The sequence below is a fragment of the Callorhinchus milii genome, unplaced genomic scaffold, assembly GCF_018977255.1.
Source record: "Callorhinchus milii isolate IMCB2004 unplaced genomic scaffold, IMCB_Cmil_1.0 Scaffold14, whole genome shotgun sequence".
Taxonomy (NCBI): Eukaryota; Metazoa; Chordata; class Chondrichthyes; order Chimaeriformes; family Callorhinchidae; genus Callorhinchus; species Callorhinchus milii.
The window spans coordinates 3158273-3229147 of NW_024704755.1; the positions used below are offsets into that span (position 1 = coordinate 3158273).

Below are 70875 nucleotides of genomic sequence, written 5' to 3' on the forward strand. Positions count from 1 at the left end.
GGATTATCATTATTATTATTACCTAAGAATAAAACAGGCAGCACACGTCAGCCCAGTACGGCACTGCACATTAATTAATGAATCGATTCATGAATTGATTAGCGCCATCGACGCCCCCCCCTCCCCGGGCTGACACCGTGGAAATCAGACAACTCGGCTGTCTGACCGGGACGGGGTCGTTGTTGCTGTCAGTGATGAGCTGGAGGCAAAAAAAAAAAGAAATAAAAATAAAAATCCAATTGCACCCTCTTTGCTGGTGCCCAGAGCCTTGGGGCGAGGACAGAGACTGAGGTGGCCCCTCACACCTCCACCAAGCTTGCTACCCGGAACTGCCACCTACGCCCCGCCCCTCTCCCCCACCATTGGCTGAGGCCGCCTGCTCGCCCAGCTCCGCGCTGCCTGATTGGCCGCCCTCGGCGCTTCCGCGTTGGCAGCAGGTTAGATGGTCACCAGCACAACTGCTCTGCTGCAGGAGGGTGGGTTCTGGCAGCTGTGCAGCTTTTGGGGCTGAATGAGAGGGGCTCTCAGTGTTGTGCAGGGACTCTGCCTGGGGGTGGGGGGGTGGGGTGGGGGGTGTGGGGGGTGAGAAGCAAGTCTGCTTCTGCTCCTCTTCCTCTTCCTCCTCTTCTTCTGTGGGATTAGCTTTATATCCACCAGTCAGCACCAGGACAGAGGGTGTAAGTATTATTGTCATTTCCAGTCTACAGTTGAGTGGGTTTACAGTGGAATGGCTCTGTACTTAAATCTTTAGTTATGTGACTTGCTCTCTCTCTCTCTCTCTCTCTCTCTGTGTCTCTCTCTCTCTCACACACACACACATGTACCACTTGTTTTCTCTCCTCTTCCCCACCCACCAGGAGTATCTGGATCCAGGATTGCCTGTCTGTAGGGGGATTGTTGTGGGGAGATCTGCCCAGGGACCCCGAGCACGACGCGGCAACTTTACGCCTCAACCGCCTCTTAAGACTCTTGCCGTTGGAATAGAACCATCCCGTCTGGAGTTTGAACGGTCCAGTGCGCGCGCGTGTGCGTGCGTGTGCGTGTGTGTGCACGTGTCCCTCACCGGGTAAGATCCTCTGCAGGCTGTACAGAAGGGCACTTTTCTCTTGTTTAATTCATTTGCTAGTTCGTTCGCAGATACAGCGCACCCCCGTTGACACGCCATGTACTAGGCTTCTCCAGCCAGCACAAGGAGGTCCTTATTTAGCTTTACGCCACGAGTGAGCGCACAGGGAAGCATTCGTTCTTAAATTGTCCCTCAGATTTAGAGGGCAGCAGTGCACGGTGAAGGATTGAGTTGTCTGGGTAGCAGAATGACATTGCTTATAATACTAATGATGCTTACGTTAATACAGCAGCTTATCGCATTGTCGATGCACCTCAAGACGCTCCGCAGGATTTACTGTAAAGTGAAGTGTCTGGATATTTGCAGGTGAATGCAGCAGCCATCCTGTGCTCAGTAATGTCCCACAAAGAGCCAATGGCGTGAATGACTCGTTTCATCGGGGGGAGTGTTGGCCAGGACACCGGGAGGAACTCCCTTCTCTTTTTAAAGATTGGATCCTTAGTGTCCACCTAAACAGGCACAGACAGGACATCAGTTTAACGTCTCAGTTTAACAGCCTCTCCAACAATGCAGTGCTTTCCCCCCCCCATCCCTCACCACCACAACAAGATCTGCACTGGATTATCGGACCAGACTGAGAGCTCGAAGGTCCGATCTGGACCTTGAGCCCACAATTTTCTGACTTGGAAGCGACGTTGAGCCACGCTGACACCCTATCTGTATGTCGGCTTGCTCAGCTAATAAATTGAGATGAACTGACTGGGTATGTCTACACAAGCGATGGTAGCGGTTGCACTGATGTAATCCAGCACTTCCTTCCATCTGTTACATGATTCTCCAGCTCAAATGGCCTGAAATCGAGTCTGTAACCTTGGTGCTGGGTGGGGGGTGGGGGCAGTTGTTTGACTGCTTCGGTCACTATATCTTGGAGGGTTGTGTGCCAAGTATATAACTGTCATTCCATGTTGTTTGTTATATTAAACTTGCCATATGACGTTTGGAGATACAGGGTCGAGAGCACGTCTCAAAGTGCTTCATTGGATACACTGCAAAGTGGAGTGACTGTATTACTGTACTTCAACAGGGAGCAGTGGGGAATTTATCGGGCACTAGTTACTAAACATTGTCAATCTCTGTATTGCTTACAATACAAATTTACGTTTACATTGCATCGTCTTTCACGTTGGGAGGATGTCCCAAGGTACTTGACAATTGTGGCTTGCCTCCCGAGCCAGGGTACAAACCAAGGTGGGGGGGGGGGGGGGAGAGGGCAAAGATGACAGAGAGCGCGGTCACAGAGGTCGATCTCGATAACAGACCTTGAACGAGGCAAAGGCTTGTTTTGTAACAGGGAAATGCCATCGTAATCGGGCGATAGAGACTCCGGCGTTTGTGGTGTTGGTGGCGGTCAGTCCCTGGGTTTGCTCAGTGTCTGCGGTGATCCTTTTGATTGTAAACGTTTGGTTGCAGTAGGTGTCCCATCACCGGCCATGGGTAACGCAGAGAGCAGCTCGCTGCACAGATTCCAGGCCAAGTTTATACCCGAGGAGCAGGCGATATTGGACGACGTCTTCGATGTCATGACTGGCTCGGGAGCCTCCGATGATCAGAAAGGCAGAAAAGCTGCTAAAAAGCAAGTTACCCTGGACTTGTTGAGGGTACGTGTTCAGCTGAAAAGTGGCCTGAATTATTTTTTTTTACTTTACTAACCGTGAGCAGCGCAGAGTTTGTGGGAAATTATTTTCGTTTGAACTTCCATTTTCTCCCTAACCTACCTATGTTGTAACGTAAAATATACGGAAGCTGCTCTTAGTTGGGGCTTGATGTCTGCTACTGGAAAAGCTTAAGGGGGCGTGAGCCTGAGTGGGTTTGCTGGCACTTCTCTCTCTCTCTCTCTCTCGCTTGTGGATCGAAAAAGGTTGTGGGGTTCAAGCCCCAATTGGAGAACTTTCGACCGTGCAGTCAGTCTGGACAGACACTCCAGCGCAGTACTGGGAAACGCCAATTGTTGTGTTTTCAGGAAAATGTCTCTCTGTAACTCCTTCTTCCTGTCCGTAGGCTTACACTAAGGGAACATTGCAGGAGTCCATGATGGTCCGACTGTACGATGGGATGAGGAGCATGGATACAGCAGGGAAATCGCTGAGCTGGACCCAGAACGTCAGCAAGGAGCAGTTTGTCATGTTTGTTGCCTACGTTCTGCAAGGCACGGCCGAGGAACGAAGCCTCGTGGTTCGAAGCATGGTCTCCAGCGATGACTCCGGCCCCGTGAGAGAGAGCCAGCTCAGAGAGGTAAAACGCACCAACACCGTTAACATTCGGGGGGGGGGTTGTGGGCCAGTCGGTTGGGGGGGTCCTTTTTGTCCAGACTCCAGCCGCAGTCCCTCCCCAAGCCAACTCTCCGTCACCTTTCAAGACAGAACCTGTTAAGGTTTAACATCTCATCCGAAGGACGGCAGGCTCCGACCGTACAGCTCACCCCCTCCCAGCACCGCACTGGAGTGTCAGCCTAGACAGTGTGAGCTCAAAGTCCCGCACGCAAGAGGAATTTAACATGGATTGGGATTAAAGACCTTGTTAGCTCCGTCTGATCTCTCGCCCTCTGCGGCGAGAGCTCCTGGACCCTGGGTGGCGCCACAATACCATAATATGCGATCGATCACTTTACTGCTGTCTGAGTTCCTGCCTCGTCTTTGCTGCCCCCCAAACCCCCCACCCCTTCCTGTGACCGTTTTGCCCCGAAAAACAACGTCCCTTGGAATTGCGGTCGAATTCTGAAACTTTCGGACTTCATTTCGGAACCATTTTTTTTTCCTCTCGAGTTTAAGAATTTTTGGGGTTTCTCAATTTTTTTCTCAATTCATTCAGCGAATTTAAGATTTTTTTCCCCTCAATTCTGCGTAGTAATAATAATAATAATAAGCCTTTCATTTGGATATTTGCATTTTGCTATAGCGTCGTTGGATTGTCTTTGACGGCAGAATGATCCTACAAGCTCAGACGAGGTGGAATTTCAGGTCCCTCTCTCTCTCTCTCTCTCTCTGATCACATTTTCTTTCCCGATTCGCTGCTTCGACTTTGCGCAGTTTGCAGAAGAGCTGATTGTGAGCACTGTGCAGTTGCTGGAGTCCGAGCAGTTGCTGAGAGGCTGGAACCTGGAGAGAATGGGAGACGGAGCGATCGGAGCAAAACAGCTTGCCACTCACCTGGTGTCCCAGCTCAAGCCTCAAGGTAGTCACCTTGGAAGAAACAGTAGGCACGAAACCCCCCCCCCCGCCCCCTTCGGTTTTTAACAGCGACCGGTTACAACATCTCCCAGAGGCCAGAGTCCATTATATATAATATTAATAATAACAAATAATCCTTGCATTTGATACAGCACCTTATCACGTCTTCGAGACGTCTGAAAAGCGCTTCACAGGATACACTGTAAAGTGTAGTGGCTGTGTATTTTGTGGGTGAAACGCGGCAGCCAATCGCGCACAGCAGCGTCCTCACAAACAGCCGTGGACTGAAGTGACCAATTTATTATTGTTATTTTTTTTGGAGGGACGCGGACGGGTAGAGAAGGATAGAGGCTTGAAGGGGTGTGGGGTGAGGAACATAGGAACAGGATATTCAGTGGGTCGAACGGCCTCCTTCTGTGGTGTAAATTGCTATAATTCTGTTTCTGCACGTTTTGCATCTAAGGGTGGAAAATAGGGTTATTTATATTTTTTTGGGGGGGTTTGGTAGTTCAACTGAATTGTTGAGTAACTTCCTTTCGAGAGCGCTAATCCTTACCTCGGACAGGTCAGTGGATGTCTCAAAGTGCTTCCCAGGATGCACTGTTAAAGTGTAGTGACTGTTAGCGGGCGAAATCATTTACCACAGCGAGCCACTGGAGAGGGTGGTGGAAGGCGACAACGCCTCGCATTTTGCCTAAATAATCGTTCAACCCGTTAACGAAAGAGTAGAGCGATTTGGTGCAGGGCTTAAGATTCCCACCATTCCCCCTCGACGTCGCTGACTTTGCTAAGCTGCTGTCCGTGACAATTGAGGTGAACCTAGCTAAGTGTGCTGGCTGGGTTTTTTTTTGATTGAAAGTGTTCTCTGAGTTTGAAGATAAGATCTGGGAATAGATGGCAGATACACGTACACACCCACAGTCACAATCGAGTGTTCCACTCCGCCCTGTACCTGTTCAGGCTTGACTGACGCTCAAAATACCTTGCGCTGTTGATTGAATCAAAGTTGTTGATTGAACAAAGTGCACTTTTGTTACACCGAATTGGGAGGGCTTTGGACCCGAGAAAATGTGAGTGAGCGGATGCGCAGGCTCTCCGAATCTGGCTTGTTCCCCAGGGCACGCAGGTGAGACCAGGTTTAAAGTCTTGTGATGCCAGGTTCATGCAGCAGCGAGAATCGAGGGGTCTTTGTTGGTTTGTCAAAACCCCTTCCACGAGGAAAGTAATTCACTTACTATTGAGAGCACTGTTTGGCCAGCTTCCTGCTGCTTGTCTGGCCAAGAACACCTTACTTCTTTGGAGATTTGGCTCACGGGGTTTATATGGATTTGAGCGGTAAGGGTCGCTGCCCTAGTGACTGGTCACCTCCCCACTGTGAAGCGCTCCAGGACGCTACCCTGCTTGAAGGGCGCTATATAAATGCAAGCTGCTGTTGGTCTGTCCCTCCCAAGTCCTGCCGATGAGCCAAGATTGGCCTGGAGTACTGAGGACCGGGCTGGCTTGGGAAGCACACTCCCCAAACCGCTCCAGAGGTTGTTGTGATCCCAATGTGCCGTTGCCAGGGACATCACCTTGGAGTCAGTAGGCGTTAAGAACACCTAATCCAGAACACTCAAATAATTAAAATGCACAGTTGCTCCACTTCACAGTAAAATGGGGTGAAATGCTTTGAGACAATGTGATACACCAAAGGTTATTATTATTATCATTAATATCATTAATACAGTAAACCTCACATAAATTGTTATCAGTTGGGACCTTAGATTTGATATGATTGATGCAAAGTATGAGTTAGTCAAACTTACACAGAATATAAACTCTTGAACAGGACTTGGGCAGGTGTACGACTTTGGCGATCACATGATTTATACAGATCAGACTTATGGGAGTTTTCCTGTGTATCTGATGTGCAATCCCTCCCTCCCTCCCTATAAGAGACTATTTGCTTTCATTGATTGACAGGAGAAGGGCTGCAAGTGGGCGCATTGGCGAGCGCTGACTATGGCAGGGCTGAGCTCGAGGACTGGGTGTACAGAGTTCCTCACGTCTCCACCTTCCTACGTCTGGTGGTGACGATGGGTCTTCGCATGTCCAAGCCACAGGCCCCGACCGAATTGTTCAACGTCAATAAGCAGGTCCTGCCGCTGTGCAAAGTGGAACGATGGGGGGAGCTCCTCAGCGTGTTGGAACCCCCATCCATCATTTACCTGAACTCCAACCTCCCGGCCGAGCTCCAGGGACGCTGGCAGCTCCTGTTCTCCTCTCGGGCTCACGGCGAGAGCTTCTCGCGCTTGTCCGGCCAGATCGTTCAGAAGGGGCCGTCGCTGCTCATCATAAAGGACTCGGACGATCACATCTTCGGGGGTTTCGCTTCTCAAAGCTGGGACGTCAAACCGCAGTTTCAAGGTAAATTGGACGAACCGGACATTGCGAGAGGTTGCAGCGTTTTGTGGGCTGATGTTTCCAGCCAATCTTTGCCTTTGTGGCCAGGAGTTTGTTTGTTTTTTGGCTCAACTCTCTTAAGAATTGTTGAAAATTCTTCCGTTCGGAGTTAGTTTGGAAGTTGGCTTATGTTACAAGGTGTACATACAGTCAATTCGGTTTACAGTGTGTTCTGCGAGGCTCTTTGAGACATCTCGAGGATGTGATGGGACTCTGTATCATGCGAGGGTTATTATTATTTTGTCGGGGGCGCTCAGCTCGCAGCTCAGGTTTTAAAAGAACAACTTTATTTTAGTGGCTCCAACAACAGCTGGAAAGTGAAATCCGTAATGTAATAATCCTTGCATTTGATACAGCGCCTTATGTCGCCAAGACGTCTCAAAGTGCTTTACTTTTGTTCTGTCCAGTAGTGCGACTTTGTGGGACTTGCGGGTGAACGACAGATTTCTGGCATTTATTTTGACTCAACTTGTGTTTTACAGGCGATAGCAAGTGTTTTTTATTTACTCTTAGCCCACAACTTGGGATGTACACCTGCACCAGCTACAACAACCACTACATGTATCTAAACCACGGACAGCAGACAATGCCAAACGGACTGGTGAGTATTGTGCACGTGTTTAAAGGGACTGAAGATTGGCCCAGCCCATCAGTCCACCCTTGGTTTATGCAGTGAACCTCACATAAGTCAGTTAGGACCACACAATTAACGTGACTTACGCAAAGTGTCAAACTTGCAGAGAATATAAACTTTTGGGCAGATGGACAACTTAGGCGATTGTACGATTTATATAGATTAGATTTATGCGAGTTTTTCTGTAGTAACTAGACTTGTGGAGGCTCTAACTTTAGAGAGGAGGAATGTCTCGATGTTACCCCCAGTTGCGACTCGCAGCACCATTTGTACGAGTCATAAGTTATTCAGCATCTTGAGATTTTTGGGTCAACCAACAAAAATCAGTGTTAAAACTGTAATTCTCACAACGTATGTTTCAACCTCCCAATACACACTACTGATATATTTACAATGCTGCTTGTGCCCCAAACTTTTAAATCTCTAAATTATTTTAAGATGCCCTATGCTTCTCCTAAATTGGTTAACAAATTATTAAAGGAAAAATCAATTCCAATTTACTTTGAAATGACTTGAAGCGGAGATTTTTATATATGAGGGGGTGATCTAATTTGCGGGTTGTACTAACCATCTTTAAACCTGTTTGCAGGGGGATTTCTAGGTACTTGTAAATGGATAATTAACCATTCAAGCTACAATCCATTTAACTCTCAATCCACATAGTTTCACACACAATATACACAGTCAATTCGCTTTACAATATAGTCTGTGAAGTGCTAAGAGACATCTCAACATGATAATGCGCTATCTCAAATCTCATAATAATTGAAGTGCACCTGCAATTCCCCTTGTTCACCTCACTCGCCTCCACTGGCTCCCCATCCCTCAGGATCGAATTCAAGATCCTCATCCTCACCTACAAGGCCATTCACGGCCTCGCTCCCTCCTACCTCTCCAACCTACTATCCCCCCACCTACCTGCCCGTACCCTCCGTTCCTCTGGCTCCGGTCTGCTCCACATCCCCCGCCCCAACCGCCCTACCATCGGTGGCCGGGCCTTCAGCCTCTCAGCCCCGAGGCTCTGGAACTCCATCCCCCAGTGCCTTCGCCGCTTCCTCCCTTTCCTCCTTCAAGGCCGGTCTCAAGACCTTTCTCTTTGACCGAGCCTTCAGCTCCCCTCTCGACTCTCTACCCCCTCCTCGCTCCCTCCCTTCCCTCCCCTCACCCTGACCATTTCCCCACTCCTCGCTCCCTCCCTTCCCTCCCCTCACCCTGACCATTTCCCCCTGTACAGCGCCTTGGGACATCCTCCCGACGTGAAAGGCGCTCTATAAATGGAATCTTGTTGTTGTTGTTGTTTACACATGGTTAACACAACTTGCATGTTGCTCACCTCACTGGCAGATGCTTTGCTCATCATGTGATTCCTGCACAGGGCATGGGAGGGCAACACAATTACTTTGGATTGTGGATCGATAGCGACTATGGGACTGGACACAGCAAAGCCAAGCCTCGCTGCACGACCTACAATAGCCCCCAGCTCTCTGGCAAAGAAAACTTTGCAATCGATGTGTTGGAGGTCTGGGCTGTGGGAGCCTCACCCAAAAAGATGAATGTAAGTAAAAGGTCTCTCGCTCTCAGGCACAACTGTGCTGTAAAAAGGATTTATTGCTATGAGTCACACTTGGCTCGGCTGGAACATAGAAACAAGAGTAGACGGACATTCAGCCTGTCACGTCGTTCTATTGGATCATGGCTGATCTGTACCTCAAATCCATTTACCCTCTATACTCCATATCCCTTGATCCCCCAACCTAACAACAACTGACCATCCCAGTCTTGAAAATTTTAATGGATCCAGGATCCATAGCCTTTTGGGTGAAGAGAGTTCTAGATTTCCATGAGCATTTGTGTGAAAAAGTGCCTCCTGATTTCACTCGTAAATGGCCTAGCTCCAATTTGAAGATTATCCCCGCATTGAGGCTATATGAGTTCAAAGTCCCGGTGTGTGTGTGGCGTTCGAACCCAGAACAGCTTGAGTTTATATAGTGCCCCTCGCTCAGGATAGAGTGCCAGAGCGTTTATCTCTAACCGACTGACTGAGCCGCGCTGACAACTTGCAGACCGAACATGAAATTATTTCTCATTACTTCCAGACTAAGACCAAGAGCATACTAGACTCTGATCTCGAAGCGCAGGCCTTGCTGGAAATGATCAACAAAACGAGGAAGAGTGAAGGACTGCGAGAACGGGCTGATGACGAGGATGATGATTCTTCTTAGACACGTTTTTTGAAAGAGCCTGATAGACAGCTACAAAAATAAAACACGAGCCCTTAATTGTCACCGTTATTCCTCAAGTGAACATCCAATCAAATATCTCTGTGATATCTGACTGTAGAAGATCTAAATTGTCTGGGAAGTGGGAGCAGAACCTTAGGCTCTCTATTCCTTGCGATGGCAAACAAAAAGAAAATCCATTGCCGGATTGTAACGCATGACTCCTTGGGTTGAACATCTATGTTCTTGAATTAAAGAACAAATCTTTGCTCTTGGCAAAATTGACTCTTTCAGAAAGAGGGAAAAGGAGGTAAAGTTGGATGGGGGAGAGGGGGGGAGGTAAGGTGGTAGTGGTGGGGGGAAAACAGAGACATCTCATTATTTGGAGGGTTTTTGTTTGGACACTTACCATGTCTCTACATCATTGTTCAAGAGTTTTAAGATGGGTCAAATGATTAGAATGGAGATGATTTCCACCCCTCCCCACATGAAACTTGCCACTGGCCTTAGCCAAGTTCACCATTTAGACATCGAGATCCATATTGCATTAGTTCCCGCGCACAAAGGCAACATTTCAGCCCTTAGTGATCGCATTGTCTTCTCTTTTACAAGGAGAAATGTTTCGGGGTTTTAAAAGCACTTGTTTTTCAACGTTCTTCCTCACGGAAAAGACTATGCAGACATTGCGTTCCCGACAGGTACCTATTTGGATTGCTTTTCTTTCCACAAAGTCTTATTGTTTAACACCAAACTTTGTTGGCACACATTTGAGTATTATCTGATTCATGGAGAACGCTGTTGCATTGAACACTGTGACATTCAATACACTGCAGTTTATAAACGCAAGGATGCATTGTACTACATTTCTTTGTTTGTTTGTTCCGAGTTCCTACAACTTGTACTTCTAGGATTTGATTGCACTTTTTAAAAAAATAAATTGGAATTTTTTTTGAAGAGTTCTGGTCATTAAAGTCAAGGTCTTTTATGTGTGCTTTCCCTGTTATGTTAAAATATGCAGTGTGTTGGGCGATAGCGATCACAAAAACAACAGTGTTTATGAAACACCATAAATAGTTTCACTTCTGGGAAAAACTCACCTCTTTGAAATTAATATTCGTATAAACATTGGAATAGTTTAGCAAGCAGAACATTAAATTGAAATGGGGGGGAAAAAATGAAAGTAAATTCAGTATAAGTAGCTGGTGAGGTTAAAAAATACAACCTGGAGCATCTGCCAAATCTTTCAATTTTATGACCATAAATCACAAAGTCATTCTTAAACAATACCTTTGGGTAAATTTCCCCCCCTCCCTCATGGTACATTTGTTTGCCAAATGATACATTAATCTTAGAATGTGCAATTANTTTTTTTGCAAACATACATACAATACATCGCCCATTGAAAACAAATGTTCTTTCACAGAAATAAATACCTTGCTTTCCAATAAGTTTTGAATTAAACGTGGAAATTATTTTACTACTTTGCACATAGCTACTGCTGCTCACAGAGTGACCCGGTCTCTATTTTTAAGTTTTCAAAAACCTGTAGTGCATCTCTACTCATTGCTAATGTAAACCTATAGACATTTGGTGTAGTCGTGGTTCCTGGTGAAATGTGTGGTGGAGAGCGAGAGAGAGAGAAGAAAAGTACATCGAGTTGTTCCAGTGTCATAAGTTGCAGTATCGAGGGCATTCCTACTCAGTCGATCAGACTCTCCGGTTGAAATCTCACTATAATGAGAATCACACAGGGGGAAGGCAAACCTGTGATACGGTGTGCAAAACTTATGAGACACATTCACGCTCAACAACAGTTTAACTAATTTGGGGCTACCATTTCCCTCAGGGTCGAAATAATTCAACTTGCCTTCACGGGACTGCCCGAGTGCAACCCCTCGACACACCTCACAAAACCCCTGTGCTTTGAAGACGAAAAAAAAAAATCTTTTGAGGATCAATGCACCGTTATTATTACCGTTACAATTCTTTCCCTCGCATTGACCTTCGTACTTTCAAGTGGGTGCACTGTCAAACTTATTACAGAACCTCTCTAAACATAACGTCGAGGGAGATCCCGTGGCTCGCGGGGGGGTTTACAGACATTTTAAGGTTTCCCGCAGAATCGAGAGGGAACAAAGTGCCGTTTGCTGGGTTTTCTCGTCGAGAGAAACTGCTGAGGGGCTGACGCATTGCAATTTGAAACTGTCGTTATGCTCACGTAAGACAAGAGAGAAGCGAGATAGTACAAGAGCGGTTAACTTCACCCGGTCTCCACGGCCTCCCAGGATGCAAATCGGAATTGAACTCCACAGCTGCCGTTTTGAAAACAGCATCGTCCCTTTCGCAAGTCGGTCCAGCGCACACGATGACGTCCGTCCAACGCAGGGTCATAGTTAAGGTTTTTAAATGATAAAAATTTATGTAAAAATATATATATATATAGACAGGTCTGCGGTGATGTGTACTCTCTTGTCAAGCGCGGTCATACTTGTGAGTCGAGATTGGGATTAGTTTTCCTCTGTCCAATGCATAACCACATTCTCTCGCTTAACTTGACAATTTCGGAAACAAAGAACACCGAGGAGGATAAACCTACTAGAAACAGCAAGTCTGTGAAGGAATCAGAAAACCAAAAGTCTTTTAGTTTACAGGAAAACCAGGCGCATATACATTACAGACGCACATTTAGGTTCAAAATGTATCCCATAATAAAATAATAGTTCAACTTTTTTTTAATATAAACGTACAACAGTAACTTGCATTTATATAGGACCCTTCACACAGGGTAGCGTCTCAGAGCGCTCAAAATATACTGTCCGAGAAAGGTTTGCAATGAGAATTGGCTGCTGGAATTGTCTTTCTTTACCAGAGGGTAATTATTAAATGATTAATAATTATTAAATAATTAAATGATTGAAACAGGTCACCGGGAAGGGTGGTTGAGGCCAGAATGCCAGAGTTTTGTTTTTATTTCGACTTTTAGGAAGGTAAGTGAACAGGGATAGGAGGAGGCCATTCAGCCCTTCGAGCCTGTTCCACGGGTTTATTAAACCTTGTTCAGATCTTTTAAGTCTCAACCTTTCTCCGTTCCCCTTCATACCAGATATTCCATCTCGCTTTTGAACATCTCTATTGATTCCACACCTCGAGCTTTCTGGAATGGAACATGGAAAGCTGCAACTTTAAGCAGTTGCTATAAAAAACTGCTTGTGTGTATTTTAGAAGAGATAAGAAGTTGATGTTTAAGCGTAAATAAACATGTTAAAATGCACCAACTAATCACATACCGAATAACCCGAGACTTTCCGTCTGGAAAATTTTCTGTAGTGGTGGGAAGTAGATCACAGCCATTTGTCCCAGGATCGAGCCAAGCACCGCACACAGGAACACGTGATTACTGAAGAAACCGATTTGGAAAATGGATCTCGTCTAGAAAGTAACGAGATGAAAAATTATCATTCGTAATCCTTACCATATCCCTCTTCCTGAGCCCTCTGTAACTCACTACTGCTGAAACTAGTTGGTGGAAGATAGAAATCAAACGTAATAATAGTAATCCTTGTGTTTGGTACAGCGCCATTACGATGTCTTAAAAGTGCTTCACACAGTTTCCCACCCCCACCATTTGTATGCAAACACTGCAGCCAATTTGCTCACAGCAACACCCTGCAAATAGCCAATGGTGTGAATACCCCAATTTTATCTATCTGGGAGATTGTTGACCAGAACACTGGAAGAAGCTCGCTTGGCCATGGGATCTTTAATGTCCACCTGAAAAGGAGACCGGACCTCGGTTTACTGTCTCATCTGAAGGATAATAATGCAGCCCAGGAGCATCAGTTTAGAGAGTATGAGCTGAAAGGCCTTTTTTTTAAATATAAATACAACTGTGTTGTTCTGAAAGTACAGTAAGAGCAGTTTATACCTGGGAACGACAGCTTAAAGCGTTGAACATATCAAAGAAGACAAAACAGGTGAAGGTCATAGTTGTTGTCCTTGAGGAAATCCTTCCCTCTGGAAGCTAAACACAAAAGGCACAAAGTTACCGTGGTGCTATAATGCTGAAAGTCTTATCCATTGCAACTCACTTATGTGCAACCTGTAATGCCAAGTGGATCTTTCAGGGCAAAAGCTGTCCCATATGATTAGCTTGCTGTAGGTCATATATGATGTACGTGTGCAAGACTGACATTAATGTTTGTTTGCATGGCAAGCGGCATGTACTGCATTGTTGGCAGCATTGCTCGCTCTGGATTTTTGCTCGTTTCCTGAGCGGTCAGAGAAAATTCAGAGGAAACTGGTCCCCACTTGCGTTTCTTTCCGTTTACCTACAGCAATACCGCACTGCCGTTTCCTGGCTGAGAAAGCAGGCAGGTCCAGACTAGACTGCTTTGGTTGGAGGCATAATTTTCTCTCCACAAAGGAAAGGGGAATCACCTGTGGTTGGCACCTCATCCAATGGCACTGCTACGGGTCAGAAACCTACCATAAAACCCGAATCCCACTAATTCAAAGTGCTTGGGAACGTGTCTTTGTACTGTAACAGCAATTCTCTTTTCTATCATTTCTAATTATTTCCAGTTCTGTGTCCCAACACTGAAACAACCTGCTCATTCCAAACAAATGTAATGATTACGGGTAAATTGTACCACGAGCAAAATGTACCTATGAGTTATTGACTATCAGACAATAATTAACATTGAGGGTTTAATTATCTTTTAATTAGAATGGTAAGTATCTTGCATTTGTTTGTATGAATATAACAAAGTTCCTCACACTGTACCCACCTCCTTCCAGTAGACAAAGAGAGTACCACAAATGATGATGAAAGAAGAGAATAGGATTTTTAAAATTAAGCCCTTATTGAGGATAGAGTCTCTGACATTTCTTGGAGGACGTTTAATGACGTTCTTGTCCACTGGCTCCACACCCAAACTATAAACAGAAAACAATGGGCAAAAATAAATGAACACCTACAGTAAAACCTCCTGCTGCATTCTTAACGTGCCATTAGGATGTGACCCTCACTCAAGTCCAAAATGCTCATGCTGGCTCAACAGAACGTAAAAAATCTTGCTTTGCAAGTTTCAAAAAAATTAACCGTTTACAATAACGGCCCTCATTTATACAACGCAACTTCATGCACGATAGCAGGGTGGTTGGGAGGGGGGAAAGGGGGGGTGGGGTGATGAGGAGAGGTGATCATTACCGTAACTGAAGAGGTAGGTCTTAAAGTGGGATTTAAAGATAGATAAGAGAGGGGGTGATTCATCCAGGGAGGTCCAGAGATTCGGGGCGCAGAAGTTGAAAGCACTGCCGCCAATGATGGAGCGGAGGGGACGAGGGAAATGCAGAAGACCTGAACCAGCTGAACGAAAGCGGACAGTAGTGGAGCAGAATTTGTATAGCGCCTTTCACGTCAGGAGGACGTCCCAAAGCGCTGAGTAGGGTGTGGACAGAATACTGTATGCTGCGACGCAGTACAATAGCTTATTTGAACACATAGACCTGACTGGATTACACAACTTTGTTCTTGGTTTCAAGGAGGCAACACGTACCTTTGAGCAGGCGGCCCGTCCATAATGATGTTGATCCACAGAATCTGCATGGCATTCAGCGGGTTTGGCAAATTAAATATAGTAGCCAAAGTGATCAAACTCAAAGCCGAAATGCTCCTACGCATTTAAAAGGAACAGAGTTAAACTGCGAACAAAATAACAGACAGCATTTACTTTTACCAATTGCAGTGGTTTTTTTTTAAAAAAAACATTAAAAAAAACTTACGTGCTCAGCTGAAATCGGACAAAGTTTTTAATGTTGTAAAAGATTCCTTTGCCTTCTTCTATTGCACACCTAGAAAACAACAGTTTAGCCGATTATCCTGTGCCAGTGACCGTTATAACATTTCAACGGTCACTTTTTCGCCCTCCTTCAACTTTCTTTCCGGATCTCAAAAAAATAAAAAGTTTTCTTGAAGCTGCGCAAGTCCCAAAGGTACTCACAAAATAGAGGAAAAGTCATCGTTCACCAGGATCATGCCAGCTGCTTCTTTACTGACATCGGTCCCCGTTTTCCCCATGGCGATGCCGATGTCAGCGGATTTCAGAGCGACAGCATCATTCACGCCATCGCCTGTCATCCCCACCACTGCCGCGTGGGTCTGCAGAGCCTAAACAGCAACAGTTTGAGTGATGGATTCACACCCTTAGATTTGCCCCCACGTGCATTTAGCGACAAAGCAGCAGAAACATAAATCTGAACAAATGAGCCAAACGGCTAAGTTATTACAGCTCAATGCATAACTGTACCGAACTGTCTTTGGTTCTTTCCCCATCAGTCTACCCTGTATTGACCGATCTGTCGGGAAAGCAATCGTGCTACAATTGGCTCCGCATCACGTGCCCGTTGAGCTTGAAAGGGGGAAAACGATGAGCCAGGGATCCCACTCCAGTTAGTTATCCATTGACATCCCAATAGAGTGTCCCAGCTCGTGAATGCCAGGCAAGATCATAAACCCAGATGGCTGCGTTCCTCCCGAAACAGCCTGCCAACCCGCACTATCTAGACTCAACCTACCAACAAACTATTGCCTTCTGGTCTTAACAACAGAAGGCAGCTCGCACTTGTGGATGGAAGCTTACCCCCGTGTTATCTCATTACGTTCAGGAAAGAAATGGGGGGATCGAAATGGGAAGAAAGTTCGACTAAATTTACTGTCACTGGTGACGTTGACCAGGATTCCAGTAGAGCTCAAATTAACAACAACTTTTATTGCATTTTTATTAAGTACGTGGTATGAAGTTCCCCACCCCAAAATAAGTGTCCTAACGGAAAATGAATGATTTTAAAAATGAATGAATTAACCCCCGCAATGAAATAAAACCAGAGTTATACCTTAATTATCTTCAGTTTGTGCTTTGGACTTGTTCTGAAGAAAACAGCCACCTGATAAGGATTGGGGTAGAGGAAAGGAAGGAGAGGGATGTGTAAGTGATACATGGATTGCCTTAAAATTGGAACATTCCTTTTATTATTGAAACCAAAGCAAACTGAATCCAAGTTGTTTTTTTTAAAAAAAATCGTTGCAAAGTTGCCGGTTATTGCATATATTGATCGAGTCACCCAGAGGGACTTGAAATGACAGAAAATTGATTGCAACTGATTGCAAACGCGTCGATCGATTTGTTAACTATGCTACAAAACTGAAACCGTTTGTGTGAACCAGTGTAAGCCCTACCCAGCGTGGAGGGCGCCATACGAATGCATGTTGTTGTGTACTCGGGTGGGGATAGGCAAAACCTTACCTTTTTCACCATGTGCGATAGATCTTTATCCTCTAGCTGTCCCAGCTGCTCTCCTGACATTGCCTCCATCTCATCATTGTAAAGGCCTATACTTCTCCCTGCACACGAAATTGGAGAAAAATTACCCGCTGTAAATGAACACTTCACAGCACCGCACTTCGTCACGTCGCTCGTTTTAAAACGTCTCATTAGTCTGCGTGCATTTGTCATTTCTCTCTGCTTTACTGTTCAAAACGACCTCACTGCACAATGCCACTTCCAGCAAAGATATCTTTAGACTTCCAATTTGGTTATCTAAATCGACCTACACTGGAAATCTGGACCAACTGAGAGAATGACATGACCAACCATAATTAAATTCTGCCGCAAATGTTAATGACGACATTCTGTCTATTTGTTATCTCCGCCCTTTCGATGCGGTCTATTTTTTTTTTTTTACACACCACATAACCCTTATTCATTGGGTTCCATAGAACCGTACCTTGCAGAGAATGGAAAAGGAAAAGGGTGGCAACACCATGTTATTGTGCATGGTTCCCAAAACCTTTTAGCAACGTTCATATCTAAATGAACGTTCATATCAACGTTCATATCTAAAGTGTTGTTTGTGCTGCAATTCATCTTGTTATACAATACCTATACAAATAGCCGTTTCCTTGGAGTCTCCAGTTATCATTTTTACATCAACTCCTGAATTTTGAAGGATGCGAATTGCTTCTTGGACTTCAGGTCTCGGGGGATCAATAATTCCAATCAGGCCTAAGAAATTCAGTTTGCCCAATTCATGTCCGGAGGCAAATGTAAGTACTGGAAAAAGCAAACAAGAAAATACCTTGTTGAAAGCAATCATTGTCTTTTCAGTACACAGTGTGCAGGAGCCGTTGAAATTAATGTACACATTGTCCCTCTATATAGAGCAATAATCAAGAAAAGGAATGACAAGGCAATACTAGTTGCTTGATCTTTTGTAAATCAGAAATATTAATAATTCTTGCATTTCATGCCGTGCCTTACCACCCATCAAGGCCTCTCAAAGTGCTTCACAGGATTTTACTGTGAAGCCTAACGACTGTGTATTTCTAGCCAAATGTGGCAGAATGACTATTTTTTGTTAAACTGGGGGTATATTCGGACAGCACACATAGGTAATGGTGGGTGGCTTAAACAGGTAGATACACAACAAGGAAACATCTTCATCCTTTCAGACTATGACAGTATTTATGTAACCAGAATAAAAATCTGTATTCTTATTTTTAAATAAACGAACGTTAGATTTTAAAATTTCTCAGAAAATTTGCAATCTCAGCACTGTTTCCATAGGATTTCTTTTTAACAATCCTCATCAAATTTGCTGCCACATTCGTCTACAAAGTACACAATCACTACATTTTACAGTGAATCCTGTGAAGCACTTCGAGACTTCCTTCTGATGCGAAGGCATTGTCTCAAATGCAAGAATTATTATTATTAACAATAATTCCGCCTCCCAAATTGAGACCGGATTTAAGAATTGTCCACAATTTCTTGCAATCCTCAGTTTTAAGACTGAGCGGTCTCATGGGTTTAAGACCAGATGGAATTTCAGACCATTAAACCTACCACGCAAGCCTTCATTTCCCAGCTTCGCTTGTTGTTTCAGGTATACGTTCTTCTGCTGTGGAGTCAGCGCAACAGATATTCCCCCATTGTTATAACTGCTGCAGTACTCAATCACTCCCTCGTAAGCTCCCTTCATGAAGTAAATGTCTTCGGATTCCTTTAAACGTCCACAAAGGCCAAATCAGTACCAACAAAGTCACACGGACCCAATCAATAATAAGACACCTCTTTGAAAGCCCGATGGCACAGAATAGCTTACCTGATCCTTGTAGGTGCATTTAACCGCCATCCATTTTTGTTCAGAACTAAAGGGATATTCTTGCTTCCTCGTGTAGCTCTCCTTGATTCTCTCCAGATCCATCTTCAACGTAAAATACAATTTTACATTTTTTTTAATGTAACCTTTCAAAACCAGCAAGCTTGCTTTTTTTAAAAAAAACAAAAAAAAAATTTCAGAAGTACATTTGCTAAACAATAACTTTCAGCTCGAGGGGAAAGGATGTTCTTCAGTATTATATTATTTGCTTTGGCACACTGTGTGTTTGTCTGTCTGTGGATAAACGAGGATTGTAAGTTTCATTATCCTTCGCAAATGGGTTGTGTGGCTTTTACGGTACACATCCTGACGTGAGCTGGCAGTTAGGAAACCGTATTAGCATAACGTATTGTTAAGCACCAAGTTATATTTGCTTTAAGACTTACCTTCATTCCAAGTGCAATTAAGGCACCTTCTGTTGGTTGTCCCATCAGTACATCTTCCCTGATGACGGCATTATTGCACAAACATCCAGCCTATAAGGAAATACATTGTAGGCAGGAGGAACACGGCTCACGAATGAACGGAATCTTTGAACTTTCACTACAACACTACTCACCTCGACCAGTTTTCTCACCGATACGTTAGAGAATGGCATCACAATTTCCCCACTGGGTTGTAAATACACCTTCCCATTTCCATTGTATCCCACACCACTCACCTAGAAAACACGGACACTGTTTGACAAAGGACATGACTCAGTCACCACTTGGAAATGTTTGTTAGGTTACCAGACATCCCTTCTTTAGCACTGACCATTTTCAGATAGCGCTACTCAATGTGATGGGTCATACTTGGTAACTTCTTCCTAAAGTGATGACCTCTTGCTGTTTTACTCTAATCGAGAGTGACTGAGTAGCTAATACAGCACTAGTGGGAAAAGAGAAGGGAGTTTGTCCCTGTATCCGAGCTGACAATCCTCCCTGATAGAATTAATCATTCACTTCATCGCTATTTGTGGGACATTGCTGTAAAATTGGCTCTCAAGTTGGTCTACAAAACACACAGTGCCTGCTTTATCAAACGCAAGGGTTATGATTATTAATTTTATATTGACGAGCACATCTCAGTGCCAGTAAGTCTAATTATGTTTTCCTCCTGCAAGATAAGGTTCTTATCTGTTTCAAGCATTCCGTTTATTTAACACAGAACCTTCCTCTCCACTGGTATTTAACAGAACGTTTTACAGCAAAGGGCCTCAGTACCCACCTCAGCTTCAATGCCATCCGAAGTCACCAAGCGAGTTACGGTCATTTCGTTGGCTGTTAGGGTGCCAGTCTTGTCAGAGCAGATGACGTTACAGCAACCTACAAAATAAAGTGTCCAGTCACTATGCATCTCCATTTACAAACAGCGGCTAATTTTCTTCAGAAAAAGGTTCAAGAATGCATTGAAACGAGATAGAATAAATTGGAAAGACGTCCACAAATCGAACAAGCGCTACCTTTTATTGCGAGGTGCAAACAATTCTATGAAATTGTACTACTTAAGTAAAGAGTACCTAGCGAACTCCTAATATCTGGATCGCCTTATAATTATCTGCACGTATGGAGATAGAGAACAATTATGTAACAAAAGATCAACCTGCATGTTGTTATGTTTCTCACGAAGTTGGATAGATAACTTAAAACTGGAAGAAATAAGGACATGGCTTTCATTACCTAAGGTTTCCACAACAGGAAGCTTCCTTATGATCACTCTCTTCTTTGCCATTCTAATCACTCCCAGCGCAAGTGTGACCGTTACAACGATAGGTAGGCCTTCTGGAATGGCTGCAACGGCAAGACTGCCAAAGGGGAAATTAATCCATATACAACAATAGCAACATGCACTTATATATAGTGCCCTCCACGCAGGATAGCATCTCAGACAGAGCGCTTCATACCAGCAAGTGCGAGAACCTGGATATAATAATCCTTGCATTTGATACCACCCTTCTCATGTCAGCGGGATGTCACAAAGCGCTTCACAGGATTTACTCTGAAGTATTCTGACTGTGTATTTCACAAGTAAAAGGTGGCAGCCAATTTGGACTCAGGAATGACCCCACAAAGAGCCATGAAATGATCAATTTTATCTGGGGGATTGTTGGCCAAACTCCAATTCTCTTTTCGAGTAATGCCACAGGATCTTTAACGTCCACCTGAACAGGCAGACGGGTCCAGGTTTAACATCTCATCCGAAGTACGGCACCTCCTCACAATGCAGAGTTGGTCCTGACCCGGAGCTCAAAGTTCCTGCCTTGAGGCTTGAACCCATCATTGACTCAGATTATTAAAAGATTTGCTTTGTGATCAATAAGGCAAGAATTTGAGGTCTTGAATCTGACAGAACTGCAAATCTTGGTGACACACATTGAGTATAATACAATGGTATTGCAGTCTTGGAGTGCGTTATCTCATTGTAGTCATAGGAATGTCAAAATATTTTAAATGGCAAGACTGAAATAATGAGGAACTCTGTTAACTAATCAAAACCCATTGAACCCAGGGCTGAGATAAGTCGTGTTGCAATGTTGACCGTAAATAAAAATATGCCTTTGTTGAGCCAATGGCCACATAGATGAATCATATTTTACTTAGAACACAATGTATTATTTAAACTGCACAGTTGACGACATGGGAAATGTTGTTAATTCTTAACCAAAGCTCATCCAGCTTTGTGCTAAAATTAACCGACCTCTAATTTGCAACACAAAAACTACAAAGTGGGATGGACAATGCAGTCTTTCACCAGTCACTAGTGTTGTGTTTCTACATTAACCGCATTTGGAATATGCACATCTCTGTACTTGTTGGTCTGTTGATCGTACAAGATTCAGCTCTTTCAGGTCATGAGAATGGCTAACTCTCGGTACTCATCCACCTCGTACCAACCAACTCATTTGGTACACATGTCTGCTCTTCGAAGTCTCACTAAACTGATATGTCAGGCAGACCATTGCCTAAGACACCAAGGATTTGCCTGGCTTTATCTTCTCAGAATTCTGGTTCACTTTTCCACCCATTGTTTTTCCTTTCCCCAACCATTCCAGTGGATACAAGGACATAAGAATTAGGAGCAGGAGTAGGCCATTCGGCCCCTCGAGCCTGCCCCGCCATTCGATAAGATCATGGCTGATCTTCTGACCTAACTCTAATTACCTGCCCTATCCCCATATCCCCTAATCCCTCTATGTTTTAAAAATCTATCAGTCTCAGCCTTGAAGATGTTCAAGGACTGAGCATCTACAGCCTTCTGGGATAGTGACTTCCATAAATGCACTACCCTCTGAGTGAAGAAATGTTTCTTTAACTCTGTTCTAAAAGGCTGACCCTTAATTTTAAGACTGTGACCCCTGGTTATAGATTCTCCTACCAGGGGAAACAGTCCCTCTGTGTCTACTTTATCAGCCCTTTAAGAATCTTATATGTTTCAATAAGATCTCCCCTAATTCTTCTGTACTCTAGAGAATACAGCCCTAGTTTATTCAGCCTAAAATCATAGGTCAGTCCCCTCATCCCAGGAACTAACCGAGTGAATCTACGCTACACCCCCTCTAGGGCAAGTATGTCCTTTTTTTAAATAAGGAGACCAAAACTGCACACAATACTCTCGGTGCGGTCTCACCAAGGCCCTATACAGTGGCAGCAAAACTTCCCTACTCTTGTACTCTAAACCTTTTGCAATGAACGCTAACATGCCGTTCGCCTTCTTAGTTGCTGCTGCACCTGCAAACTAACTTTTTGAGACTGGTGTACAAGGACACCCAAATCCCTCTGAACACTAACACTATCTAATCTCTCCCCCTCTAGAAAATAATCTGTTTTTCTATTTTTGCTACCTAGGTGAATAACTTCACACTTCCCCACATTAAATTCCATCTGCCACCTACTCGCCCACTCCCCTCGCCTATCTATATCCCTTTGCAATCTTTTTGCATCACCCTCAGAGCTTACTCTCCCACCGAGTTTAGTGTCATCCACAAATTTAGATATGTTACATTCAATGTCCTCGTCTAGATCATTGATGTAAATTGTAAATAGCTGAGGCCCAGGCACTGATCCTTGTGGCGCTCCACCAGTCACCTCCTGCCAATTCGAGAATGACCCGTTTATTCCTACTCTCTGTTTTCTACCCGTTAGCCACTCTTCAATCCATGCTAATATGTTCCCATTAATCCCGTGGGCCTTAACCTTGTGCAATAGCCTTTTGTGTGGCACTTTGTCAAATGCCTTTTTAAAATCTAAATATACTACATCTACTGGTTCCCCCCTATCTAACCTGCTAGATACATCTTCAAAAAACTCTAAAAGATTAGTTAAGCATGACTTCCCTTTTGTAAAGCCATGTTGACTCTGCCTAATCTTGTTATGGTCTTCCAGGAATCCCATAACGACATCTTTAATTATGGACTCAAGAATTTTCCCTACCACTGACGTCAGACTAACTGGTCCATAGTTCCCCCTCTTTTCTCTCCCACCCTTCTTAAATAGTGGTCTTACGTTTGCAATCTTCCAATCAATGGGAACCGTTCCAGAATCCAGAGAATTTTGGAAGATCAAAGACAAACCATCCCCTATCTCAGTAGCCACCTCTTTTAAAACCCTAGGATGTAGGCCATCAGGTCCAGGAGATTTATCAGTTTTAAGACCTGACAAGTTACCTAAAACTATTTCTTTACTAATATTAATTCCTCCAAGTTGCTCGCTAACATTTTCTTCTTGGTTCCCCTCTAATCTTGGTAGGTTTTCAATGTCTTCTAAGGTGAAGACAGTAGCAAAGTACTTGTTTAAACACTCTGCCATGTCTTTGTCCCCTACTATAATCCCCCCCGTCTCTGCCTGAAGCGGACCCACATTTACCTTTGATAGCTTCTTCATATATTTATAAAAATGTGTCCATGTTGTTTTTATAAAAAACGACGCTCAAACCATCAATATCAAAAAGATATTGCCAAGAAATCTCCAACATAATTCTCACTCACTCAATCAATATTTGACGGCAATTTCACTTATTACAGAATCATACAAAGGGTATAAGTTTGTATCACTTAGTTAAGCTTCAACCACACAAAAGTGCGGTTTATGTGATTGTTTCACGCATTCCATTGCCAGTCTCATCTACAAGAGGTTTGCACCGCTTGAGAAAAATATGAATTGCTAAACGCCAGTGTGTATGAGAGAGAGAGAGAACATGAATGTAGGGAAGGGAGAGGAGCATCAAACAGAAAGGAAACTTAACAGGTTAACTTCAAAACGGTTCAAATATCGAGTTCAAATGCTCGTGCCAGAAAATGTTTCCAAATCTTTCCCAAGAACAATTCCCGCCACAAGGTGTGACTTGCATCTAAACCTGAACTGTCAAGCAAATGATTCACTCAGGCGAGGGAGAAAATGACTAAGAGGTATTCTTTGTGTTCTTACCTAACTCCGATAGTAAACATTCCAAGCAGTTTCTTCCCTTGCAACCAGCCAATTGCCATCATTAAACCTGTACGAAATGGCAATATTTGTACCCGTCAATAAAATGCATTTGGAATAAAATTATCTCGATTCGCCACACCATTGTGTAATTAGTAAAGCTGCATCTAATCAGAAATGCCTCCACACAAAGTGTTCAAGGTAGAACTGTCCCATCCCCCCAGATTCAAACAGCGTTCTCCTTATTGGAAGAATTAATCTTTTCTTAAACTATGTGAAATTTAGAGATTAAAAGTTGCGGGGGAGAAGTTCTACGTGGGTGTAGATTCACTCTATCCTTCTGAGTGTTTTAGAGAGGCAAAAGTTGGCAGATCGATGAATTCAATCTTGACATTGAAGATATTTTGATGAAAAAAAAAGCAAGGCTGGTTTTCAGAATTAGCCAAATTCTACACTTAGTATTCTTAGCTTGGAAAACAGATGGAATTTCTACCCCACAATGGGCGGGTTAGCATCGAGGTTTGCTATTGCATGTTGCGATATCGATTGCCATCAATGTAATGTCCTGAACATTTCTGAATGGCCCATTAAAGCCAGACAAAAGCTTCATTCTCATTGAGTATTTTTTTAAAAAAAAAGAGACAAGTAACCCAGAAACAAAACAAGCAAATGGCAAAAATGTACCGTCTGAGGGAGGATAACCTGCAAATCAGTTCAATCTCGAGTTATTGAGCTGCCCTGACAAGTAGAATAAAATGCTTTACTCTGAACATGATGTTCTGTGTTGTTTGCATTAAAATTGTAAATAAATCGTTGAATTAAGGCAGACTTAATGGTAAATGAGGTCTAATTGAAACATGGAGGGTTCCCCGAGGGGAATGCTAACATAAGGTTAAGTGTGATGAGTGAGGCGTATGTTTCCCTCTACAAGCCTTTTGCTGGGTTATATTAAATGGAATTACAATTGTAGTTCTCCCTGTAGGAAGCCTCTGGCACATCTGTCTCTGCAGCAGATGCCCAAGGGAAACACAGGAAAGCACCACCGAACCGCAGAACGTCCACAGCGTTAAGGATGTGGGATTCAATAACCCTTGCGTTTGATAGAGCATCTCATCAAGTCAGTTCAAAGTGCTTCACAGCGACTGTGTATTTCACAGGCAACGGCGGCAGCCAAAGTATTAAAATCTCATTTGCCAACTTACCAATTATTGCAAAGGAAAATATTGACAGCTGTTTCCCCAGCCTGTCCATGCTCTTCTGTAGAGGAGTCTTTGGAGTCTGGGTGCAAGAAAAGAAACTGCAGTCAATGTTTTACAAATTATTATATAAATTTTAATAGCGCCGACAGGTCTTTAATGTTCACCTGAACAGGCCAAGGGGACCTCAGTTTAACATCTCATCTGTAGAAGGGCACCTCTGACATTTCAGGGCTCTTCCCAACACTATAATAATAATAATCCTTGCATTTGATATCGCACTTTTCACGTCTTCTAGATGTCCCAAAGCGCTTCACAGAACACACTGTAAAGTGAACTGACTGTATATTTGTGGGCGAACGTGGCAGCCAATTGCGCACAGCAATGTCCCACAAACAGTCGTAGATTGAAGATGACCAATTTATTATTGNTTTTTTGGTTTTGGAGGGATTATTATTAGGCTCTGTGTGGAGTAAGGAAACTTGCCCAAGGTTTCGCCCTCTGCCTGGAATTGAACTCAGGTCTCTCACTTGCAAAGCGAGTGCTCTAACCACTGAGCTACAGGACTCCACTACACTGGGGAGTCAGCCTAGACACTGCGAGGTTATGCAAACTGGGCAATGCAACAAACGCAACAAACTCCACTGTGTACCTCTTCAGCTTGCATCAGTTTAAAAACTTCTCCAAACTGAGACTTTTCACCAGTTCCAATCACAACACCCTACAGACGGGAGAGAAGAAACAAAACGGGAAGATTAGCGTGTGAGGGAAGTGGGGAGGGGGGGAAGGGAGTTGGAGGAACATTCCACACCGACTGAAAATTTTTATTATCATACATACCTTTCCATTCCCGTATTGAACCAGTGTTCCCATGAATGCGATGTTTAGAAGAGAACTCAAATCCCCAGCCTCCGATAAGGTGGCAGTAGTTTTATTACAAGGCTCCGATTCCCCTGTAAAACTGGATTCGTCAATCAACAGGTCAACAGCCTAGACACAGAACAATACAGCAGTTATAAGTTACATGTGAGAACAGAACACAAACGGTTACACCAACAAAGCACTGCGAGTGTCATCTGTCACGTTACACGAGCCGAGTGCAACTAACGATTCTTCATCTAAGTTTATTTTCACTGAAATAAATTCATTCTTTTTATAAACGTAAAAGAAAATTCTCAATACATGGAGCGCAAAGCGGGTCGCTGGTGGGTCCCAAACTTCACTTCCATTGAAATGTTTACAGAAAATCCCTCTCGTCCATCACTTGGCCAATTGAGAGTATCGTACAAGTTACTTAACAAACTACAGTAGAACCTGCTATAATGTGGTAGTTTGGTTATAATATAATAATACTTGCATTTGATATCACGCCTTCGTACGTCCTCAAGACGTCTCAAAGCGCTTCACAGAATATACTGTAAAGTGAATTGACTGTATATTTTGTGGGCCAAACGTTTGGTGGGCAGGGGTGGGGGGCAGGGGTGGATTGGTCTAGAATATGCCAACTCGCCTTATGACAGGGCACTTTGCTGGTCTGTGTTTCCGCATCATGATAGTTTGCCACCCAGCACGGCTGGTAATGTCACTGGTGAAACCAGTCGGTCTGTGTGATCAAGCCAAACCCCAGGTCCGCAAGGCACAAGCTTCTATGCGACCCAGCGCCACTGTATCTGTGACATGTTTCAGTTGCTATGCCAGTCGGGGGCGAAGCCAAGAATTCACAAACCTCAAAGAGTCTGATGTCAGCAGGTACTCGGTCTCCAACTGAGATGCATACCGTGTCTCCTGGTACGAGCTCACGTGCTAGCAGGTGCTCCAGTTTTCCCTCGCGAATGCTGCAAACACAACCAAACAAGCAACTAAAAACAATACAAGCGTTGCATTTGATTCAGCACGTTCCCCTGACGGGAAAGATCTCTAAAGCGCTTCACAGGATTTACCATAAGGTGTAGTGGCTGTGCATTTGGCTGGCGAAACCCTGTTAATTGCCCTCCAGTGACTGTTATTTTGAATCTTCACGTGGCTGTTTTCCTAGCTGAGAAGGTGAGCCAGCCGCCACGTCCATCCTTTGCATCGTATTGTACGAAAGGTAATGATTCTTTTCAATTGTTAACGCTTACCAGTTTGCTTCAGGAGGAACAAGCTTGCTTAGCTCTTGCAAGGACTTCTCAGAACGGTATTCCTGGAAGTAGAACATTTTTTTTTAAAAAAACGTATCGGAGAACATGACGAGATTCCAAATTGAGCACTCATTCCCCCCCCCCCCCACCCCCACCTCCTCCCTCAGGAGAAAAAGTCCTCCTCAGTTATGGTCCTCTGGCCCCAAACACCAAACCCAAGTCTTCAGCCCATCATCACTTGATATTCAGCAGTCAGGAGTGGGAACATGGCTGATTTTTTCCCCAAAGTATTCCCCTCTGCTGCAGCTAAAATCGGAGAACTCAGCACAGATTAGGGACTGGACCTGGGACCTCTCTGAGGTTGTCTAACTCATTTCCCCCCCCGCCCCGCATTGTGGGTTCCCCTAAACCGAAAAGACACGCAACTTACCTGTATAAATGCCACGGTGACCACAATTATTATAGCCTGTGAAAGGAATACAATGAGATTACTCCAGTTGTGCAGTTTTAAGATGGTACCCGCGTGAAAGACGCTATGTAAAGGCAAGCTGTCGCACGTGGTAATGTCAGTCCCTACCACTGTTATGCTCACTGCGTCCTCAATCTCTCTGGTGATGATGCTGATGACAGCTGAAGCCAAGAGCAGCAGAATGAGAGGATTCTTGAACTGTAATAGAGGAATGGAGGTTAATAATAATAATAATAAATCAATAATATAATAATCCTTGCATTTGATATCATGTCTTCGAGACGTCTCAAAGCGCTTCACAGAATATACTGTCAAGTGAATTGACTATGTTTTGTGGACGAAACGCGGCAGCCGATTGCGCACAGCAGCGTCCCACAAACAACCGTGGATTGAGTGATCAAATTATTATTTTGTAATCTTTCTATTCTACCCTGGAAAAGTGATCCGCCAATCGACTAACAGCCGGGTTCCTACTTACTGGTAGGTAAACAGAGGTGCGAGTAAGGAAACTTGCCCAACATTTCGCCCTGCCCGGGAATCAAACCCAGGTCCTCTCACTTGCAAGGCAAGTGCTCTAAACATTCAGCTACAGGACTCCATCAAGATTGCCATTTTCACACCAAACCAATGCGATCTTAAGCGCTTATGTTTAAACGTTTCACAAGAGAGATTATGATGAAAAAGGCCCTTCAGCCCATTTGATCCCACATTACCTACCCTACTTGTCCTCCCATTATAGCATCCAGCTGTCTTTTTTAAAACAAGTCCAGCATCCTGGCTTAAACTAGTATTCCTGGCAACCTGTTACCAATTGCACAATAGTGACCCAAAGGGTATAAAATAATGTAAGGCTGCAGTAGTTTTATATAAATAATAATTTGTTTCTATATGCTAATCTTTCTGGCTGCAGGCATGTGAAAAGTTAGCTTTAAACACATGGCACTATTTACCCAGCTAAATGTTTTCACTTTCAGATAATAATTTTTCAAGAAAATTAATTCGAAACAGACCCCCCACCCCCCCAAAACAAAATCTTTATTTTCACGGACAGAACAAGCCTGAAATTCCTGCTAATAATAATAATAAAATTGGTCATTTCAATCCACGACTGTTTGTGGGACGCTGCTGTGCGCAATTGGCTGCCGAGTTTCGCCCACAAATATACAGTCAATTCGCTTTACAGCTTTGGGACGTCGAGAAGACGTGAAAAGCGCTTTATCAAATGCAAGGATTATTATTATAATGGTAGTTTTCCGGAAGCACATTCGGCTTTTGCCATTCGTGCATCCGAACCAGCCTCTTGATCCTTTCTGTCGATCCAGTTTTGGATGCGGAATCTGATAAATTACCGCACACTTGGATAATGCAGCGCTTTGAACGGTGCAAATCAGGTATAGGAATTAGCTGAACGAGTTATCTAGCTACAGTCTCAATATACTGGGTGCATCAGTCAGACCGAACCTTTGATAAATATAGTTTAAGACTCGACTGCATACACCGGCCTCTTGCGAGTCCAGAAATGCTCCTACAACTTTTATTTCTGTTGATCATCAAACAGCTGTCGTCACGTACTGTTATCCGGGCATGAAGATAGGCGTGAATGAGCAAACTCCAATCGATTCCCATCTTGGAAACGCCACTGAGCAAACATCAGGGACACGATGTAGAACACTGGTTAATGTGCCCATTAATTTTGTTCGGTGTCAAAATATTTTAACTTTATTTATCTAGTTAGTGCTCCATCCGGCTCTTTTCAAGGACACTAGAATGACTCAACACTTCTTTCCTCATTTCTCTGTGCCAACATAACCCAAGACTGTACCAATGAAGGTACAATTATAAAAACCTCCCCCACATGATTCACACTCTAGCTTTTAACTCGCGTCCATCTGCTCTATTGTCCGACCCCCAAAGATATTATCTCTACCAGTCTCTCATTCCCATTCAGTGTAGGGTACCCTTGTTTAGTTTATTACGTATTACAAAATAATCCTCGCGTGTGGTAAAAAGCACCTTATCACGTCGTCGAGACATCTCAAAGCACTTCACAGGAACTTTTCCTGTGTATCTCAGTGATGGTAGGCACACGTGGCAGCCAATTTGCACGGAGCAAACGTGAAGCCATGAAGCAAAAGATGATTTTTTTTACAATTGGAAGATTTGATGGGGAAGATGCACACCTTTAATTTGATTGCTGTTGGCTTGTTTTTGTTTTGCTATTCACCTCCTGGTGAATGACTCTTTGCTAGGGTTGGTTACAAGCACCAGCCCCCCTTCACTCACTTACCCAGTGACCGATCCTTATTGTGTGAGCATAAATCAACCACTGTGGGCTACAGTACAACCGCTTAAAATAAACCCAATAACGATTAAGAACAGTAACAATCCTTGCGCCTTTCACGTCAGGAGGATGACTCAAAGTTCTTCACGGGATGTACTGTGAAGTGTAGTGAGTGTGTAGGCAAACTGGCTTAAAGAGAGCAGCCAAATGTGTCAGCGAGAAGCCATCATTGTAAATTTCATCCCACATTTGATCCAAGTCGAGTGTAAAAGCTGGTTTAAATATTGATTGAAACCTTCAGGTTAAGCAGACAACAGCTCTGTGTCCCACCTCTTTTAATAATGCCTATAAAAGAATCATTCTCTGATCCTGGTTCCGTCCTAAGTACACTTACAAAAATTTTTAAAACCTGCCAACTGCATGGCTGAATCAACAGGGTTATCTACGAGTGAGATCGACAAATACTTCTGTAAAATATTAAGGAATATAGCAATTAGGCAGGATCTAATAAACTGGGTGGAACAGGCTCAATGGGCTGAATGACCTCCTCCTGTTTCCCTTGAGCTACGTTCCCATGTCACCTGGCATTATTAAGGAGACAGAGTTGACGGAAATAACATTTGCAACATAAAGGGATCCTCTTTTTGTGTAATGTTACAATGATATTTTTTTGAGGGAAAATTCCACGGTCCAAATTCCACCCGAGGATCACTTTCGCCTCCAAATTCCTTGTGAAAAATTCTGAATTTCAGACTTAACTTGGAAACTGTTTTTTCTGAGGTTCTTAAAAAGAAACCCACTGCTTTAGTCCCGAGTTACCTGGCTGAGGTATTTCTTCCAAATCGGCTCAGCGTTTTCCACTCCAAATTCATTCCATCCGTACGAAATGCGACGCTCAAGCACATCACAATCTGTGAGGCCATTGTATAGATCAGCCTAGGATACAGACAGCAGCCATCAGCAGCATCACTCTCCCAAGACAGTGCGGACATTTAACAAGTACATAGACAAGAAGATCATCGACGTATTGAAGGATTAAATCAAGGTCATTTAGGGATTTTGTAGCTATCTTTTGTTAACACGGCTCAAATCCACCACTCTGTATTATCTAATATAGTGGGCAAAGAGGTGGCAGATGAAGTATAAAGTAGGGAAGCGTGAGGTCATCCACCTTGGTGGCAAAAACAGTAGAGCAGATTATTTTTTTTAGAAGGGGAGAAACTAGATAGTGTTAGCGTTCAGAGGGACTTGGATGTCCTTGTACACCAGTCACAAAAAATTAATTTGCAGGTACAGCAAGCAATTAGGAAGGCTAACGGTATGTTGGCATTTGTTACAAAAGGGTTAGAATATAGGAATAGGGAAGTCTCGCTGCAACTGTATAGGGCCCTGGTGAGACCGCACCGAGAGTACTGTGTGCAGTTTTGGTCTCCTTATTTAAGAAAGGATGTACTCGCCTTGGAGAGGGTACAACGTAGATTCACTTGGTTGGTACCTGGGATGAGGGGGGATGAGTTATAAGGATAGGTTGAGCAATTTAGGCCTAGAATATAGAAGAATTAGAGGTGATCTTATAGAAACCTATAAGATTATTAAGGGGCACGACAGAATAGATAGTGGGAGACTTTTTCCCCTGGTTGGAGAAACTATAACCAGGGGTCACAGTCTTAAAATTAGGGTAAGCCCTTTCCCAATGAGTTGAGAAAAAACTTCTTCACTCAGAGTGTAGTGAATTTATGGAATTCTCTACCCCAAAGGGCTGTAGATGCTCAGTCCTTGAACAACAACAACAACAACAAGATTCCATTTATAGAGCGCCTTTCACGTCGGGAAGACGTCCCAAGGCACTGTACAGTTGGGTCAGGACCCGAGCAGGGGGGAAATGGTCAGGGTGAGGGAGGGAAGGGAGGGAGCGAGGAGGGGGGAAATGGTCAGGGGGAAGGAGCGAGGAGGGGGTAGAGAATCGAGAGGGGAGCTGAAGGCACGGTCAAAGAGAAAGGTCTTGAGACTGGCCTTGAAAGGGAGGGAGCGGCGAAGGCACTGGGGGATTGAGGTAGGGGGATAGTAGGTCGGAGAGGTAGGAGGGAGCGAGGCCGTGAATGGCCTTGTAGGTGAGGATGAGGATCTTGAATTCGATCCTCTGGGGGATGGGGAGCCAGTGGAGGCGAGCGAGGGCGAGGGTGGGAGTGATGTGGTCGTGAAGCCTGGTGTGGGACAGTACACGAGCTGTGGAGTTCTGAATGACCTGCAGCTTGTGGAGGGAGGTGCCGGGAAGGCCGGCGAGGAGAGAGTTCCCATAGTCCAGCCTTGAGGTGATAAAGGCGTGGACCAGAGTTTCAGCCGCGTGAGGGGTGAGGTAGTGCCGTAGTCTGGCGACATTCCGGAGGTGATGGAAGGCGGTGCCAGTTGTGGCGCAGATATGAGGGAGAAAGGACAGCTCAGGGTCGAACAGAACCCCGAGGTTCCTGACTGGCTTTGAGAGGTGGAGAGTGCAGCCTTGGATGCTGATGCTGTCAGCGCCTGAGGTGCGGAGGCGCTGACGTGAGCCAATCAGGAGGGCCTCAGTTTTACGCACGTTGAGCTGAAGAAAGTTGTCTCTCGTCCAGGACTCGATGTCGGACAGACAGCTGTCAGGACATCGGGGGTCGTGGATTTGAGGGTAGAGGAGGAAAGGTAGAGTGAGGTGTCATCCGCATACATGTGGAAGTTAACCCCATGTCTGCGGATGATGTCACCACAGGGGGAGCATATAGAGGGTGAAGAGGAGGGGACCGAGGACAGAGCCCTGAGGGACACCGCATGAGACAGTGCGGGGGCCGGAGGAAAAGCTATTCGTGGAAACAAAGTGAAGCCGGTGGGAGAGGTACGACCTAAACCACTCAAGGACAGGGCCTTGAAGGTTGAGGTGGGAGGACAAGCGGTGGAGGAGGATAGTGTGGTCGACCGTATCGAATGCTGCCGATAGGTCGAGGAGGACGAGGAGGCAGAGGGAGCCCTGGTCACAGATGGTCAGGATGTCGTTGGTGACCTTGACCAGGGCAGTTTCTGTGCTATGGGCAGCACGGAAACCCGACTGGAGGGGTTCGAATAATGAATGGGTGGAGAGGAAAGAGCGCAGCTGGGAGGCGACAACTCGTTCCAGGACCTTGGACAGGAAGGGGAGGTTGGAGATGGGCCGGTAGCTTGATAGCTGCAACGCATCAAGGGAGGGTTTTTTCAAGGTGGGAGTGATGGTGGCAGTTTTTAGGGGAATGGGAACAGAGCCAGAGGAGAGGGACAGATTGACAACGTCTGTGATATGTGGGGCAAGGAGGTGGAGCTGGGAGATAAGGAGTGGAGATGGGGTCAAGGGAGCAAGTGGTGGGTTTCAGGGATAGGATGAGTTTGGACATATTCAAGACTGAGATTGATAGATTTCTTGTGGGTAAAGGGTTAAAGGGATATTGGGATAAGGCGGGTAGGTGGAGTTAGAATAGATCAGCCACGATCTTATTAAATGGCGGGGCAGGCTAGAGGGTCCGAAAGGCCTACTCCTGCTCCTAATTCTTATGTTCTTATTCTAGTTAAGTGGAAAATAGAATCTTAGATCAAAATAATAATTAAAATAGGATTTGATATAACGTCCTATCACATAGCCAGGACATCTCAAAAGGATGCATAGGATTTGCTGTAAAGTGCAGTTATTGTGCATTTATAATATTATAATAATACTGTGTCAATTAAAGGCTCTGTAGGTAAAAAGTCGGACCAATTAAAGCCAATGAATGCAAGTCTCAATTTAATTTTGTTTATCGACAGCAGCAATGAACTTAATTGGCGTATTTGCAGTCCTACACCATCAATTCATGTCCAGGAAAGCAAAAGGAAAGACGATTCATTTCTTTTACTGCTAAAGAAATGAGTACTTTTTCCGTGCAAGCAAAATAACAATTAAAATACAGGAACTAATTATTTCCCAATAAAAATTAATAAAGTGACTTGAAAAAGTTGGCTCGGGATCAGGCCGACATGTATAAATCAAGTGAGTCGAATGACGAGGATAGCTTCTAGTCCAATGTCCTTCATCACAAAATGTTCTCACCTGGAGATTTCTTACCAACTCCTCCACATGCTGTGTGCTGGCTTCCTTAGGACATATGACTTCAATTGGCCGATATTTTCCGCCGACTTTTGATAACCGAAGCTCCCCATTCTCCTGTTTGCAGTGTGCGTGTTTATAAACAAAATAAGATGTGTGTTGTGATTCTAGATCGTGGTGGAGAGTGAGTTTACTCACTGCAACAAGTCAGAAGTTTTTAAAGGAGACAGTACTCTTTGATAAAGACCAATGACAAATCAGTTCCATTTAGTCTTAGTCCTTCCATTAACTGAATCCCCCCCCATTCACCACTGTAAGGTGCAGCCATGTTAGTGTGAATTCACACTTGCGTGTTAAGTGCACACCAAGAAAACAGGGCGTTTACTCAGTTGGGCACATCGATGTTCGAGCAAAATGTGGCAAAATACAACGATGCTCAGAATGGATGGAGGTTTTCTGAAGTGCTTATTTATATATTAAAAAAATGATTCCAATGCATGGACGGACTCGCACACGAGTAAGGGGTAAGGTTTGCCTGCAAGGTTGATGCTGAACTTGCGAAAGTGCAACGACAGTTAAATTAAGTCCGCATCACACGTCCATTGGAGTTCAAATTTGCAATGGGGGGAAAAAAAATCAATGCATTGGGATTGGAAATGCCTTCAAACTGCGGTGCGTTATTTCTGCCTCACAACTACAGTCATTTTACAATGTGCACATTACAGTCTGTGTAACTTGGAACGTCACAGAAGTCCAAAAGAGATCAATAATAATTATATCGATCCTTGCAGTTGTTGCAGCGCCTCAGCACTCTGTCTCGACGCCTCAAAGTGCTTCGCTGTCAAGTGTAGTGACCCGTGTATTTTGTAAACGAACGCGGTAGTCAATTTGCGCACGGGAACGTCCCACGAACAGCTGTGGGGCGACCGCCTGAAGTCACTCAGCCCGGGTCTAGTTTTAACCTTACGTCTCATCCTGCAAACCTGGAATTTCTACAGTTTTGAAGGCGATCAGGCCGTGAAGCCAAGCCATCTTGCTGGGGAGTGTCGTGACCGTACCTGTTGCGGGCAAACCCGGCAGCCAGCAACGGCAGCAGAATTACACCTGTGTAGCGCCTTCCCCATCGGGAGGACATCCCTAAGGCGCTGGACAATCAGGGATTTGGATAAAGTACCATTCACCTGACTCGGAGGGATTAGCAACTGTTTTTTTTTAAAAAAAACACCATCTCGGGTTAGGCTGAACAATACAATTGCTTATGTGTGTGTGTGTGTGTGTGTGTCTGTGCTTTACATTGGGCAACAGGTTGAACATTGCTTTTGGACACAGCAACAAGTTGACAGCAAGTCACCCTGAGTCAGGGATATTATATTAAGTGCAGCTCTCTCTCTCTCTCTCTCACACACACACACTCACCTTGTCTTGTTGAGTGTCTTTGTTGAGAAGTGGATGGTACTTGTGGTGAGAACCTGCAAAAAGTTGCTGGAAAAATCCAGAGAAGCGATTCCCAGTCATTTTGTTGTTGTTTTCCTCTCTCTCTATACCCTCTCTCTCTCTCTCTCTCACAGAGCTGCAGGTGAGAGGAAACCCATTGGAAAATAGGAAAGGGATTCGTATCATCAAAAGTATAACAGCTGTTCAGCTCCTGTGGCTCTGGAAATGCCCTCACCAGCACCTTTCACTGAGCTGTAACTTGTCCAGTCTACCTGTGGCTGAGAGATTGAGTGAGATCAGCTGCCAAACACACCTGTCACCCCCCCCACTCCCTTTTCCTCCTGTGCTTATAGCGAAAACTACATTCCCACAGTCATAACCAGCAGAAACCAGGCACGCCTATCCTTTCATTTGGTTTAATTTCATTCCAGGCGTTGCAGTCAGCACACAATGGGAAAAAAAAAGGTCACTCAGTCAACAATCTTACCTGCTGGGTGGAGGTTGTCACAGTAAAGGATGGAGAAAAGTGAAGTCCAGCTCAGTGCTTTTTAGCTCATCCACTGGGACCAGGAACACAAGGCACAATTGCTTGTTCAAGGGCAATTTGAGGACAGACACCAGGAAGTGTATGTATGTATGTATGTATGTATGTATGTATGTGTGGGTGTGTGTTCTTTATTAAAAAAAAATGTATGGGTTGACTTGCAGGGTGACAATTGCCACGAAAGATGACTTGAGGCCGATTGTTGGGAGGTGCTGTGCTTTGGGGAAGTTACACCGAGCTCCTGTTCGGGTGGGCGTTAAAGATCCCGTGGCGCTATTCGGAAAGAGAAGGGAGTTTGCCCACCAGCGTCTTGGCTGGCATCCCACCACCCACACCCCCCCCCCCCCACCATCCCCCAAATAAAAACCGATCGTTCATTTCGTGGCTATTTGTGGCACGTTGCTGTGTGCAAATTGGTTGCCGCGTTCACCTACAAAATGCACAGTCACCACACTTAACGGTACAACCTGTGAAGCCCTTTGAGATGTCCTCCCGATGTGAATGACAAGGCACGATACCAAATGTAAGGATTATTATAATATTCCACTTCGTGTTGGGATGCTGTACAGATTTATGCGTCTGTTTTCCAAAAAAAAAGCCAAGCCCTGCAAATAGTAGCCAGCAGTTTTAATTTATTATTTTTAAATGTAGTTTTTAGCAAACCATTTATTTAGATGTGCAAGTGTTGACTTGGCCTTTAAGACCTAAGAAACTGGGGAACCTATGCAAAGGTACACCGTGTTATTTGGTGACTTGAGTGCATCAAAATGTTAGATGCCAACATTTTGCTGCTTATTTACCTAGTTCCCAATGTTAAGTTAAATTCTTACTGCCTTTTCAGTTGTTCACACATTTTTGAACAGAAAAGGCGGTCATCTGACCTTCTCTCAAGCCAGGAATGATAAGAACAATAATTTGCATTTATTTAGAGCTCTTCATGTATGTCAGAGCGCTTTAAAGTAATCTTTGCATTTGCATGTCTTTATTTAAAAAAAACACATTTTTAAATCTATTTTATTTAAATTTCATTTTTTGGGAAGGGGGGGGGTCAGCCAGGTGTCATCCATCACCAATCCTTCAGAGTATCCAAACCAAACTGAGAATTCCACGCCAATTAGTTTGTGGGTTTCAAGAGGGAAGTAGACAGGTTTGTAAAAGTAAAGGTTTAAAAGGGATATGAGGACAATGAAGGCTGTGGTGAATCTATGGAGTCATGAACTGATTGAATAGCAGATTAAACAACTTTCTGACGAGCCTTGAATGATTCTCCCTTCCATTCCCAAACTATGAAAAAGGAACGATCAAAGCCATTTCATTTCTAATGTGTGATGTATCCTCCATTGATACTGAACAGTTAAAAAAAAAGACCCGTTTGTGCTGATTAATATAATAAATAATAAGAATCCTTGCATTTGATATAGTACCTTATCATGTCGTTGAGACGTCTCAAAGCGCCTCACAGAATATATTGTAAAATGGGGAGTGACTGCGTATGTTGCGGGTGAACTGGTCAAAGGGAATGAGATGTGAAAAAAAGCTTTGAGGAGCAAATCTATATATCAAAAAACACTTTTTGCATCTATGCAAAGTTAAGGGTTTTGCATTGAAGTTTCTTCCGTCAGCCTGCCGCAGTAATAGGAACCGCACCTCTGAGTCAGATGTTTATAGGTTCAAGCCCCATGTCGGGACTTGGAATTACAGTCTAAACTGACACTCCAATGCAGCGCTGGGGGTGAAGCATTGTTGGGAGATGCCGTTCTTCAGATGAGACGTTAAACCAAGGTCCCGTCTGCCTGTTCAGGTGGACCGTTAAAGATCCCATGGTGCTATTCGAAAAGAGAAGCGAGTTTCTCTCAGTGTCCTGGCCACCAATCCCCCACATAAAATTGGTCATTTTACTCGATGGCTGTTTGTGGGACATTGCTGTGGGCAAACTGGCTGCCGTGTTCACCCACAAAACAAATACACAGTCACTCTACGGCACAGTCAAATCCCGTGGGATGTCCTCCTGACGTGAGAGGCAGTATAGCAAATGCAAAGAGTGCTGACGTGAAACTTGAGATAAGTTTATTTGACTGAGTTTATTTGGTCTTCAAACCGAGAGGCGCCATGATATCTTTTCTTCAGTGTCTTCGGGTTTCAAAGCTTGCCTGTCTCTGAGCAAGTCACAAGCAGACAAGGGTCACTGATACTGACGGGGACTATTTTTCAGTCACTGGAGCATCAATGACACAGAAGCACGTTGAGCCTAGACAGACTGATGTTTTAGACAGTGTTTAATTCAGAAGTTAAATTCTCTTGCAATTGATACAAAAGTGAAACAGTAAAAATGTTCTGATCGTTAACATCACAAAAAACTCAGCAGACGTGTACCACTGTACATCATAGCACCTTATTGTAAAGAGTCAGCATAAAAGATGTAGGTAAACTGTACAGATTTGTTCACCATCACAGTAAACAGGAGATTGGACTTCATTTAAATTAAAAACATTGGAACAAAACTGCGGTAACATGAAAATAATTGCACAACTGAGGTGATTGATAGCTTATGAACGGTATGTTACAGTGTCTTTTACACACAAGGTTTAAAAGCAAAACAGTTAGCAAACGTTTTGGGGGGTTTATACCACAAGTTTGTTGATTCCTTTTCAATATTTGCACCATGTTTATTGGGGTATTTTTTGCGATACGGTTGTGGGAATGGAAAAGGACGCTTTTACTGATGACAGAATGGGATGAGACAACCGGAACAATTGTCCAAATAAAGGGAAGTCAGAGTGACTGTGCATTTGCGGGGTGATAAAAGCTTTCAAAATGTTGTATGGTCGAGAAAGATTGTTTAGATTTATTCGGTAGTACCTCTTCGCAGCTGTTCGAATGTAACTTCTAAGTATTCACGTTTGTGCGATTTACGAGAGGACTATCAAGGATAAAACAATGTCACGTAGCGATGAGCACTTGCTGAGAGAGTGCCTCAGTTGGGCGTTACAGTTGGAATTTATACAGGATTAATACAAAAAAAATCTATGTTATGCAGTATTTTAGCAGCTTGTGAACTGGGAATTGTAAGCACCTTTTTGCACATACTTTGCCCCTGTAGTAATTGTAAATGCAAGTTGCATTGAATGCTGTATTGCATGTTGAAAAGATACCGGCACCATTCGATCAACACTGTGAAACTGAAGCCCAAGTTATCTGTTGCGTTCTATCGTCATCGACACCAAAAGGATGTGTGTGAAAAGGCCGATCGCTGATTCGCATTGAAAGGCCTGGACGTGTCCGCAGGTTGGAAAGCTCAGCCCAGATGCTTGTGGTGGTGCTTCTTGTATCCGACCGCGTTGTTAGAATCAGTCCCTGGAAAAGGCGAGCAGTCGAGCGGCGATTAAAAGAGCTTTTGGTTTAGCACCAATACAGTACTTTGGGGGGGAACGTCTCAAAGCGCTTCACTGGATGTTACATTAAAGTGTCTTTTGGCCGAACCCATGAGGTGGAGTTTGACGAGTACTTGCTGAGAGGTTCAGATTCGCCTCCCCCACCCCAAAATCGTTGTGTCTCTGACCCACAACTCGTCTACCCCCTCGCCATTGACAGCCTCCCCACCCTCACCCCCACCCCCACGTAAAAGTCAAATTCCACAGAACCTGTTACTCTGAGGTCAGGCCCATTTCCAGATCCTGAATGAGACACTTTGCGCAAGAGTTTTTTTTTTGTTTTAAAAAAATCCGAGTGAGTGGGTGTGCACTGGTCCATTGGTCGATCAGGTGTGTACATGTGTGCGCTCCCAGCAACACCTAATTTCTTTCATGAGATGAAGGAGTGGAATGAAGATTACTGCAAGACAAGTACGTTGCACACATTGAAAGAAAAAAAAACATCCAAATTGTTTCCATTTCCTCCCTGCCCTTCGTATCAGGAGATCTCTGCTAATAAGTACAGCTCTGTATGGTGTGTCAACAATGGTAAATCGCTAAGTGACGAGTTGTGAAGGGCTTCACCAAAGTATTTGATAAATGAGGTGGGGAGAGGGAAATCGGAGTGAAGTCAGTCTGTCTGCCTGCCCCTAGTGGGTCCTCAAGCCTTGGCTCTTGTCCACCAGCGCCTAATACTTTCCGGAGTTAGGTAAGCAGGATACGCCCCTCCAGAATTTCCATGTTTAGGTGGGATGCATTGGAAATCTCAGCTTGGTTTGGATGCCCTTTAAGCACGGTGATGGGTTTCCACGAGTGTCATGCACGCATCCCCATCTACACATGGCAACTGGCTGACCCGAACGAGAATCAAGCCCCAACAGTGCAGGAGTTGAATTAATAAAGGCAGCAAAGGCAGGTAAACCAAACTTGCCATGGCGGGTACTGAATTTTGCCAACTGCCTCCTGTGGAAATGTATTGTCATAAAAGGAAGGCATTTAAAGCGTTCAAGTGCTGAACTGTCATTGTTCCTCTTTGTGACAATGCATTCACATAGTCTCAGTTTACAAGGTGAGCTATCAGGTGTTCTGCAGTGACAAGTATCAAGGTGTGTTTTCATGCTTGCAGTCGTTTAAAGGGACAGAAATACGGGCTTTGTTCTATTCATATCGTTTTCCAGCTAACATAACTGGTACGTCACGCTTTTTTTTAAACTACGATTCACTGTACGAACAAGTTAGGCAAGTTAACTCAGATACGCAACCAAAAGATTTTTACGTTGCATATAGTGATCAACTAACGAAATACCCAGTTACTGCACTTTACAGTAAAATCCTGTGAAGCTCTTTGAGGCGTCCCCTAATCAAACACAAGGATTGTTTACTATTTTATTATTTTATCTCCCGGCTAGTTATAGAGTGCATCAATTCAATTCGAACCCTAAATGAATTGTGCAAAAATTTAGATATTTATTCACTCATAAAATATTATCCACTTTGAGGGAAAGTTTGCGACATTTCACTAACGGATTCGTGGGGTGAAATTCCACCCGAGTCTACAGTTAAATAGCATTTTAGAGCGTACAAAATTTGTAAACAGTTGAATGCGGTCTTAACTTTGAAGTCGGGTTTTCCGTAGTTTATGAAAAGAACTTACAGGAAACCGGCTTCAAAACAAAACCCTGTATTTAAGAATTTGCCAAATTCTGAAGCCCTCTGAAATGCTCAAAAAACAAGAGTAAATCCGTAGCCGGAAAGAAATTCAATCCCCTTAATATTGTTTCGATTGTCTGATCTTACCAAAATAATCCTTGTACTCCTTGTAAAATTTGGGTCTTAAATTGCGTCCATCTGAAAGCAAAAAAAACGTATGCAGTAATTAGTGATTTTTAAAAAAAAAATGATGCTACCTCACAGCGAGTGACAAATGATCAGCACTGGAAGCCTGACATTTCCTGTGATTCCAGTTAGTTTGGGTCCATATAAGTGAGGCTGTAACACAGTACAACACAGTTTATATTTCTGTAGCGCTTTTCACGTCGGGATGACGTTTCAAAGCTCTTAACCCCGTTGGATGGGCACCCGAGCTGAAGGTGGCAGGCGTGGGGTGGGGGAAAGCGAAAGGTGACCGAAAGGGTTACGCTTTGAGATGTGCTTTGAATGAGGTTAGAGAGGGGATTCTAGGACGGTGTTCCAAAACAGCGAGATACTCGGAAGTAGACCAGCTGAAACACTGACCACTGTTGCCCCGTTGCTTTATGCATTGCCCTCGGTTTGGTATTCCCTCTGCCGAGTTGCCGGGATTGATGATGTGACATTCGTAGCCAGTGGGGCAATGCAAGGGTTCGTCTCCGTCCTCTGTAGTGCTACAAGCTTCAGCTGCAAAAAGAGACAAGACAATAATCAGAAAAAAAAACATCTCTGCTGATAACCCTATACCTCCATTGGCAATGCAACAGCGAAACTCCTGAAATAATTTGAAAAGATTGTGCAACCGAAAGTGTGTGTATGCAGTAGAACTTTGTTATAAAGCAGTAATTGAGGGATCAATAAAATTGCAACCTGCGTTATAATAAGTTGCAACTGACAATCAGTTGCTTTGGCACTTCAAATCAGGTCAACGCTCTTCAAATTCCACCCATGAGACTATTCTTCCTACAAAATGTAAGAAGGTGGGGTAATGTGGAGTATTCTTAAATTCAGCCATAATTTGGTAAGTCGCTTTTCCACAGCTCGTAAAATGAAACCAGGTTCTAAACTGAATTCAGAATAAAATGAAGCTCTTTCCCATCATGGTGTAGATATAAGACAGCCAGTGGAGGATCTAACAGGGGAAACTTTAGAGAATGGTGAGAATCTGGAACTCGCTGCCTGAATCTGTGGTTGAAGCAAACCAAGGGATTGAGTAATCTTTCCAACATGCAATTGATACTATTGTTGATGGAATACCTTGAAGCACTTCCTCTGGTCCATCCAGCAGCCACCCATTGCCCCCAAGCCATCTGGGTTTTGGTTGTACCAACCAATCTAGAACTGTGAACGAACAACAGATTGAGTAAATGGCGTTTCTGCTGAGCAGACTTTGAGCCGGGCAAAGCCTGTGATTTGGAGAGACCTAAAAAGGAAGGCTGGAAACCTAAACAGTCTGTCAAAATAAACCCTCGCCTAAATAAAATAGATAATATTCCTTGAATTTGTTATATATAGTGCCTTTCATGCCTGTGGGACGTCTCAAAGCGCTTTACATGAGGTGTGGTAGTGGCCAGGACAACAGAAGAAAATCCCTTGCCTTCCAACTAGAGCTACAGGATCTTTTGACACCCACCTGAACAGGCAGATGGGTCTCGATTGAAGGACGACACCTTCAGTAATGCATTAAGGTGTCAGGCCTATAGCCTGTGAGCTCAAAGACCTGTCCTGGGGGTGTTTGAACCCACAACCTTCTGACTTAGAGGTCAGAGTGCTACCCTCTGAGCCAAGAAGCGTTTTCAGGACCTACAGAGGTGCTTTGAACTGATTACATTCTAAGTTCAGAATTGCGCTCTGCGTCACATTGTGAATGGAGACTAAGGCCAACATTGGAAACTTAAGGTGTACCTGGTGGTGGCTGCACGGATTCCAAGCAAGCATAAATGCATCCATTGTAACAGCATCTTTTGTGCCGTTCGCACTCAGAGTCTGACCTGCAGCTGGGAACCTCACAGGCCTTGTGCGGCAACGCCTGAGGCGGAGGAGGGCACCGGTCATTCTTCTGGTATTGGGAAGAATGTGAGATCAGCTGATATTCATAGTCCTGGTGAAAGAAAATAGGTGGGGGGGGGGGGGGGGGAGAGGAGGGACAGAACAGAGTTAAATGTTAACTAACGCAGGAACAAGCAGTCATGAACCAATTGATACTACATCTGACTTTCGCTTCAATCGGCAGGCTCGCTGATATTCGAAAAAGGAACAGAGGCAATTCAAAGAGAAGAAATGTGCAGACACAGGTTTTGTCTCTTGAGCACAGAAAGGGGGAACATAGGTGAAGCCGGAGGTAATGGGCTGGATGAGGAAGGAAAAATTAAATACTGTATCTATGAAAATGAAGTAATGCAACTCAACCCTCTGTGGGTTGGGATTGGCATTGCAGTATTTCCGATCTGAGGAATGTGATCTGCCTTCATTAAGAAGAAGCAGAGATACTAGAATACAGAGCTCGCTTGAGAAGTTGGTGACTTGGCTCAGGTCACGATTGCTCTGACGCAAAGGCCATCTGGTCACCGGACTTGCTCGGGTGGTTATGAAGACATGGTCCAGGTCCATATTGTCCTGTGACAATTTGGGGCCTGGAAGAGTTGGGGAAAGGGGAGGGATAGGGGCTGCTCTGTGGGGACAACCCCAGATCTCTAAGTGGAACGTGTTCGGAGTAATTCGGCTAATTGGGGGTGAGCAAGCCGAAGCTCGCTCACCAATAAAAATAAATGCACTTTTATTGGTGGTTCAAAGGCACTTTGCTGAGGGTATGCAAAGATGCCTTTATCTTGCCTTTGCTGTTGGGAGCACTCGGTGTTTGCATGTGTTAAGTTAAAAAAAAAGTATTATCCATTGGTTTGCATGACTTTCCTGGAATTGAATTTCTGCTGGTTCTGCCAATGGTTTCATGTTAGCCTTTGATTATTTGACTGGATTCAAATGAGAGCAGGAAGAGGGTCATATTCCTCCCTGTACATCCAGGATAACCAAAACATTGTGATACCATTATAAAGTCTAACAAGTTTTAAATAAAGGTTGATTTTTTTTAGATAATAGGGTAGTTATTCAGACACTACCAATGTTCTGGGTGGACTTGCGGTCACTTTGATTCGAACGTGACTGATGGAACATTTCAGTGCGTGTACTTCAGTCAAAAATAATAAGCCCTTTTTTAAAAAAAATATTGTGCGTCTTCATGTTCAAAATGTTTCGCAGTGGAGCTTTCCCGACGTGAAAGACGCTATGCAAATGTAATCTTGTTGTTGTTGTTGTTGTTGTTGCCGCCTCCTTCGAGGCCGGTCTCAAGACCCTCCTCTTCGATCGTGCCTTCAGTCGCCCTCCCACCTCTCCCCCATCCACTGACCGCTGACTGTCCAGCACCTTGAGACCTCCTCCCGACGTGAAAGGCACTCTATAAATGTAATTTTGTTGTTGTTGTATTACTATTTATTGTAGTGTGTTTGTTATCCCTTCAGGTGGCAGTAGTTGGTAACCAAAGTGGTGGCTGTAGCTGAATTGCAAACAGTTCACCTCAAACCAATGAGCTGGACCAATGGAAAAGTGCAGCTGCAATTTTTCCGTGGAATCCGCTTTAAACAGCGGCCTCCGCTGCAAATACGCTAAACAACAAAGTGCCTTTGCCCGGGACTGTTTACCCGCCATCACTGTGCACGGAGACATCACTGTGATGTCTCTATGTGAGCGCGCGTCGCTCTGTGTGTTTGTTGAATGTCACTATGTGAGTGTGTCGGCAGTAAAATGTACCTCAACAGCACCAATCAACTCCTCCTATGCAGAACCTTTATTTTTTTAAACTGTATTTAAATTTACCTCTTCCGTAATGGGAAAAATAGGTTAACGTTAATTTCCTCATTGTATCAGATTTCCCCTTTTTCCCCCCCTCCCACCGTTTGTGGAAAAGCACTCAGTACATCTGTTACTGAACATATGAGGAAGTAGGAAAGGGTTTTATCATTACTCGTAAAGTGACGATCAAAAGCAGCTTCCATTCATTTTCTTGGGCTATAGTCAGACTTGTTTCTTTGTAGTATTACTCAACGACAACAACAACAACTTCCATTTATATAGCACTCTTCACACGGGGTAGAGTACACCTCCGTCTTCTCCCCCCCCCCACCGGTTTCCATCGCCAACCTCAGGATATGGACTGAACTAAAAGGAGAATAAGATCCAATCGCTCATATTTGCCAGCAATCACCCCCTATGGCATGATTTGGTTTTGACCTCAGATAAAGTATTTCCACTGCGGAACTGAGCAAATTCCCCAGTGACTTGGTCAGGTGTCAGATATGTATTAGCGAGACCTATCTTCGATACGCAGTCAGTTCCCGTGAAGCGAAATAACCTTGGTTTCTTTCATTTAATTTGACAAACGGAATTGTTTCTTATTATGACTTGTGCTGCTTTCGTTCCGCTAGAGCACGGAGGCTTAGCATGACTCATGCCACCGGCTACATATCTGACTCCAAACATCTGACGCCGCCATTCCGTGACTGCGCAGGTCGGGAGGAAGTCTCAAAGCGCTTGACAGGGTTTACTCCACGCGGACTGTGTGTTTTGTGGATGAACGTCTGACTGCCTGGAGGTGAACTAGTGTTCCTGAAAGATCTTAGGCTGAGGTGTTGACTCTGGTCTGAGTTCAAAAAGCACTCCAGGAAGGAACTGGAAGAAATTAAACTCTGCCTGCCCTTAAACGAGTGACTTGGATAATAACATCTCCTTCAGGGAAAGGATGAAGGCAATCACTCTGCAGTTTTCTTTGAGGTCTTCCTAAATGATGGCCCCAGCGCGCGCACACACACACACACATTCTCCGTCAAGCATTATAGCACAACCCTGTACACATAAATCAGGAAGAAACTTTTTCTAGAAGAAAAAGAATGATTTTCATAAAGAGTAGCTCTCGAATGAACCGATCTATTGCACACACATTATCTCTGAGGTTATTTAAGAAAACTCCCTCTATTATTCCACTCCTAGGATTGATCGTGAAAGGCTGGGACTCTGTGTTATAAGGTCCATACATGTAGAAAGGTTCAATGGTTCACGTTCTCCCCACATTGTAGAGAAACGTTGCCATAAGTCCATCAAATATTCAAAAAAGATAGATGTTACCGTTTCCCATTACTTTACTGACAGACAGCTGCGTTTGGTGAATTATTGTGACCACATTAGTCCAAAGGGGGCTTAAAACTATTTGTTAAGCTGCCTTGTGAAACCTCTCTGAAAGTCGGATGTTGCTTTACTGGTATTTATAACATGAACACGTGGGGAAGCAAAGCGAAAGGAGTTTCTCTTGGGGTCCTGGCCAACAATCCTCCAGATAAATTGGTCATTCACCTCGTTGCTCATACCTTTTGGTATGACTTTGCTGTGTAGAAACAGGCTACTGTGTTTGCCTACAAATACAGAGTCACTACATTTGACCGCAGTTACCTGTGCGAGGTGCTTTTGAGGTATTTTGACGTAATAGGCACTACATAGAATATGAAGATTATTATTCATACATTTCTCAAAGAAAGATCATAACAGTGTTAATGTAATTTGAAACCATGCACTTGATAATTATATTTACTGAAGCATTCATTGTACTTATGAGTGAAACATAATAAATGCCCTTTGATTGCAGTTCTGGAAACACAAGTGCATTAAGAGTTGGGCTTTAAAACTTGTGTGCAAGATTGTTTCTCTTGAAAAAGATGAAATGGACAAATTACACATCTAAAAGATATGACGCTTTGATCTAAAGATGTGGCTCTCTTTTATTCAGTCCACGAAGGACACTATTTGTGGAGTCCTATAGCTCAGTGGTTAGAGCACTCGCCTCGCAAGCGAGAGACCTGGGTTCTAATCCCGGCGGAGTAAAATGTTGGGCAAGTTTCCTGACACCATATGCCTCTGTTTACCTCGCAGGAAGTAGGAACCTGGTTGTTAGTCGATTGGCAGATCGTTTTTCCGGGGATAATAATCCCTCAAGAAAAACAAAACAATAATAATTTGGTCACTCAATCCACGACTGTTTGTGGGACGCTGTTGTGTGCAAATGGCTGCCGCGTTTCACCCACAAATATACAGTCAATTCACTTTGCAGTATATTTCTGTGAAGCGTTTTGAGACGTCTCGAAGATATGAAAAGCCCGATATCAAATGCAAGGATTATTTTATTATTATTACAGTGTGTCTACGTTTTAAGTTGCTCAACTTTATATTTGGTGAATTGCAGCTTATGTTGAAAACTTTGATTATGGCTCTGGTTTAGAAACATGGGACGTTCCTTGATTGATGCCATTTATCAAAGGATTTCAGTCACTTGATACTCATCATGAGAATTGCTGTTGCAGTTAAATTGTCAGTCCTGTACATCAGAGTGCTTTTAGTTGGCTCCACCAAGCCATGATTGATGATTATACACTATCCTATAGTCTGGCAAAGTGCAGCACTGTATCTGCACAGTGCCAGAATTGTTAGCCCAGTCGCGCAGTTGGGAAAAATAACCTCAATGGAAGAGAGAGAGAGAAAAAGAGTAGTGTACATGATAAGGGAGAGAGGTGGGAAGGAGGAAGTAACATTGAAATAACTTGCATTACCAATTCAATGTGCTGCAAATTACCACCATAATCATACGTATTGAAGCTGTAATTATTGTCTTTAGCTGGATGTGGGCAAAAGGAAATAATTGCTAAGCATGGAGACACTCCTGGGTCTAGATTTACTGGGTCGCCTTACAGACCGTGCAGAAATGGGCAATCTGTTGAATTCAATCTTACATTTGAAACTGTTTTTTTTTAAAAAATCTGGACAAATAATCCAGCTTCAAGATTAAGGCTGTGTTTATGAACTTGTCAAATTCGCCAATGATAATCCTTACATTTGATACAGCCCCTTTCATGTCGAGAGGACGTCGCAAAAGGGCTGCACGAGATATACTGTAAAGTGGAGTGACTGTGTCTTTTGTAGGCAAAAAAAACCCAATCATGATATGAAAGACCACAGTGTGATTTGGGATGAGAGAAAAAAAATCTTGGCCAGGACACTGGGAGGAGGCCTGCCTTTCAAAATAGCGCTACAGGGTTTGTAAGAGCTGCTGGACTTGGTCTTAGATTAATGTCTCATCTGAAAAGAATGGCCAGTGTAGTATTGTAACGGTGTCAAGCCACGATTGTGTCACAGGGTATGTGGCTCAAACCCACAATCGCCTGACCCAGAGGCGAGAGCGCTACTAACTGAGCCAAGCTGACATGGATCACTCTCCACGGAGAGAGGGAGAGCGCGGGCAGCGCTTGGATGCAAGTCTCAAATTATCGGGAACTGTGGCCAAATCCACACACTCAACAAAGGCAAAGTACAACTTCAAAAACGGTTTGCTGTGGTTTTGTGCCATAGCAACCCACAAACGGTCTCTATGGCTGTTCTAAAATGCTTTCCCTTTCTTTTTTTTAAAAAAAAACACTGTTAATAATTAATTCCGGACTCGACCACCCACTCCCGGAGCGAGTTCATTGAGCTAAAGTGGGTGCTTTAGAATTGAAAGCGAATCTCAACTCCCTCTCGCATTAAGACCCGTTTCAGGGGGCGAAGAGTTATGGCAGTTCCATAGGGTTGAGAGACAGTTGCAATTAAACTTCTTTTAGTAAAAAAACAGTGAACTCTCGATGCTTGCTCTACAGTGCTTACAGAAAACATTCACTGTGAATGCCAATTCCATCCACACATATTACTATGTTCATGGTAGACTGCATCCTTTTCTTTTGGTGAAGGGTGGAGAATGCTTGGCATTGCAGTAAAGGAAGTGTGAAGCTGATGTTAACCACAGTCACTGGCCTGAAACTGTCAGCATTCATTTCCCCTGTGCCTCTTAACGTTAAAGGGTGTTCCTGTCGAGCATTCATCCTAAGCCTCAACATGTGTTCCCAGATGTGAAATACATTAAATCTTTACCAATTGGATCCTTGTCCGGTGGTAGGGTTTACAATTTCATATCATTGTACAGGATTACTTTGGAGTTAACAGAACTGGTCTGACTGTGTGCTACTACAACAACAAAATTACATTTGTAAAGTGCTTTTCACGTCAAGAGATGTCCCAAGACGTTGGACAGACAAAGTTGCGGACCTGACTTGGGGGTTGGGGAGTGTGGGGGTGGGCGGGGGGGGGGGGGGGGGGGGGAGCAGAGAGATCGAAAGCATGGTCGAAGAGGAGGGTCTTGAGATGGGTCTTGAAGGTGGCAAGGGAGGGGGAGAGGCGGAGAGACTGGGGGATGGAGTTCCAGAGGGTGGGGGCAGAGTGGCAGAAGGCCCGCCTGCCACTAATGTTGAGCTCAGTTAACACTGAATCTTGTCGAGTCTTTTTGTTGCTGCTTATCGCAATGCCTGTGGGGGTGTCTTTGTTTTGCTGTGTATCATTTGATCCATTGAAACTCAATGAAGAATTAAGATCTGGGGAAGACGTTATGAATTGGGTTTCCCAGTGAAGTCCTAACTCACACTAGGCTAAAAAACACGCACAGAGAGATTAGCAAACATATGGGACATAGCATAACACTCGAAAAGAGCGCCTTAACATTCCACAAATAGTTGTTCACAAGAGAATAAACAGAATACCTCAGGAGTTACAGACAGTTTGCCAAGTACTTTTGTAAATCAGCGTGAAAGGGTCTTGATAATTCACTCATGCATCATGGCTTGCTCTTACACTGGTAACTCACCGGTTAGATATCTTTCCTCTGTTTATCCGTTAAACTCTCGAATGAGCAAGTCTAGCTGGCGGGTTTCACAGTGCAGTGTTATTTCTGACCTGATCTAACAAATGGATGCCAAGCTTACAGGAATGGACAGCACTCGGGTATATATCTGTATCCAAATTCTTCAGGCAGCATAAACCACTGGAGACATTTTGCCTTATTATTTAATCAGCAATGATATCTCTGCACATTCCTCCGGAAGCGAAGCTGGCTGAGCGAGCTCAGTCTTATCTTTCATCTCTCTTCCTGACCAAGTTTGGGTGCATCGTATTCCTATCCAATCTTTTACCTCCCCCTCTACCCCATCCGTTCTCCTCCTCTTCTCCGCCCACACCCCTTCCCTTTTTAAATTTATAATAATAATAATCCTTGCATCTGGTACAGCGCCTCATCACATCATTGAGACGTCTCAAAGCGCTTCACAAAACATACTGTAAAGTGAATGGACTGCGTATTTATGCCTGAAACGTCAGTATCGGGCTGTTACAGAGCCAACTGGTGCCAAGACCTTAAACTGTGCAGAGGACAAACAGGTGTGTGTGTGTGTGTGTGTGTGTGCGAGCTGGGATCCAAGGAAACAGAGGGATAAATTATATTTAGTTAAGATTCCTTGTCAACCCTCTATACTGAGGGTACAGAGATACACACTCACACACATATATATACACACACATACACATATGATCTGCAGGGCTTTGCCTTTGCTCTGTCAAAGCCTCTCAACTTCAAACTTTCTGTGCAAAAACCTAACTTCATTCCTATACAGTACTTTTGAAACAAAATGCAAACCAATGATGTGACAATTCCCTCCCAAAATCTCCCTTCTTCGATATTTGCAACGAAAATATACAGCAGAATCGAGTGGGTTTGGTTTTATTTCGTATTGATTGAAACACCCTGTTTTTTTCCCCCCTTTCCCTTTACCTCTCTCTCCCTCTCTCTTTCACCCTCTCCCACTCTATCTCTCTCTGTCTCTCTCTCTCACTCGCTCACTCACTCTCTCTCTGGGTCGGCTTCTGTGTAACACAATGCTAAACTAACAAGACTCTCGCCTAAGGCTGTACAAGGGGCTGTTTTGAACCACCGCAAGATGTGCCGAAGGGGATTGAATGTGAAGCCAAAGTGAGCGAATGAGTGAGTGAGAGAGAGAGAGAGAAAGAAATGAGTGTGTTGAGAAAACAAACTTTTCCTTGAGTTTCTTGTGCTTGTGAATGAATGAGTGAGTGAATGAATGAGTCGTGTAACAGATCAGCACCTTTTTTTTTTGGGTGCGCCTCTCACACTATGATAGATAGATAATATATATAAACATATAAATATAACTATAAGTATACTCACGTCGTATTTGTCTCCCGTTTTCACTCTCAGGCTCTTAGCAGCCGCAAGGTCAGGCTGAGACAAGAGCAGCAGCAGTAAGACAGACACAGAGAGGCGCAACAGCAACAGGCAGCAGCGAGCAGGGCTGGAGGAGGCACAGCTAAAGCCACCCATCGTTACAACGCATCCAGATAGCCCACAGGCTGATTTAAGTTGAGGTACTGCGAGTGCCTTTACAGTGAGCAATAATAGTGAGGCTGGGGGTCAGGCTGCCTTGTGCTTTCTTTCTCTCGCTCTCTCGCTCTCTCTTTCTCTCTGATCAGGTGCTGCTAGTCCACTGGGAGCTCTCCCACATCCAACAAACATGCCTGCTCTGCTGCCTGGGATAAGGGATGAAGATGTTCAGTGGTTTCACCCTCCACCACCACCACCGCCCCCCCCCCCCCTCCCCTTGTCTTTTCTTGCCACAATTCCAACTGAGAGATCAGATAACACTCTTTCTTTTGTTTGTTTGGCAGATAAGGAGTGCGAGAGACTGCCTGCCCTATTATGTTGGGTGATTGTTAGATACAGGGGAGGGTAGGATTGTGTGTGGGGGGTTGGGGAGGGGGGGGGGGAACTGGGCTTTTTTTTGGGCTGCAAGTCCTAATAAAGACATGTTGAAGTTGGCCAGGCTGAGAGAGAGAGAGGGGGATGTGGAGGAATCATGTATAGAGGGCGTATTATTTTCCTTGGAATAATAACCCTTGCATTTCATACTTAACATCATCGAAATGTCTCGAGGCATTTCGCATGGTTTACCGGTGTCAGCCTGACACAGCGATAACACTCTCTCCTGAGTCAGAAAGAAGGTTGTGGCTTCAAATCCCACAGTCTAAGCTGACGCTCCAATGCAGCACTGGGGGTGGGGGGGGTGTGTTGCATTGTTGGAGGTGCCGTCCTTCGGGATGAGACGTTAAACCGTGCCCGTCTGCCTGTTCAGGTGGACGTTAAAGATCCCAAGGCGCTGTTCGGAAAGAGAAGGGAGTGTTTCCTGGTGAAATAAAAATGGATCACGCACTCCATGACTGTTTGTGGTACATCGCTAGGCGCCGAGTTTGCCTACAAATACACACGTCACTCCCATTTCACAGTAAATCCTGGGAAGCGCTTTCCGACCCGATAAGGCACTGTACCAAATGCAAGGATTATTACTATTATTATTATTTTGTAGCTGAACAATGGCGGCTGATTTGCGCACAGCAACGTACCACGCACAACCGTGAAGGGAACAGCCAACTTCATCTGGGGGATCGTCGGCCACGATACCAGGAGAGAGAAACTCCCTTCTCTTTCCAAGTACCACAGAAAGATCTTTAACGAGAGCCTGAATAGTCAGGCAGGACCTTGGTTTGGTCTGTGGCCTGAAGGACGGGTATTTCGGGAGATATTTCAGGAGTTGCGGGCAAACATGCTGGTATCTGCGACAGCTGGTGACAGTAGATCGAGGGCCAGAGAAAGGTAGCTAGACACTGTACAGCGATAGGACTGATATAACACTTGCATAATCTGTACACGGAGAGAATCTATGAGAGGGCAGAGTATGGAGTAAAATCTACAGAGTAAAAACTCGAAAGAGAAGATAACCAAGCAATTACTTGACGGTTGTTGTTTTTTTCATTTCATTACCTGCCCCATTTAAGGACAATTTATATATGCATATAATATATAGGTATAATTAATACAATGTGTGTACTTTATTTGTATAAATACAGTGCTCTGAGACACTGCCCCACGTGAAGAAATTTTTTCACTCAGCGAGTTGTACGAATTTGGAATGATCTGCCTGAAAGGGTAGTGAAGTCCGATTCGATAACAGCTTTTAAGAGAGAACTGGACAGGTATCTGGGGAAGACGGGTTTGCAGGGTTATGGGGAGAAAGCTGGTGATTGGGGTTAGTGAAAGTGACTTGCTCTGTCAAAGAGCTGGCACAGACTCGATGGGCCGAATGGCCTCCTTCTGTGCCATAACATTCTATGAATCTATGAAAAATCTATGAAAGGCGCAGTATAAATGTAAGTCATTGTAGTTGTTGTACAAATACAATTTATATCTATCTCCCTTTTGGGTCTGAAGAGGACTTAACTGGAAAAAAATACCTTGGCAACTTAACTAACACGAGTGTCGTACTGGGCGAACAAGATTGTACTTTCTTAACGAGGCTTTTAAAGGAAACCACTAAGTGTTAAGGGTTAGAGGCCTGAGAGGGAACGAAGGGTACCTCAGGGGTGCAGCAATAAGGGATGATTGTTCTGAGAGTAATTTTGGCTACAGGTTTCATTCATTGACCAACTTGATTCGCCTACAAAAATCACAAGCCTCTTCGGTCATCATGTCACGCCTTCTTGTATAATAAAACGTTACTCTTTTGTGCCTTTGAGGAAAGGGCTGAGCCATCGAGCAATCCTGTCTCTGCAGAACGCACGGTTTTGTTTATCCTGCGGAATGAAACACGGGCAGGCTGATGCCTGTCAGAGGCAATTGAGCTTCAGGCAGTTTCCGAAGCTCTTATTAAAACCAGGCACAGTGGTTATGGCAGGGATCCCTGCAACTAATTGTACACAAAGTGTCAGGTAATGAAAGGAGAATGTCTGCAAGCAATTTTCAGCTTATATGGTTCATATTTAGAAGACTGTACATTTAATCTACACGCCAGGCTTACAGAGGAGATTTAATACTCTCCTTAAACAAGCGATGCATTATGTGCATAACATGATTAGCTGTACTGCCCAACCTCCGCTACACTTTCTTGCTCAGGGACAGAATGCGAGCCACACCATACACGGAAAAAAAAACAGCTAATCAAACGGGGGGCCATGTGCCACTTGCACAACAGATGTGTATTTATCCGGCTTTTCCGCTTCTCCTGAGAATGCCCAGTGAATGAAAACCAGCTTAAGTGTTGCCAGAACGGTCTGGCTCATTCCCAGACATTGGTAGCACTGCTCAAGTGCTGAGAGCGACCCAGTTTGCAGTATTGGGGTGAAAGTTACGAGCGCTTTGAGACGTCCTCTCGATTTGTGATGTGTCGATGCCCCTTCCTTGCATTCCATAGATACAGGATCAAGAAAGAATTAAACAAAAGACCCATTTGGTCTACTACTGGGACCCACTTCTCCCCCTCCTACCCCATCTCCACCTCCCACATCTTTCTCTCCTGGTGCTGGGCACTCGATTCCCCCTCTCCGTACCCCCACCCTCCGACCCCCCACCACCACCGTCGTAAAAAGATTAAGACGATTCGTTACATGTTAATTAACACAAGCAACACATTATGAAACATTACAGATTTCACCCCACGTTGTCCCAAAGTCGAGGCTTTAATAATAAAAATATTCCTTATATTTCATCCGGGGCCTTTCACGTCAGGATGGAGAACGTCTCAAATCACAGGATTTCCCTGCAGAGCGTAGTGACTGTGTGTTGTAGGCAAACGTTTTTCGCATTGCGTGCCGACTGCAGCGGAAAGAGTTCACAAGAGGTACATTTACATGAGAACCGGTGGTATAGTATTAGGTGTGAGCTCCAACACTCCTCTGGAAGGCAACTTGACACCTTGTCCAGTTAGTTTCCTTTAAGCTAAACAGGTGTCGGGAAGCAGTCAAGAACGTTTTGAACACGCAACAAAGTTCCAAAATTAAAAGGATGAGATCAGATTGGGAGGAAGGAACCTTCTTCATTCCGAACTGATCTTGTGACCTTCGAATCCTGTCAAGCGCTTTGAGGCGTCCTCCCGACGTGAAAGGCGCAATACACATGTAATCTTGTTGTTGTAGATTAGCACGGCCCCCCGCACAAGGATGACATCACTCCCACCCTCGCTCGCCTCCACTGGCTCCCCATCCCCCAGAGGATTAATTTCAAGATCCTCATCCTCACCTACAAGGCCATTCACGGCCTTGCTCCCTCCTACCTCTCCGACCTACTATCCCCCTACCTACCTGCCCGTACCCTCCGTTCCTCTGGCTCCGGTCTGCTCCACGTCCCCCGCCCCAACCGCCTTACTATCGGTGGTCGGGCCTTCAGCCTCTCAGCCCCCAGGCTCTGGAACTCCATCCCCCAGTGCCTTCGCCGCTTCCTCGCTTTCCTCCTTCAAGGCCGGTCTCAAAACCTTTCTCTTTGACCGTGCCTTCAGCTCCCCTCTCGACTCTCTTCCTCCTCCTCGCTCCCTCCCTTCCCTCCCCTCACCCTGACCATTTCCCCCCTCCTCGCTCCCTCCCTTCCCTCCCCTCACCCTGACCATTTCCCCCCTGCTCGGGTCATGACCCAACTGTGCAGCGCCTTGGGACGTCCTCCTGACGTGAAAGGCGCTCTATAAATGGAATCTTGTTGTTGTTGTGTTGTTGACGTGCAAATTCGTGAAACTTTCCATATTTTTTAATATAAATTTTTTAATAAGCATGATGATGGGTTTCTGCGTGTGTCGGACGCCCGGTTGACCAAAACAAATGGTAATCATCCCTTTAGTCTTCTGTTTTTTGATTAATAAGCTTGAAAAAACACCTCTTTATTTCCTTCAAGAGAATCACACTACAGTACTCAAATATCTAATCGCACCAAACTCCTCCAGTACAAAGATCACTAAAGGAACAAAGATCTAAATGCTGTTGTTGCTGATGAAAGGAACCAGCATTGCTAACTACAAAGACTGAAGGAGACAAGGTGGAGACACAACAGCAGCACGCTGATCGATGGGTGTTTAATAGGCCAGTAAATTCCTACCTACCACCTTGACAATGCGGTTTGTGGTCTTTTAAGAACAATCAAGCTTCAAAGTTAGGCGTGTTTTTGATCTGAAGGTCCTGGCATTTGTTTTGTTGCCTTACAAAGCCATTTCTGCACAAGGTAAGGTACAGCAATTAACTTTCTGCCGGTTTCGTGTGAACTGCCTCCACTTGCACTGTCGATCCATTCGCGTCAATGGGTGCAAGTTTCACGCAGGGCAGGGATACGAGACAACGTCACATGAGAACAATTTCACTAGCTGTTAAAAAAGTAGAGACGGCAACTCTGTGCAAGTAACTCGCCCAGTGCAACTCGCCCAAAAGTTACACGTCTGATCTTCAGCAGAGGTTTGGGGAAAAGGTAGATGGATGGGAGTGGAATAGGTTGCTCTTTTAGAGGTTCAGCACAGACACAATGGGACAAAGTGCTGTAAGTTTCGGTGGTTGTTAGTTGTGAATAAGAGGCGGAACAGGGCAATCAGACTCGCACTGTGTGTAATGTGCTCTCATCACCCAAAACTATCTGTTATCCCTTGGGTGGTAAAGCCACTGTCTGGATAGTGAGGCCAGGAAGATGAGAGTGTGTGTTTGAAAGTTGAGGACTGGGTCTGGCTTGCCAGGGACGTTACCCTTGGATGCGGTACCAGATTTGGCGGGTGGGGGGGAATACTGAGAACGTCTAGAACTATAACCCAGCATCAGCCAGCCATTGGTTTCCGGCAAGGAGAGGAGAGAATTAAAGGGTATTGGAGGAAGGGAGGGAAAGAGAAAGGGAGAGGCATCATTGAACTAAATTGAACTTAATCCAATGGCTTTTATTTATTGCTGTTACAAAGGAGGAGAATGGCATTTTTATCCACCGACCGCAAGAAAACTGCAGCGTGGAAAAATATAAAGAAGCTTGTTAACACGAAACACATGTAGAGCTTCCTCACCGCTGGCAGTCGCTGGCAGACAGCGAAACACAGTGGAAAATGGTGAAATTAATAAAACTGGTAATAATCAAAAATTGTGCAACCTGTTATGAATATAGGACAGAAGAGCGGGAACTCAAGGCTGCTAATCTAACCAAAGGTACGGATAAACTACAAGTCTTAAATTACAAGTAACGTTCTCTCTTAGGGGGTCAAAATTATCCACTGACTTCATGCCACGTAAATTATGGTATCTGCCATAGTTTGGGGAGTTAATGCAAATAAAAGTGCTAATTATACGTGGACATTCCTGTGATGTGTTAGCGCTCGTTTTTATTTTCTGGATCCAGTGTGTGTGTAAACTGGTGTGTTTCAGTGCCTTGGGATGTTCTCACGATATGAAAGGCGCGATACAAATATAATTTGTTGTGCGTGTGGCACACATTTTGGCTGTTTTTCCTCTATGTCAGGAATCTTGCCATTGTATATGCGGCTTCAAGATTGTGTATATACAGAAATATATCAGTGCAAGAAATATGAACGGAGAAATGACTGAGGACAAAAGTTGGGTGCTCAAATCATTTACATTATGTTTGTAAAAACACAAGTTTTTAATTGCTTAGTGTGTCTTCCATCAGTGAAACGGTGCTGTGTTTCTTCTCAGAAGCTCCCACCCCAATGATGGTGAAGACAGACGGCTTATCTTAAAACAATATTAAATAATATTAAAACAATATTCCTCTAATATGAACATAGAACGCCAATGCTGGTGAATCCCATTTGCACTGCAGTTGCCCTGTTCACAGGATCACAACAGTGACAAAGCTTCTTCAGCCCATTTGATCTCTTCGTTCCAGATTATCCGTCCCACCATCTTCCCATCACAGCGTCTTTCAGATCGGGAGGATGTTTCAAAAGACTTCACAGGATGTACTGTAAAGTGTAGTGACTGTGTATTTTGTAAGGAAACATTTGCAATTTATTAGTTTTCCTACTAAAGAGGAACTCTAAACACAGAGGTTGCATTTTGTTTACAGCTCAATATACTGAAACACAATCGCAATAATAATAATAATTCTTGCATTTGATATAGCACTTTTCACGTCTTCTAGACGTCTCAAAGCGCTTCACAGAATATTCTGTAAAGTGAATTGACTGTATATTTGTGGACGAAATGTGGCAGCCAGTTGCGCACAGAAACATCTCAAAGCGCTTGATAGATGAACACATAGTGTGGCAACTATTTTGTAATAATAATACATGCATTTGATGCAGAGCCTTTCAAGTTGGAAGGATGTCTCAAAGCGCTTTGGAGGGAAACAGTGGGTGACCACTTCCTGGTGAAGGCAAGGAGAACCTTCTCCTGGAGTGTCCACCGGGGAAGTTTTCATCTGTTTTCCCAGGTGGTCCTAATGGGCAGGACATCGCCTTTCCCTTTGGCAGTGTTGATTAGAGAAGGGAAGGATGTGAGTGGGCTGATATTGTTGGAAAGGGAACTTTGTGTCTACATCCTATCCCTTGAGATGTTTATTATGATTTGTGGTACTGTTCTGCGTATGTGTGTGTGTGAGGGGAGGGTGGGGGTGGGCAGAATTGAACACTGATCAATTCAGGGAGAGACATCTGTATCCAAACTCTGGTGGGTTAGATTTCAGCCTGGATTCATTTCTGCTGTTAACCTTGGAAGGGAGAGTGTATCCACATTCACTGGCAGCTAAAGAAGCTTGGGTGAGTGAGATCATTTGGTTTCAACAGTGAGAATAACAGAATAAATGCACTTTCCCAATGTTTTCCAAAGGCAAAACTCCAGCAATTTCCCAAAGGCCCTGTATGTGTAGGAGCGAGGGGAGGTGGGGGAGGAGAGAGAAGGGAAAGATAGAAGTGTTCTGTGCCCATTTTCTTGGTAAGTCCAGAGATCGGTTGCCAGCAAGTTTGCATTTCAGCCCGAGGTCAACTGCACTGTGTTGCCTCACATTCTAATGTCAAGTACATGTCCCTATTCAATTACAACCCATAGGGAGGCAGAGAGGGAAGGTGTGGATGTTTGTGTGTTTGTGTGCTGGCTGCAAGTCCGACTTGCAAGAGAATCCAAATCAGGGCTTTGTTTTCAACTTTATGAAGAGTTAAGTCTTGAAAGCTGTGGCCCCAAATCCAAGTGATCCCCTAAATTTTTTAAGTCTGCTCCTGCCGAGCCACATTTGTGTTAGAGCCTTCGAATGAAAACTAATTTCTTCGAAATGAAAACTAGCATCTGCTGGTAACGATGGCCTAGGTTTGCCCGAGAGAAAATCTGTCGAGGTGTCAGCGAGACTTCAGTCTTTACAGTCTCTGCTGAGGTCAAGCATCATGGTCAGCGACGGAGCTGTAATTTAAACTGTTGTGCCCTGTGGTGTATTGCTTAAAGCGAGAGGACCCAGGTTCGAAGCCAGGGAGAAACCTAAGACAAGTTTTCTTACTCCACATGCCTATCGGTAAACAGGAACCCAGGTGTTAGTCGATTGGCGGATTGCTTTCGTGGGGTAATAATCCCTTTTCAGGAATAATATGTTGGTCACTCAATTTGTGGGACACTGCTGTGCACAATTGGCTGCCGCGTTTCACCCACAAATATACAGTCAATTCATTTGACAGTATGTTCTGCGAAGCGCTTTGAGACGTCTCAATGACGTGATAAGGCACTATATCAAATGCAAGGATTATTATTATTATTATTAGTTGACCGGGTCTCAGGCCAAGCCTTATAGCTTTGAGTGGTGCCCTCAGCGATCATCCCACCCCCCGCCCACAAGAGTTTGCAACGACTGTTTAATTGGACGGTTATTAAGTGCTTACAGCTGCAGACGGCTGGGATTATTATCCTCTAGTACTGTATTAGCGGAAAAAAAATATTTTTGCACAGGGAGGTGGGGGGGAGAGAAGGGGAAATCTCTCTTTTTACAGCTGGTTAAACTGGAAAGATTAAAAGCACAGCCATCCGTGGTGAAATACATTATTTCAGATCAGTTAAAAATAGGGCACAGCACATGTGTTTTTTGGGTGGGGGGGGGCGGGGGGGATTGGCGTTTGGGTATAGCTCGCAAGACAGAGGGAGATGAAGGCAGTGAACCCAGATTTGAAGTCTGAGTAAAATACAGTGAAGGCACATCACAGTGAAAAGAAAAAAGGTGACTGTGAAGTGCAGTAGGTTCATTTACTGACAGAGCGAGACAAATTCATAGCGGAGCAGACGGAAAGATCAAAGGCAGTTTTGCTTGTACATTGCTTCTGGTAAGGAACAGCCAAGTTAATCCATTCTTACTGATAGATGGCGGAGAGATCAAGGGCGGAAACGAGGAGTGAAGCCCAACGAGGAATGAAGATGAACGAGGAGTGAAGCTGGACAAGGTGCTCCACTCCCTATCACAGAACGCATTGATTTCAAGAACTTGACACTCCTGGACAAATCATTTCGTGCCCTGGCATCCACCGAGCTCCCCAACCTGCTTGCACCCCACTCCACTAGCCGCCCACTTCACTCAGCTATCTCTGGCCCCCTGCATGTCCCTCGTCCCCATCTGCTCCACCATCGGCGGCCGTGCTTTCAGCCTCTATGACCCGAAACTATGGAACTCTCTCCCTCAAACCCTCTGTCTTGCGCCCTCTTTCCCTGTCTTCAGATCACACCTGAAGACCTTCCTCTTCGCCCGTGGCTACAGTCACCTTCCCCCATCTCCCCAACAAGGCATCTGGCTCCAACATTGTTAAGCGCTCCAAGACATCTGGCTGAAGGATGCTATATAAATGCAAGTTGTTGTTGATGAACAAGGATTGAAGCTGAAGGCTTGGTACACTGATGTCCAGACACCTTGGCTGTTTGATTGTCAGGCAAATGCCGAGGATTTAACAATAATTAAACGTTTTCCATTGCTGTACGCATTTTGAATTTCAAGAGATTAAGTTTGCTTGGCTCCAAAGCAACACTGAAATCAATGCCCACCTCCTTATTCTTCTTCCGCTGCAGGATATAATCCCGTCCATTTTCCTTTGGCTCTGGCTCCCCAGAAAACTATTGAGACAGTCAGGCCTCACGCCAACATTGTGGGGCCCCCTGTTGGCTCGGCAACATTCATTATCAAGTGAGTAACTGAGCCATACAGACCGCCAAGGTCCCGGGTTAATTCTCCGGCCTGCAGGGAATTTGCTATCGTCAGTCAGGGATGTGGTTAGAGAGACTATAATTGGCATCAGTTTTCCATGGCTCCGTAAGGAAAATCAACCCGAGTTCCTGCTCCCCTATCAAGTTAGCACCTCTGAGAAGAGTTCTTACTTTCACTCACTGCTTGGATCGCGCACGGAAAATGGTTCAGTCGAGGTAATGAAGGCTGCCGCGTTCAGACTGTACACAAACAATGGATCATTGCGTTTAAGACCAGAAGATCCAGGAGAAAATCGGCTAATAAAGCTTGGTGTCGAATTAGCTCAGTCACCTCCGAGTCAGAAGGTTGTGGGTTCAAGGCCCAAGTCGAGGACTTTGAGCCCACAGACCAGTCGGACACTCCAATATAGTGCTGGGGGAGCACTGCATTGTTGGGGGTGACGGCCTTCAGATGAGATGTTAACACTCTCTCCCGTTCACCTGGAAGTTGAAGATCTGTGCGGCACTATTCTAAAAGAGAAAGGAGTTTCTTCCAGTGAAATTCAATTCATGGCTGATTGTGGGACTTTTTTCCGTGTGCAAATCGGCTGCTGTTTTCCCTACAAAATACACAGTTGCAACACTTTAGGGTAAATCGTGTGAAGTGCTTTGAGTTGTCTGCCTGACGTGAAAGATACAATACAAAATGCAGGGGTTTTTATTTGTTGTAAATTATTCTGCTAGAAGTACAATACCTGTCAACGTTGTTAACTGTTACCGCAAATGAGACAGGTTTTTAGAATGGCATAAATGAGCCATTTTGATGTTCAGTTTCTTCTTAAAATGTGGCAGTAAATCAGCCCGTCAGGTCAAGGTCACTCAGTCAAGGTCACTGGAATAAAGTTCATCTCCGTCTGCGAATTCAGGCAACAGAGTGGACGGCACAAGGAACCCTGCTACCACATGCTACGCAGCTGGGAATAGCTTGGTAGGAAATGCACGGAGGACAGTCTCAGCAAGTGCTGTTCGTCAAAATGATTGGAGTTGAGTGGGAATGCTGTACAGCGAGGCGTGATTCTCAGGAAGTGGGGCCCTCGCTGTGTTCAGGCCGTGGTAATGCCCCTTGTTAAATTTGTTACCGGCGTCCTGTAGTTTCCAGCCTCATTACAACTTTGAAGTGCTCGGGCTGTGTCTGATTCTGCAGAGCAGTTAGCAGAGCTCCTGCGGCCTCCCTCCAGACCTCGGTGGCCTTGTTAGTATAATTTGCTAAAGATTAGCAGGCCTTCATTCCTCTTGAATTCCTCCAGGAATATAATTGCACCATTTGATCCGGGGCTCGGCTGCCCTCGGAGATTACGGCTGTGTTGAAGGAGACAAGGAAGGGAGAGTGTTTCGATTCTGCAACAAAACTTTTCTGTTCCATTTCAACTTCCCTGGCTATCGAAGGAAGGCCCATTTGCGCCACTCGGAATTCCTTGCCGAGGAATACCATTAGGGATTACCGCCAATTAGATCCCACTGTCCCTTCCTTATCCTGCGAGTGTGGATGGGATATCTTCACGGAAGTGTTTCCAGCTAAAGTAACTCAGCGACAATCCAACCTGGGTCCTGACCAGTGTTTGTGCCGCTCGTATCTCACGACAAACCTTTGACTGGTTATTTTCCACCCAAAAGGTGGGTCTGCGGGTGTCTTCAGACCAGCGGAAACCTTTGTGAATGGCCCTTTGGTTAACAGTCGGCTCTCGATTTGCTCAGAACGTTTAAATATAATGAGATCAGAAATGGGGTGGCAGATTGAAAAATGATCAGAGAATTATGTGTCAGGCATTCCTTGCAATCAGAGCGGTGGGGCACATAATCGAACACATTAGCCTCCTGATTAAAGTCATCGATTAATGAACGCCCAACGCAACACACTAAATAAAAGCTATCGGCAACCCGAGATGTAATGCAACATGAAGCATTTCGGCAGAGTAAAAACTAGCAGGTTTTAAAGCATCAATACCACATTATAAATCAGCATTGTCCTGTCAATTTAAACCTAACTCTGAGTTCAGTTGCAGAATTATCCCAATTCCTCTTCTCTAGACTCTCCCCAACGATTTAAATCCCTTCTAATTCCTCATAGATTATATCCAGGCAAATAGCCCTCATCCAAGAGTCTTGTTACTTTCTCAGAGAATAATACAGTAAAAACTTCATTACTTTTAAACAAAAACAGAAGTCGCTGGGAACACTCAACAGGTCAGGCAGCATCTATGGAGAAGGGAAAGTGAGTCAACGTTTCGGTTCCCCGACCCTTTCATCAGAACGGCTTCTAAATCCTCATTGCATATTTCTTACAGCTTGTTTGTCGGTGGCATACACAATACTGCCCGGCGTATTGCCCACAAGGAAAGTTAAAGGCAACTGATTAAAAAGAACGTCTCTCAATCCACCACTGTTCGTGGGACACACTGCTGTGCGCAATTGGCTGCCACGTTTCGCCCACAAAATACACAGTAGATCCACTTTACAATATATTCTGTGAAGAGCTTTGAGACATCTCAGCGACGCAATAAGGCATTGTATCATACTGCAAACCTTTCTTTTGATCTGTAGGATAACATTTTACTGTCCTTCAGTGCCCAGGTACAGCTCCAGAGTTTACAAAAGACCACCTAAAAATGGGAGGAGGAACTGATCTGAATAGCCTTAGTTTGTTTTGCGAGGCCTTTGAGGCTCTACGTTTAACACGAGATGACAGCTGCAAGTTACGTACTTTGTAAACGAACAAGTTTAATCCTGACAGAAGATGTAATTCACTCGTTTCTTGACACACCTGGTTGTTTGCAAACTTAGCCTTTAACTTTTGCATCTTTCAAAAAAAATCGAAACCTTAAGACACGTTTAGGAGCTCAGAATTAATTGGCCACATTTTTCACGCGGCTCAACATTTTCGTGCCACGAGAACGGAACGTGTTTTACTTTTTATTTTCTAAGTGAATCCTAACTCTGACTTGCAAGAGCATAGTTCGGTAATGGAACCCTTTGCTTGGAGGGTGGGAAGAGAGAGAGAGAGAGAGAGAGAGAAAGAGAGAGAGAGGGGGGGAAGAGGGTAATTTACCCTAATTATATCTGAGGCCATTGCATGAGGGATCTTCAAAGTGAGCAAATTACGTTTCGACATTCATTGCCACAGGGTTATAAGGATGTATCGTTTCTTCAGGAAGTGGAAGTTATGGTTCATTTCAGTTTTGCTCCGATTCCAAAAGGAAATTACAGGAAGTTTTGTACCATAGGGCTTCCCTGTGTTATCAGTGGTAATGTGCCGGTGGGTCAACATTCCCTGCTCGGTTATCACACACTGCAATTATGCAGCAGCCAACATCATTGGTACTTTACTGATGTTAACTAGTCCCTGGCACACTAGGGCATAGCGTCCTTTGATTGTGACCCTACAACCCGTCACCCCCCCACCCCCCACAACAACCTCACCACCATTGTAAGAGAAGTCGCATAAACCACCCTTTGTAGTGTCAGCCCGGCTTAGTCGGTAGCACTCTCGCCTCCGAGTCAGAAGGTCACTCCACAAAGTCACTCCGCTTTACTGTGAAGCGCTTTGAGATGTCCTCCTAATGTGAAAGGCGCTGTATCAAACGCAGGAATGATTATTATTACGGTATTTTAAGTGCTCCGAGACGTCACCCCATTTGAAGGGCAGTACAGTGTATAAATACAAGTTGCTGTTATTTGTACATGTGCCTTTTATGTAGTTGGTATTACAGAGACCTAATGCACTAGAATAATAATCCTTGCATTTGATATGGAACATATGCCAAATTAAAGGATTAGTATTACAAATTAGGAAAATTATTTTCCAGGGCTGGAAAGCTGAAGAACGAAAGTGTGAACCTCTAAACCCTTCCTTATTCATCAAATTTTTCTTTGCAACGCTTTTCAACCTTGAGACGTGCATTGCTTGATATTCTCTTTGCCAAAATACCATGGCTATCGTTCCTATTTTCTTGGAAATTCTAAATCGTGTTGGAATGCGATGCTGGATGTCAGTTCTCAGCTCCCTCGAGTCTGTTTAATTATTTTCACTGCTGGTGATTCAAGCCAGCTGTCTGAGCGAGTTTCATCTTAAAAGCCCTTTTGCTCATCACGCGAGAAAAACAAAGCAAATTTAACTGAAAATTTAGAGCGCCTATAAGATCAAAACACTGCACAGGAATCGCAGTTCAATGTGTCGTGACTCTTTTTTTGCAATGCAAACGCTTTACTTCGCACACAGTAAAATTCCCACAACTGACTCTGAGGTTGTTAAAGTTACTGATTCTCATTTGAAGTGCTTTTTTTTTTACAGAACACTGCCCCCCCCCTTCAAAAAAAATACCTTCTTCTGTCTCTTTTCCGGTTTCACGGAGCTTTTAATATTTCCGTGTCACAATAATAATCCTTGCCTATGATAAAGCGCCTCATCACGCCATTGAGATACAGATACTGTAAAGTGAATTGACTGTATATTTTGTGGGCGAATCGGGGGAGCCAATTGTGCAAAGCAGTGTCCCACAAACAGTCGTGGATTGAAGTGATTATTATTTTTTCCAATATCGCCAGGTATCCTAAATCTCTAAAATTCCATATGGCTGGCTGGTAAAGACAGAGGAAAAAAATCAGGAAGAATTTCCCACTCCTGATCAATACCCAGTGACTGCTGAAATGTGTGTGAGTGTGTGTGTGTGTGTGGATTTTGGATGTGGACACAATTGGCCTTGACTGTGCTACCCTCTGAGGTTGAATCGGTAGTGTTGAAGGTGGGCGTGGGGGGAACGTGGAGAGAGATCACAAGAGGATTTTTCCCAGTGTCCAGTAGTTAAGAGCTAACTTTTGAGAGGCCCAGTGTTAGGTGAATGGTTAACATTGAGTTCTTGTCACTCGAAGGTGGCAGAAGGTAACACTGAGCTATATTGCTGGGGAAATGGATTTCACTCTCAGCCGCAAGACACATTTACAACACCAGAGCACATCGGGTTCTTATAATTCAGAGCGGCCTTGCTCTAAGTCACACACATCAAAGCTGAATTAAGCCCCAGCATGTCAGCTTGGAGTGTCAGTGGGTTTGGCGAGGTTAGAGTGCACTTGTAGACATTCTTTCAGGCTTCGCTTGGGATTTACTGCGTTTAAGGCAAATATTTGTGGGAGGATTGAAAGTAAAAAAACAGGCTGCTCCCACTGAGATTGTTGCAGCAGAGTGGATTCAATCCAAGAGGATTCACTTGGCATTCATCTCAGCAGTTTTCTCCAACCAATTTTGCAGCAAAGTGTAGTGACTGAGTATTTCATAAGGCAAATACATCAGCCAGTTTGTGCACAGCGAGATCCCCACAAACAGCCATGAAGTGAATGACTGATTGAGGCGGACACCGATCGCACACGCACCTTGATGCATGTAGAGAACAATAACATCGCAGCAACAACAACAAATTGCATTTACATAACTTTCTCGTCGGGAGGATGTCCGAAGGTGCTGGACAATGAAGGGCTTTGCACCCGAGCTGGGGGTTGGGATCAGAGAGGGGTGGAGGGCAGGCTAGTGGAGGAGGGAAGATGACCAAAGGCATGTAAAATGTATAAATATTTATGTATAAATATATATGTATAAATGCTGCATTGTTGCCTTGGCTGCAAAGTTTGCCAACAAAAAGCAAAGATATGCAGGACTCTTGACATGCAGCGTGGTGTGTGATAGACACACGCTCACACGCTGAGGCGATCGATGGGAAAGTACTTAACGTTGATAGTGCTCTCTGCAGAGCTGCTTTCACCAACCAACAGGCACGAGTAAATCTGGCCTCAGAAACAAGTGGGAACCCAAAACCGAACATCATCAAAACGCAGCTTAAACAGAAAGCTAGGGAAAGGTCAATCGTATCAGCATCCCACCCTGAGCACAGGCAACAAAAGGCGGAGGAGGGAGCATATTTGGAATATCAGCAAAAGGAATAATAACAGATTGAAGTTTCCAGGTTTATAAGTGCTCTCCAGTCACAATATTTAGATGAACTCTTGGGTGGGGGATGAGATTACGAACGGGTCTGTTTATGTAATGGACAGGCAGACCTCAGCCACGAGCTTACTCCGTTCTGTTTCACATTCTTTTCTGGATCCATGCTCGCTACCCCATTCCATCTGGGTCTGTAAGTCACTGAACTAGGAGCCACCTCAGAGAAGGTAAATTGACTGTCTTCCATTAGTTAGCTGCCACGTTACAACAACAACAACAGCTTATACTGTATTTGTATAGCCTCCTTCATGCAGGATAGAGTCTCGGAGCGCTGCACAGCCACAGGGTTTGGCTGCTGAACAAAGGAGAAGGGTGAAGGGGGAAGTGAAGATAGGCTCGGTCAAAGAGGTAAGTCATGTTAGTATCCCACATCAAATGATTATTCTTCCCAAAAGTTTATTTTAATCTGACATACCCACATGGCCCTTATCTGTTCTGTCATCACACAATGCTCTAATTACGCCACTTTTGTTTGAATGAATACTCTATGCCTGTTCTCCTGCGAAGGTGGCGGGGAATTATCGACAGTTCTTCAAGCCGGTCTTAATTTGAAAGATGGCTCTTGTTAAAATCAGATTCCAATCCCAGACGTTGCTACAATTTCGGCACGATCTTTCAATTTTAAGACAAAATACTCTCACAGACTGGGACTGGGTGGAATTTTGGGGGCTCAGGGCCTCAAACCCCCGACAGTATTTCATTATTACCCTTGCGCAATTGCACAGCGAGTGAGGCATTTCGAGTTTTGTGTCTCGTATTCCTGCTCTCTCCTGTAACAAGCAGCTGGTACCAATATGATTCACATAGTTTAGGCTGAAGACACACAGCAGCTGACAATCGTTTTGCATCAGTAATATCGCTGACTAAACACTTTGACACACATTGCGTGCTTGGCATTCACATCTGGCGCAGTGCAGCGTAGCTCGAGAAGTCCCATTTTTCTCTGAAATGAACAGTGCAGCAACGGATTTCGTACGCACGCACATAATAAAGCATTTCAGGGCAGGTACAAATTTGTTTGGTATCAGCTTTCTTCTCGTTGGTCATGGTAGGTTTTTGGAGTTTGCCACCAATTTCCTCTTAATATACTGTAATAGACGTTTGCCTAACAAATACACAGTCACTACACTTATTGCAAGTTGTTGTTATAACAGTAAATCCTGCCAAGCACATTGAGACGGCCTTCTAATGCGAAAGGCGTTATGCCAAATGTAAAGATGATGATTATTATTATTATTAATTATTATTATGCGGTGCGAAGATACTTAAACATTTATGCGTCTCATAAATAAATTATATTGCATCTTAGAAATCAATTGCGATGGACTATATAAATTTTTACCTTGATTTTAAATTCCCAAGCGGATTATTCTATAATGAGCTGCTCACTTCTCCTAACTCTTCTTGCTGGCAATTAGCAGTGGTTGGGTTGATGTGATAGGCTTTGAAGGATTCAAGGTCAAGAAATCATAACATTCCTGGGATTCCACTAACTAATTTAGTGTTTGAACGCTGCAACTGACTGTGCTCTCTCTGAAGATCCTTTGTGTTATAATGGTTTATTCAGAAGGTGTTGCACTCTCTGAAGTCTCAGGGCAGATGCGTGAATTTTATCTGTTCCTTTAACACAAACCGTAAAAAAAATCTATTTAATCCTGGTGGTTTGTTCCAGCTATCTAACTCAGTAACGCTTATCAAGTTCGGATCTAGTTGTCCACAGACTTTAAATAAATGCCGTGCAGACACACACACACACACACACACGGATAAGATAAGATGCACAGCTCGGGAAAATCTGAGGATATTTAGCTGGTTCTGACAGTATCTCCCCATCCACTGGGGAGGGATTTTCACCCGGGTCTAGATTTGCTCGATTTATGCGGTGTTTTAGAGCTGCAGGATTTGACAGATTGTTGAATTCGGCCTCAACTTTTGAAGTCGTTTTCACGTTGGTTCTTAAAAAAAAACTTGCAAAAAATAAAGGCCTTCAAAATTCAGGTTGAATTTGACACATTCTTGACGCTCCGAGATATTACATTAAATGGAGCACAACAACAACAACAACAACAACAACAACAAATGGCATTTGTACAGCGCCTTTCACGACTGGAGGACGTCCCAAAGTGCTGAGTAAACCTAGACCTTGGTGGAATTTCTCCCAATGACATCCATTCGAAGATCTGCTTACATCAGTCCTTACTTTCAGACGATGGGTTCTAATAGAGCCGGAACCTCACTGGACAAGTTTGCAGTTCTCTTGTCTACTCAGTAGAGGGCACATGATTACTGCCGCAAATAGCCTGTTGGTCTTTGCTGAAATGCCACGATAAAGTCCCATTGACTGGCGATCGAGTGAATAATTACATTCTCTGCTTCCTGACAGTTACTGGGGAAAAAAAAACGCACACATTTAATGTCAACCAGGCGTACCGAGAATATCTTTTGTTCGTAAAGCCTGAGAATGGATCTCAACACATTAATCATTTAAAATAATAACCACATCGCTAATAATCCTTGCATTTGACAAGGTGCCTTAGTGAGATTTTCACTTTACAGGATCTTTCCTGTGAAGTGTAAAGGTGACTGAACATTTTGTGGACAAGCACGGCAGCCAATTTGCACAGGTCAATAGCCCACAAACAGCCGTGAAGTAAGTGGCCAATTTTATCTGGAGGATCTTATTCAGGCGTAGGTTAAAAGCAAAATGCAGTCTACACTGTTGGGAGAGGAGGCATTTGTTCCCATAATCCCCTCTCCTATGGGAGAAATTCCACCTGGGTTTAGGTTTGCGCAACATTTCACAACATCCTGAAGTTGGCAACTGTTTGGCTTTAAACCCAGCTGACACGTTACATCTGTGCACAACCAGGGACTTGTACACAGCGCTCGAACCAGACCATTCGTTGCTTGCTTGCTGTTTCTCTCAATTTGAAAGCGTGAGCTGCAAAGGCTTTGGGATGTGAACCCAGAGAGAATCTTAACCTGAGACAAACCAAGTGTCTCAATTGAGTGGCGCCTCTTCCCTTCGTTCCTTGAAGCCTGCTCCAACTTTAATTAGTGACTAACACGGTCCCAAGCATTAAAGTTGAACAAACCATTCAAAATTTAACGCACAATCCCTTTGATCTCTTTTCTTAAAGGAGCTAACGGAAAAGCGGCTTCAAAATCAAGGGTGTGTTCAAGAATTTGCCGAATTCTGGACGCTCTAAAATGCTGCGGTAACAGAGTAAAGCGAGACCCAGATGGAGTTTCACCCTAGTGAGAGTATTGCTTCCCGGCACGATCTGTGCTGGTGCGCGATCCGTAACTTAACTGTTTCAGTATTGAGAAAGGGTTTTCAGAAGGCCTTTGAGGACGGAGGATTATCATATGTTTGAACAAAACAGTGAGTGCATCAGTGCTGTTCCCCTGAGTCCTGTGGGTGCCAGGTTTGGCATCTAATTCTAAAATCAAAATACACAGTCACTACACTTCACAGTAACTTTGAG

At 44.3% G+C, this 70875-nt stretch overlaps 3 protein-coding genes across 4 annotated transcripts; 1 reads left to right on the top strand and 2 right to left on the bottom strand.

The window, feature by feature from the left end:
• Nucleotides 1–578: 578 nt before the first annotated feature.
• Nucleotides 579–10540, top strand: meak7 (MTOR associated protein, eak-7 homolog). 2 transcript variants are annotated; one of them, XM_007889251.2, is made up of 8 exons: nt 579–677; nt 2537–2724; nt 3125–3358; nt 4153–4297; nt 6256–6699; nt 7218–7336; nt 8745–8924; nt 9466–10540. In XM_007889251.2, the coding sequence occupies exons 2-8, from the start codon at nt 2557–2559 to the stop codon at nt 9589–9591; spliced, it is 1416 nt and encodes a 471-aa protein (XP_007887442.2). In that variant the 5' UTR covers nt 579–677; nt 2537–2556; the 3' UTR covers nt 9592–10540. The 2 variants fall into 2 exon arrangements, with proteins under 2 accessions (XP_007887442.2, XP_007887443.2); XM_007889252.2 differs by lacking the exon at nt 579–677 and adding an exon at nt 1055–1066.
• Nucleotides 10541–10835: 295 nt separating this feature from the next.
• On the bottom strand, nt 10836–36126 carry LOC103175942 (calcium-transporting ATPase type 2C member 2). The gene is made up of 27 exons (XM_007889253.2): nt 35770–36126; nt 34357–34470; nt 31095–31211; nt 28103–28192; nt 27956–27991; nt 27526–27587; nt 27132–27240; nt 26246–26395; nt 26058–26126; nt 25412–25487; nt 24213–24279; nt 20469–20593; nt 20017–20114; nt 19367–19468; nt 19194–19283; nt 18751–18852; nt 18492–18648; nt 17529–17699; nt 16893–16990; nt 16483–16533; nt 15591–15757; nt 15373–15441; nt 15147–15263; nt 14376–14523; nt 13514–13609; nt 12876–13017; nt 10836–12198 (listed from the first exon to the last, which is right to left on the bottom strand). The coding sequence occupies exons 1-27, from the start codon at nt 35971–35973 to the stop codon at nt 12071–12073; spliced, it is 2955 nt and encodes a 984-aa protein (XP_007887444.2). The 5' UTR covers nt 35974–36126; the 3' UTR covers nt 10836–12070.
• Nucleotides 36127–38972: 2846 nt separating this feature from the next.
• On the bottom strand, nt 38973–51982 carry wfdc1 (WAP four-disulfide core domain 1). Its single transcript, XM_007889254.2, has 6 exons — nt 51569–51982; nt 43336–43531; nt 42688–42771; nt 41977–42117; nt 41539–41589; nt 38973–39685 (listed from the first exon to the last, which is right to left on the bottom strand). The coding sequence occupies exons 1-6, from the start codon at nt 51719–51721 to the stop codon at nt 39627–39629; spliced, it is 684 nt and encodes a 227-aa protein (XP_007887445.1). The 5' UTR covers nt 51722–51982; the 3' UTR covers nt 38973–39626.
• Between the last annotated feature and the right edge of the window lie 18893 nt (nt 51983–70875).

Bases quoted from the DNA above. Each gene is read 5' to 3' on its own strand.
- meak7 (XM_007889251.2), top strand. From the start codon at position 2,557: ATGGGTAACGCAGAGAGCAGCTCGCTGCACAGATTCCAGGCCAAGTTT. The intron at 3,359-4,152 runs GTAAAACGCACC...GACTTTGCGCAG, and splicing joins GAGAGAGCCAGCTCAGAGAG to TTTGCAGAAGAGCTGATTGT. The intron at 8,925-9,465 runs GTAAGTAAAAGG...CATTACTTCCAG, and splicing joins CCTCACCCAAAAAGATGAAT to ACTAAGACCAAGAGCATACT.
- LOC103175942 (XM_007889253.2), bottom strand. From the start codon at position 35,973: ATGATACGAATCCCTTTCCTATTTTCCAATGGGTTTCCTCTCACCTGC. The intron at 27,588-27,955 runs GTAAGTTGCGTG...TTCTACTTCCAG, and splicing joins TCACCGTGGCATTTATACAG to GAATACCGTTCTGAGAAGTC. The intron at 26,396-27,131 runs GTTTGTGAATTC...TTCTGTGTCTAG, and splicing joins CTGACATCAGACTCTTTGAG to GCTGTTGACCTGTTGATTGA.
- wfdc1 (XM_007889254.2), bottom strand. From the start codon at position 51,721: ATGGGTGGCTTTAGCTGTGCCTCCTCCAGCCCTGCTCGCTGCTGCCTG. The intron at 41,590-41,976 runs GTCAGTGTTTCA...TTTTGCTTTCAG, and splicing joins AAAGCAACGGGGCAACAGTG to ATGGACGCAATTTAAGACCC. The intron at 39,686-41,538 runs GTAAGATCAGAC...CGCCTTTTCCAG, and splicing joins GGAGTACAAGGATTATTTTG to GGACTGATTCTAACAACGCG.